The 60948-nt window shown below is 47.5% G+C and overlaps 1 protein-coding gene across 1 annotated transcript; it reads right to left on the bottom strand.

Moving 5' to 3' along the window:
- Positions 1 to 441: 441 nt before the first annotated feature.
- WBP4 (WW domain binding protein 4) lies at positions 442 to 32898 on the bottom strand. Its single transcript, XM_054163085.1, has 10 exons — positions 32779 to 32898; positions 23341 to 23413; positions 20491 to 20553; positions 20275 to 20398; positions 19244 to 19456; positions 18181 to 18236; positions 11566 to 11632; positions 6230 to 6354; positions 4571 to 4788; positions 442 to 660 (listed from the first exon to the last, which is right to left on the bottom strand). Coding segments are annotated over exons 1-10 (1149 nt in total). The 5' UTR covers positions 32781 to 32898; the 3' UTR covers positions 442 to 452.
- Positions 32899 to 60948: the final 28050 nt, after the last annotated feature.

Here is a 60948-nt window from a genome sequence, read left to right as displayed (position 1 = left end):
GTTTCCTCTGTAAATATAGGAGGTCTGCATCTTTTTTACCACACTGAGGATGGCTGCTTGCTTGCATGCTTAGAAAAGGAGTGAAAAAAGAACCCTTATGCAATGTACTTGCAACAGCATAGTAGCATAGTATCAGTCAGAGCTGGAAGGGACCACAAGGATCATCTCGTTCCAACCCCAGCAAAACCAAACTCAGATGGATGGCATGGTTAAAAATAAACCCAAACATATTTACAACACTGCCAAAGTGACACAACACAGAACTCCCATTCCCAAACCAATCACATCAAGCCACAGTAAAAATCATATTACAACTCACTCATTTTTTAATACCTATAAATCCTTCATTCCTAGCCAGTATTCTCCTTTACAAAAGCCTGGTTAAAATATGAAACTTCTGATTCCCTCTGGCTTCCACAGCATCCAAAAGGGGATTTTTGTTTGGGTAAGTGTTACTGATCACTGAGTCTTGGTCTCAAGTTTCTGGATTTCCCATTTTCAGGTTTCCTCTTCTTAAAGGTGGGCACCCCTTCTGTCAGGTCTCCAAGGGAGGTGACGGTCTTCTCCTGGAAGATCACTGTTTCTTCTTCTGGGATATCGAGCACTGGAGGTGGCAGAGTGTCGCTCTCTGTAGTAGGAAGCTCCAGGTCCACATTTTCACTGGGAGAGGAAAACATAAAAGGGTTAAACTGCTTGGAGGAAACAACACAGTGTAGTGCAAACAGGAGGGGAAGAGAAAGGAGGGGAAGAGAAAGGAGGGGAAGAGAAAGGAGGGGAAGAGAAAGGAGGGGAAGAGAAAGGAGGGGAAGAGAAAGGAGGGGAAGAGAAAGGAGGGGAAGAGAAAGGAGGGGAAGAGAAAGGAGGGGAAGAGAAAGGAGGGGAAGAGAAAGGAGGGGAAGAGAAAGGAGGGGAAGAGAAAGGAGGGGAAGAGAAAGGAGGGGAAGAGAAAGGAGGGGAAGAGAAAGGAGGGGAAGAGAAAGGAGGGGAAGAGAAAGGAGGGGAAGAGAAAGGAGGGGAAGAGAAAGGAGGGGAAGAGAAAGGAGGGGAAGAGAAAGGAGGGGAAGAGAAAGGAGGGGAAGAGAAAGGAGGGGAAGAGAAAGGAGGGGAAGAGAAAGGAGGGGAAGAGAAAGGAGGGGAAGAGAAAGGAGGGGAAGAGAAAGGAGGGGAAGAGAAAGGAGGGGAAGAGAAAGGAGGGGAAGAGAAAGGAGGGGAAGAGAAAGGAGGGGAAGAGAAAGGAGGGGAAGAGAAAGGAGGGGAAGAGAAAGGAGGGGAAGAGAAAGGAGGGGAAGAGAAAGGAGGGGAAGAGAAAGGAGGGGAAGAGAAAGGAGGGGAAGAGAAAGGAGGGAAGAGAAAGGAGGGGAAGAGAAAGGAGGGGAAGAGAAAGGAGGGGAAGAGAAAGGAGGGGAAGAGAAAGGAGGGGAAGAGAAAGGAGGGGAAGAGAAAGGAGGGGAAGAGAAAGGAGGGGAAGAGAAAGGAGGGGAAGAGAAAGGAGGGGAAGAGAAAGGAGGGGAAGAGAAAGGAGGGGAAGAGAAAGGAGGGGAAGAGAAAGGAGGGGAAGAGAAAGGAGGGGTTCAAGAGGGGACTGGACATGGCACTTGGTGCCATGGTCTAGTAGTCATGAGGTGTTGGGTGACAGGTTGGACTTGATGATCTTTGAGGTCTTTTCCAACCTTATTGATTCTATGAACAAATCACAGAATCACAGGTTTGGGTTGGAAGGGACCCTAAATATAATTCTAATCCTCTTGCCATGGGCAGGGACAACTCCTGCTGGACCAGGTTGCTTGAATCCTCATCCAACTCTGAACGCTTCTGGGGTTGGTGCCTCCACAATTTCTCTGGGTATCCCCTTTCAGTGCCTCATCACCCTCATGGAGAAGAATTTTCTCCTAAGGACATTGAGACACTTGAACATGTCCACAGAAGGGCAACAGGGCTGGGGAGAGGCCTTGAGCACAAGCCCTATGAGGAGAGGCTGAGGGAGCTGGGATTGTTTAGCCTGGAGAAGAGGAGGCTCAGGGGAGACCTTGCTGTCTACAACTACCTGAAGGGAGGTTGTAGCCAGGTGGGGGTTGGTCTCTTCTCCCAGGCAACCAGCACAAGAGGACACAGTCTCAAGCTGTGCCAGGGGAGGTTTAGGCTGGATGTTAGGAAGAAATTCTTCCCAGAACAGTGATTGGCCATTGGGATGGGCTGCCAGGGAGGTGGTGGAGTCACCATCACTGGAGGTGTTTAGGAAGAGACTGGATGGGGTACTTGGTGCCATGCTTTAGTTGATTAGATGGTGTTGGGTGATAGGTTGGACTTGGTGATCTCAAAGGTCTTTTCCAACCTGGTTACTTCTATCCTATCCTATCCTATCCTGCCACTGTTGCCACTATATGCTGAATAATTGAGAACTATAATGCTGGAGAACAGGGTGAATATGATGGCAAAGACTATTTTCATTCTCTGAACCCTAATTTCTTTAGACTCTTTGAGGGCCCTACAACAAGAAACTGGCCATAAAAGACAGCATGCTTCACTAAAGAATATAAACCATCCCAGGCACTGCAGCAGAATGACACACATCAAACCTCCTGATGAGATGCATGTTGTGAAAGCATCTGCAGTACATCAGCTGGACATGGGAGAGAGAGATAGCTTCCAGATTTAAAATTGACATAATTAGATTACACATTTTGTCTTTCATGTCCATAGCTAAATCATTACAGAAAGAGTCTCTGGGACTTACTCATAGTGACAGAGTTGGGGCTGTTCAGTCTGGAGAAGAGAAGGCTCCAAGGTGACCTCATTGTGGCCTTCCAGTATCTGAAGGGGGCCTCCAAGAAGGCTGGGGAGGGACTTCTCAGGATCTCAGGGAATGATAGGACTAGGGGGAATGGAATGAAGCTGGAGGTGGGGAGATTCAGGCTGGAGGTGAGGAGGAAGTTCTTCCCCATGAGAGTGGTGAAGCCCTGGAATGGGTTGTCCAGGGAGGTGGTTGAGGCCCCACCCCTGGAGGTGTTCAAGACCAGGCTGGATGAGGCTCTGGCCAGCCTGATCTAGTGTGAGGTGTCCCTGCCCATGGCAGGGGGGTTGGAACTAGATGATCCTTGTGGTCCCTTCCAACCCTGACTGATTCTATGACAGCAGGAAAGGTTGTGGTGATTTTTGCTTTGGTTTTGCTTAACTTGTTTTGAAATGAGGGAAGTTAAGGAACAGGCAAAAGTCTGTTACTGCAGTACTGGTTGAAAGTATGACAATAAATAGGAAGTGTCTTTTAGGCTGTGTCCTTCAAGTGACCAGTTAGTCAGTACACCACCACAAAGTGAGAAATAATTCACTGCTTGTGGCAGTAACTCAACCAAATCAGGTTGCTGGTCATTGTAGAAGGTCAAAATAGATCCTGAGCTCCAAGCAGAGTTCACTCAGCTAATAAAAAAAGAAATAGAATTTAGCCTGGAAGTTGGAGGCCCTGAGAAAGCTGTCTATGCTGGCATCCAAGGTTGAAAGTAGTTTAAAACATAGCCCCCAGAGCTTCTGAGGCAGCTGAACCAGCTTCTCGAAGGAAATTATTCTAAGGAACGGAAGCTTAGAGTAACTACATTTAAACAGTTGATATTCAACCTCTGAGAAAGATCACAGTATCACCAAGGTTGGAAGAGACCTCAAAGATCATCAAGTCCAACCTATCACCACAGACCTCATGACTAGACCATGGCACCAAGTGCCACATCCAATCCCCACTTGAGCACCTCCAGGGACGGTGACTCCACCACCTCCCTGGGCAGCACATTCCAATGGCTAACAACTCTCTCGGTGAGGAACTTTCTCCTCACCTCCAGCCTAAACCTCCCCTGGTGCAGCCTGAGACTGTGTCCTCTTGTTCTGGTGATGGTTGCCTGGGAGAAGAGACCAACCCCCACCTGGCTACAACTACCCTTCAGGTAGTTGTAGAGGGCAATAAGGTCTCCCCTGAGCCTCCTCTTCTCCAGGCTAAGCAACCTCAGCTCCCTCAGCCTCTCCTCACAGAGCTGTGCTCAAGGCCTCTCCCCAGCCTTGTTGCCCTTCTCTGGACATGTTCAGGTGTCTCAATGTCCTTAAACTGAGGGGCCCAGAACTGGACACAGGACTCAAGGTGTGACCTAACAAGATGATGAATGATAATGAGTCTTGAAATCACTTTAACTTTGTACCCATGGTGAACTTCTACACTAGATTAGAATAGAATAAACCAGGTTGGAAGAGACCTTCAAGATCATCGTGTCCAACCTATCATCCAACACCACCTAATCAACTAAACCATGGCACCAAGCACCCTATCAAGTCTCCTCCTGAACACCTCCAGTGATGGTGACTCCACCACCACTCCACTAGAACCACTCCACTCCAACCAAAACACCACCATTATCTGTCATGGAAAGCTACTACTTCACAGAATCACTGTGGGAAGAATTGTATCTGAGCTACATTTTCAGTCACTGCTGTGCTAATTCTGCCAGAATGCAGAAGGAAAAGATTCAGCCATTGACAACAAGTGCTCTGAAAACCAATATCATGGAAATACCTGTGGTAAAAGGATACTCACCATGGTTCTTCATCTTCTTTTTCACTAATGGCTTTCCATTTCCCAAGAGGCTTGGCCTCGGCTGCATCGCTGGAAGCTTCTGGGGAAGCTGATGTACTCTTCTCTTTATCAGCAGTTTCTTCTGGCTTGACTTCTTGCCATTTCCCATAAGGACTTAACTTCTTAGCTTTGGCAGATTTTTTCCCTTCCTCTGATTCTTCACCATTATCTCCTTTCCTCTAGAGAGGAAAAAACCCACCTTAAGCAAAAATGCCTAAATAAAAACACAATGTAGCTTTATTTTACATCTTTTAGTTACCAGTCACACTTTGCAACCAAGAGTAACTTCCAACAACATAAACTCCTATTGTAATAAAGTCTCTGCATTTTTTTTCTCCTTGTGCTTTCACCACATAGAGAGTTGGAAAATAAATCAATCTTAGATGGTACAGAAAGTTAAAGCTGGAAAATCCCATCCCTCAAGACTGAAGTTAGCAAGGGGTAGCTAATACAAACTTATGATGCACACACTTCACACCTGACTCCTGGTAGTAGTTTACAATTATGCACAGAGAGAGAAAAAGATGTGTTGACCCCTGCCTGTGAATCCATTTTGTATTGAAACCATTTCTGCCTGTTCTGAACTACCAGTTTGAGAAAGAACAGCTGACCAAAACAGAGCTATAATCACCCTCTGTGTCTGAAACATGAAGCAAAAAGGATTGTAACTGATAGAGATTTTGTACTATGTGCTGCCAATGTGTTTCTCAATTTATAAGGAAACTACAACCATGCCATTTTAGAACAGAACAGAGTAGCATAGAACAGAGTAGCATAGAACAGAGTAGCATAGAACAGAGTAGCATAGAACAGAGTAGCATAGAACAGAGTAGCATAGAACAGAGTAGCATAGAACAGACCAGGTTGGAAGAGACCTTCGAGATCATTGTGTCCAACCCATCACTGATCAACTAAATCATGGCACCAAGCACCCCATCAAGTCTCCTCCTAAACACCTCCAGTGATGGTGACTCCACCTCCCTGGGCAGCACATTTCTATGGGCAATCACTCTCTCTATGAAGAATTTCTTCCTAACATCCAGCCTAAACCTCCCCTGGTGCAGCTCCAGACTGTGTCTTCTTGTTCTGGTGTTGGTTGCCTGGGAGAAGAGACCAACCCCTGCCTGTTTACAACTTCCCTTCAGGGAGTTGTAGAGAGCAAGAAGGTCTCCCCTGAGCCTCCTCTTCTCCAGGCAAAGCAACCCCAGCTCCCTCAGCCTCTCCTCATAGGGCTTTTTAACTCCAAAGCATTTCCTGAAGGTCTCTCAGCAGTCACATGCACCAATGAAGGTTTGAAGTCATCCTCACACGGAAATCCAAACCGCCGAATGGATTACTTCAGAGAGATGACAGTGACCTTTCTCAGAGAGCATCACATCTCTTGCAGAATTCAACCTGCTTCTGGTGGGCTGAAGGAAGGATCATGCTTTCTGTTGTGGAACTGTGCCACTAACGGACCAAAGAATTGAATAACAATTCATTTGACTCTGCAAACAGGTGCAGCCTTCAATGTTCAGTCATACGGTTCAACCGCGGTACAGCCTATCACAAGGGGGGAAAAGATAAACCTCCTCATCCCAGAAAATTAAGGCAGTACATCAAATAGATCTGAACACTTACCTTGAAACTTCTTTCTGAACTCTGTGCTTCATTCCCACTATCTTCTGAGTCTGATTCAGATGAGTCACGTTGACTCTTCTCATTTGAAGATGAAACAAAACCATCTGGTTTCTCCCACGTGGATACTGCCCAAGACATTTGAACAAGCACATTAGTTAAAACAGCCTTCTCTTCTGCTCTGCTACTGCACTGACAACATTACCTTTCAGAAACAGAAGCTAAAACACAGCAAATGATTCAGCATAAGGCTTTTGCCTTTGTTTGGTATGTTTGTTTTGATAAACATAGTCAGAAAGATAACATTTCACTTCCCGGCAGAGATGCAGTCACGACAGCTGAGTTCACTGTTGATAAAGCTTGTTTTAATTAGTGCCTAAGAAAAATAGCAGGCACAGCAAACTGTGATTCACAAGACTGTGGTCCCTTCTCATCCATATGCAGGACAGACAGACTGTCTTCTAGAGGTGCCCATTTAATCTGAGTTGTCCATCAGTAACATACAGAATTAACCAGGCTGGAAAAGAGTTGGAGATCATGGAGTCCAACCTATCACCCAACACCATCTAATCAGCTAAACCATAGGCCACAGTACCACAGTATCACCAAGGTTGGAAGAGACCTCAAAGATCATCAGTCCAATCTGTCACCACAGACCTCATGACTAAACCATGGCACCAAGAGCCACATCCAATCCCCTCTTGAACACCTCCAGGGATGGGGACTCCACCACCTCCCTGGGCAGCACATTCCAATGGCTAACGACTCTCTCAGTCACCAGAGCGTCCTCGTGCTCAGTATTGAATACAACACAAGTTATATCCCCACTGATTTTCAGCAAGGCAAACTTCAAAGGCCATAGCACCCACTGATGGCACTAAGTTCCTCATCCAGTCTTATTTTAAACACTTCCAGTGCTGGTGACTCCACCACCTCCCCAGGCAGCCCATTCCAGTGGCCAATCGCTCCTTCTGTGAAGAAATTCCTCCTCACATCCAGCCTTAACCTCCCCTGGTGCAGCCTGAGACTGTGTCCTCTTGTTCTGGTGCTGGTTACCTGGGAGAAGAGACCAACCCCCACCTGGCTACAACCTCCCTTCAGGTAGTTGTAGACAGCAAGAAGGTCTCCTCTGAGCCTCCTCTTCTGCAGGCTGAGTGACCCCAGCTCCCTCAGCCTCTCCTCACAGGGCTGTGCTCCAAACCCCTCCCCAGCTTTGTTGCCCTTCTCTGGACACCTTCCAGCAACTCAACATCTTTCCTAAACTGAGGAGCCCAGAACTGAACACAGTACTCCAAGTGTGACCTAACCAGTGCTGAGTCCAGGGGCACAACGACTTCCCTGCTCCTGCTGGCCACACTATTCCTGATGCTGGCTAGTTTCATCAATCACAAAGACAGGATTAGGTAAAGAACAGCAACTGCAGGCCTCAGCATAGGGAAGGGTTTTATCTGCCTGGAGAGCTATGTGGCTAGGTGATGGACGGGCTCTAATTAAAGAGCTGCCAAGCTAGCAAGGAAATACAAACATCAATGTGAAAAGACAGCAAAGTATGTACATGGTATGACCTCCTTGTCAATTCCAAGGTAGGACTTCATCAAATATACAGAGATGAAATAGTTAAAAGAAAGCTGACTCAATCTTGAAATGGATTCTACTAACAGTAAGACAAAAGGACAGCCATGTTCAATCTAGCATCTTAGAGAAGCTTTCAAATGCAATAAACCTACTGTTTCCCAATTATTTTATCTATTGCCAGAGAAATCTCTGACTGAAAGCAACACTTGGTATGTGCCTAGATGAAAGAAAAACGTTTTAAGAAGCTGGCAATGAGCAGAACCATCTCTTAAGGGTACTGCTGTCCTCTAGTTTTAGACTAGTAATGGAACAAGGTGCTACAAGCAGCTAGTACTGTAAGGTGCAGCCTCCCAACACATGACTCTGAGAACTCTGAGAATAGAACAGAGGATAACAGAACAGAACAGAATGGAACAGAAAGGAACAGAACAGAAAGGAACAGAACAGAACAGAACAAAACGGAACAGAACAGAACGGAACAGAACAGAACGGAACAGAAAGGAACAGAACAGGATAGAACAGAACACCACAGAACACAACAGAAGGCTCAGAGCAGACCTTCTTGCTGTCTACAACTCCCTGAAGGGAGGTTGTAGTCAGGTGGGGGTTGGTCTCTTCTCCCAGGTAACCAGCACCAGAACAAGAGGACACAATCTCAAACTGCGCCAGGGGAGGTTAAGGCTGGATGTTAGGAAGAAGTTCTACACAGAGAGAGTGATTGCCCATTGGAATGGGCTGCCTGGGGAGGTGGTGGAGTCACCATCATTGGAGGTGTTCAGGAGGAGACTTGATAGGGTGCTTGGTTGCATGGTTTAGTTGATTAGGTGGTGTTGGATGATAGGTTGGACTTGATGATCTTGAAGGTCTCTTCCAACCTGGTCTATTCTATTCTGTTCTATCTCAAAGGTCTTTTCCAACCTGGTTAATTCTACTCCCAATCTCCTTGACTAAGCCTCTCTGGAGTCTCCCAAGTTGCATACTTGTGATAGAATAGAATAGAATAAAGCGGGTTGGAAGAGACCTTCAAGATCATCGCGTCCAACCCATCAACCAATCCAACACCACCTAAACAACTAGCCCAAGGCACCAAGCACCCCATCAAGTCTCCTCCTGAAAACCTCCAATGATGGCGACTCCACCACCTCCCCAGGCAGCCCATTCCAATGGCCAGTCACTCTCTCTGTGTAGAACTTCTTCCTGACATCCAGCCTTAACGTCCCCTGGTGCAGCCTGAGACTGTGTCCTCTTGTTCTGCTGCTGGCTGCCTGGGAGAAGAGACCAAGATCCGTCTTGTCTACAACCTCCCTTCAGGTAGTTGTAGAGAGCAATAAGGTCACCCCTGAGTCTCCTTCTCTCCAGGCTAAGCAACCCCAGCTCCCTCAGTCTCTCCTCATAGGGCTTGTGTTCCAAACCCCTCACCAAGTTCGTTGCCCTTCTCTGGACTCGCTCCAGCAAGTCAACCTCCTTCCTAAACTGAGGGGCCCAGAACTGGACACAGTACTCGAGGTGCGGCCTAACCAGTGCAGTGTACAGGGGCAGAATGACCTCCCTGCTCCTGCTGGCCACACTGTTCTTGATGCAGGCCAGGATGCCATTGGCCTTCTTGGCTGCCTGGGCACACTGCAGGCTCATGTTCAGCCTACCATCGACCAGCACCCCCAGGTCCCTCTCTACCTGGCTGCTCTCCAGCCACTCTGACCCCAGCCTGTAGCACTGCATGGGGTTGCTGCGAGGAGGTGGTGGGGTCGCCGTCGCAGGGGGTGTTCAGGGCGAGGCTTGACAGGATGCTTGGTGCCATGGTTTAGTTGATTAGGTGGTGTTGGATGATAGGTTGGACACGATGATCTCAAAGGTCTCTTCCAACCTGGTTTATTCTATTCTATTCTATTCAATGTGCAGAACCTGGCACTTGGATGTGTTCAACCTCATGCCCTTGGACTCTGCCCATCTGCCCAGCCTGTCGAGGTCCCTCTGCAGAGCCTCTCTACCCTCCAGCAGATCAACTCCTGCCCCCAGCCTGGTGTCGTCAGCAAATTTACTGATGATGGACTCGATGCCCTCATCCAGATCATCAATAAAGATGAGACACTACAACTTGGTTAAAAATTTGTCTAGTTTTCAGAGGATGAGTTCAGTGTTAACAGAACTGACAAGCACTTCTGCAGTACTTCCAAGATGCTTACAGCTATATAAGTCACACATCACTTTAAAACCTCAGAAGGCAAAGTTCTGCCAAATTCAGTGATTACAAAGACATGCTTCATGAGTGTCATGTGTCTGTGAGGAACCAACATAAAAATATGGTGTAAAGTGTATCTGAACTTAGAAGGCAATGTTAAAAAATAAACAGCATCTCCTTTCCGTTTTAAAAAGAAGAAATTGCAAATCACTTGGGCAGGGGAGGGCAGGCTTCAAAACTGAAAGGTTTTGGGCTTTTTTCCCCATTTTTGGCATCATTAGGGACACTGGAAAGAGGCCAGGCAGAAAAACACCTCTTACTGGTTGACAGTAGACTGAACACGAGCCAGCAGTATGCCCAGGTGGCCAAGAAGGCCAATGGCATCCTGGCCTTCATGAGGAAGAGTGTGGCCAGCAGGAGCAGGGAGGTCATTGTGCCCCTGGACTCAGCATTGGTCAGGCCACACCTTGAGTCCTGTGTCCAGTTCTGGGCCCCTCAGTTTAGGAAGGATGTTGAGTTGCTGGAAAGTGTCCAGATAAGGGCAACAAAGCTGGGGAGGGGTTTGGAGCACAGCCCTGTAAGGAGAGGCTGAGGGAGCTGGGGTTGCTTAGCCTGGAGAAGAGGCTCAGGGGAGACCTTCTTGCTCTCTACAGCTACCTGAAGGGAGGTTGTAGCCAGGTGGGGGTTGGTCTCTTCTCCCAGGCAGTCACCAAGAGAACAAGAGGACACAGTCTCAAGCTGTGCCAGGGGAGGTTTAGGCTGGATGTTAGTAAGAAATTCTTCCTAGAAAGAGTGATTGGCCATTGGAATGTGCTGCCCAGGGAGGTGGTGGAGTCACCAAGTCACCATCACTGGAGATGTTTAAGAGGAGACTGGATGGGGCACTCAGTGCCATGGTTTAGTTGATTAGATGGTGTTGGGTGATAGGTTGGACTCGATGATCTCAAAGGTCTTTTCCAACCTGGTTAATTCTATTCTATTCTTTTATGGCAGTGAAAGAATGTGAACAGAGGATGAAACTTCATACCCAGTATCAGAAGACACACTCACAGCCAGCAAAAAATCACTTGCTCTCCAGAAGGGCATTGCTGAAATGCTTCAAACAGATGAGGGAAGAGATGCCTGTTCTGACAGAGTTACCCAAGAGCTCCCCACGCAGGGGGAACATTGTGGAGAAGAAGTAGGAGGTTAAATTCTGTAAGCTCTCATAAATGCTAAGTCTGCAAGAGGGAAAGTTTAGGAGATCCTTATTCAGTCCTACACACTTGTCAAAACAAAGTCCTGCCCCTTTCTTGTTTCTGAACTATCATGTCAATATATACACAGAAAGGAAGATGTCTTAGTTTAGAGTTAGAAGTTGAATGTCTGAAAAGACCTGTGAAGCACAGATGTGTACACACTGATGATCCAGCTGTAAAGCCAGCATTGAGTTAAGCAACAAGTATATTCCAAATGAGGTAGCAGCTTGAAAACTCCCACAAAACTTAGCAAGGGCCCTAAAAGGCAATTGTTTGTGAAGCAAAATGCTTCCCTGAAAACCCTTGCTTCTGAAACAAAGCTTAACTAGAAAGCAAGCTCTCCTTACCTCCTGTTTGTGTGTTGTAGTAGTAGGTGTGACCATCCTCAGTGGCACCTTCTACCCACTCTGCTCCCTAAGAAAAAGACAGAGGAGCTAGTTAAAAAAGTCTGCAGGCTCAATCAAAGCATCACTTATAAGACCAGTTCGTGATTAATTCTGTTTTAAAAGCTTGAACCCCTAAAACTGTTTATAAAGTATTCCCTTTGGCTCAAATGAGATTTGATTGTTTAACTTCAATTGCTGCAAATGCACATACAGAGACTCACAGAATCAATAAGGTTGGAAAAGACCTCAAAGATCACAGAATTACCAAGGTTGGAAGAGACCTCAAAGATCGAGTCCAACCTGTCACCACAGACCTCATGACTAGACCATGGCACCAAGTGCCACGTCCAATCCCCTCTTGAACCCCTCCAGGGATGGTGACTCCACCACCTCCCTGGGCAGCACATTCCAATGGTGAACGACTCTCAGTGAAGAACTTTCTCCTCACCTCCAGCCTAAACTTCCCCTGGCACAGCTTGAGACTGTGTCCTCTTGTTCTGGTGCTGGTTGCCTGGGAGAGGAGACCAACCCCCTCCTGGCCACAACCACCTTTCAGGTAGTTGTAGAGAGCAATGAGGTCTCCCCTGAGCCTCCTCTTCTCCAGGCTAAACAATCCCAGCTCCCTCAGCCTCTCCTCACAGGGCTGTGCTCAAGGCCTCTCACCAGCCTTGTTGCCCTTCTCTGGACACGTTCAAGTGTCTCAATGTCCTTCTTAAACTGAGGGGCCCAGAACTGGACACAGGACTCAAGGTGTGGCCTAACCAATGCAGAGTCCAGGGGCACAATGACCTCCCTGCTCCTGCTGGCCACACTATTCCTAATACAGGCCAGGATGCCATTGGCCCTCTTGGCCACCTGGGCACACTGCTGGCTCATGTTCAGGCAGCTGTCAATCAGCAGCCACAGGTCCCTGTCTGTTTGGCAGCTCTCGAGCCACTCTGACCCCAGCCTGTAGCTCTGCATGGGGTTGTTGTGACCAAAGTGCAGCACCTGGCACTTGGACTTGTTGAATGCCATCATGTTGGACTCTGCCCATCTGTCCAGTTGGTCGAGGTCCCTCTGCAGAGCCCTTCTGCCCTCTAACAGATCAACAACTGCTCCCAGCTTGGTGTCATCTGCAAACTTACTGATGACTGACTCAATCCCCTCATCCAGATCATCAATAAAGATATTGAACAGGATGGGGCCCAGCACTGATCACTGGGGCACACCACTAGTGACTGGCCACCAGCTGGATGTGGCACCGTTCACTACCTCTCTCTGGGCTCAGCCTCCAGCCAGTTTCTGACCCATTGTCTTTAGTAGAGATTAATAAAAAACGTCTCTGGAAGACTCAGGCTTTTGTGAGGGCTACAGGAAACAAACAGCAACAAATATTATCACAAACCAAACATAAAGAAACATCCCAAACACTCTAAAATATGTATCTCAGAATTGATCTTCACCAAAACCAACTGAAGAACCAAACTTTGCAGAAATGAATTTACTTCTTTGCTAAGCAGTGCCCCTGTACACTGCACTGGTTAGGCCACACCTTGAGTCCCGTGTCCAGTTCTGGGCTCCTCAGTTTAGGAAAGATGTTGAGTTGCTGGAAGGTGTCCAGAGAAGGGCAACAAAGCTGGGGAGGGGTTTGGAACACAAGCCCTATGAGGAGAGGCTGAGGGAGCTGGGGTTGCTTAGCCTGGAGAAGAGGAGGCTCAGGGGTGACCTTCTTGGTCTCTACAACTACCTGAAGAGAGGTTGTAGACAGGCAGAGGTTGGTCTCTTCTCCCAGGCAACCAGCACCAGAACAAGAGGACACAGTCTCAAGCTGCACCAGGGGAGGTTAAGGCTGGAGGTTAGGAAGTTCTACAGAGAGAGAGTGATTGGCCATTGGAATAGGCTGCCCAGGGAGGTGGTGGAGTCACCATCACTGGAGGTGTTCAGAAGGAGACTTGATGGGGTGCTTGGTGCCTTGGTTTAGTTGATTAGGTGGTGTTGGGTGATGGGTTGGATGTGATGATCTTGAAGGTCTCTTCCAACCTGCTCTACTCTATTCTAGTCTAGTCTAGTCTAGTCTAAAGCACCAATTCCAACACTGCAGTGTTTCCCCCTGCTGATTAATAAGCACATGTGACATGGCAGAAGTTGCTGGAGTGCCTTTCTGGATGTGCAATTAAAATAAAGATGCTTTGCAGAATCAGCCCCAGCTGGATAATCAGTCACCATGCATGACTTAGCATCTCCTTAAGAAGCTGATTTTTGTCAACACTTACCCATACAATTATTTCACTGCTCCTTAAGTACTAATACTGCCCACTCCCCTGTACTAGACAGAACATCTATGCACCTTCACCATACATTATTTTTGCATCAATAGGTGTGTGTGTGTGTGTGTATACAGATGCACACACATATACAGGCTTTTGCCCACACATACCTATCTATTTAGAGGGTAGAAGGGCTCTCCAGAGGGACACTGACAGGCTGGACAGATGGGCAGAGTCCAACGTCATGTCATCTAACAAGTCCAAGTGCTGGGTGCTGCACTTTGGTCACAACAACCCCATGCAGTGCTACAGGCTGGGGATGGAGTGGCTGGAGAGCAGCCAGGCAGAAAGGGACCTGGGGGTACCGATTGACAGCTGCCTACACATGAGCCAGCATTGTGCCCAGGTGGCCAAGAAGGCCAATGGCATCCTGGTCTGCATCAGGAACAGTGTGGCCAGCAGGAGCAGGGAAGTCATTGTGCCCCTGAACTCAGCACTGGTTAGGCCACACCTTGAGTCCTGTGTCCAGTTCTGGGCCCCTCAGTTTAAGAAGGACATTGAGACACTTGAATGTGTCCAGAGGAAGGCAAGAGGCTGGGGAGAGGCTTTGAGCACAGCCCTGTGAGGAGAGGCTGAGGGAGCTGGGATTGTTTATCCTGGAGAAGAGGCGGCTCAGGGGAGACCTTTTTGCTGTCTACAACTATCTGCAAGGAGGTTGTAGCCAGGTGGGGGATTGTCTCTTCTCCCAGGCAACCAGCACCAGAACAAGAGGACACAGTGTCAAGCTGTGCCAGGGGAGGTTTAGGCTCAAGGTGAAAGGAAAGTTCTTCACAGAGAGAGTTGTTAGCCATTGGAATGTGCTGCCCAGGAGTCACTGTCCCTGGAGGTGTTTAAAAAGGGACTGGATGTGGGACTTGAAGCCATGGTTTAGTTAGTCATGAGGTGTTGGGTGGTAGGTTGGACTTGATGATCTTTGAGGTCTTTTTCAACCTTATTGAGTCTATGATTCTGTGATGATTCTATTTGCTTAATACTCTGCTAACACTGTGATGGTTGTTTTGGTTATTTATACAACAGACACAACAAAATCAGAAGTTAAATCTCTTGCTCCCACTCTAAGCAGGGAAAACTGTACCAGCAGGTTCAGAGCAGGCAAAGGCAAGAAAACCTTCAGTGAGCAAGTTTCCTCAAAGTTTGGTTCTCAAGAGTTTGTGTGATGGTTTCAACTACAGAAGCAATGGGCAAATTTCATGTAAGCAGAAAGGATGAAGGAACAGTCTAAAGCACAACCTATCCTTTTTGTTAGATCCCCAAGTACTTCAGAGCTGCTTCTTAGAGGCTTTTCAGCAGCTCTCTGACACGAGGCACACTGAACATCCCCACTACAAAAATGCTAACAAGATGTCAATCTGCTGAACTTATAAGCTGGTCTTCAACATGCCTTTTAATTTCTCTCTTCTCTCCATCTCTGCCAAAGCCTGGGCAGCAGGCTAATGTGCTGTTACACCAGGAGGGTCTCTGAATCTCGCTTGCACGGCATATTGCAAGCACACCCTTTAATTTCTGAACACTGAGCTCTTGTTAGAGATCTGGAATGTTCCAAGTATCTTTAGCTCAGACTAAATAAGGGAGCAATCAAATGCATGTTTTTAGCAAAAGCTCAAATAACTCAAGACATCACAAAGTCACTGAGCAGGGTGAGGGAGGAATAGCAAAATACAACCATGTGGCATCAGAGAGATAGCCAAGGCTGAAGGTGTGTGTTTATGATAGGAGATGAGCTCACTTCAAATTGTTGCCAAGAAGGGAGCTTTCCCTCCTCCCATCTGCTGGCCCTGCACTGGCATTTTTCCCATTGCCCAGGGAGATATGTAGAGGAAAGAAGCCTACAAAGTGCTAACCTAAACTCTGATCTCTTCACTCCCTGAACTACCACAGTGTCAGGGCAAATATGCATCAAGTACCACAGAAGATTAGTCACAGGACCGCTTCGTTCAGTGGAAGGCTACAGTATGACTGGCTTATAAATATTGCAGAGCCATGCCCTAACTGAAAAGATAAAGCTGAAGTGCTGGTTAGCAAGTTGTGCAGAACCAGAGGATAAAGGAATCAGAAAGCTAGAATAGAATAAACCAGGTTGGAAGAGACCTTTGAGATCGAGTCCAACCTATCACCCAACACCATCTAATCAACTAAACCATGGCACCAAGCACCACATCAAGTCTCCTCCTGAACGCCTCCAATGATGGTGACTCCACCACCTCCCTGAGAAGCACATTCCAATGGCCAATCACTCTTTCTGTATAGAACTTCTTCCTAACATCCAGCCTAAACCTCCCCTGGCACAGCTTAAGACTGTGTCCTCTTGTTCTGTTGGTGGTTGCCTGGGAGAAGAGACCAACCCCCACCTGGCTATAACCTCTCTCCAAGTACTTGTAGAATAGAATAGAATAGAATAGAATAGAATAGAATAGAATTAACCAGGTTGGAAGAGACCTTCGAGATCATCGTGTCCAACCTATCATCCGACACCAACTAATCAACTGTAGAGAGCAATAAGGTCTCCCCTGAGCCTCCTCTTCTCCAGGCTAAGCAACCCCAGCTCCCTCAGCCTCTCCTCAGAGGGCTCGTGCTCCCAACCCCTCCCCAGCTTTGTTGCCCTTCTCTGGACACGTTGCAGAGAAACAGTATCACTTCACAAGAGTGTTGTAAAAATCCTATTTTTCATGTTGTGAAGCCCAAAAATCCTGGAGTGATTAAGTATCAGGGGAAAGCCTATTAGTAATAAGATGAAATCTTTCTGTCTTTGGACTATTATGCATGTTTCTGTGCCTGATAAAAGCAAAAATCAAGTAACATGCTACAAGGTTGCTTGCAAGTATGTTCCATGACTGTAAGAAAACCAGGAAAAAAACGAGTCATGGAATCATGGAATCAATAAGGTTGGAAGAGACCTCAAAGATCATCAAGTCCAACCTGTCACCACAGACCTCATGACTAGACCATGGCACCAAGTGCCACGTCCAATCCCCTCTTGAAACCTCCAGGGATGGCGACTCCAGCACCTCCCTGGGCAGCACATTCCAGTGGCTAACAACTCTCTCTGTGAAGAGTTGTTGAAAATGACCACTTAATTGTATCCTAAAGCAAGCACACCAAAATCAGACAGTCTTTTAAAAGCAAACCAACAATACCTGATACTACAATCTCAATGTTTCCCTGAGGTAAAGGAGTCTTAACTACTTGAGATGTGTAAGATTATTTAATGAAATTTCATTCACAAAAGGTCAGACAGAACTGATTCATAATTTCCCCAAACTTTTCAGCTTTATGGCTGAAGCATCAAAGGAAAAAAGAGCAGCACACTGTGTAAAAAACACAACCATCACTGCAATTTCTGCTTCCCTGGCAAAAAAAACACCCACCATCCAAAAGAGATGAGGGGGAGAAGAGAGGGAGAAGAGAGGGAGAAGAGAGGGAGAAGAGAGGGAGAAGAGAGGGAGAAGAGAGGGAGAAGAGAGGGAGAAGAGAGGGAGAAGAGAGGGAGAAGAGAGGGAGAAGAGAGGGAGAAGAGAGGGAGAAGAGAGGGAGAAGAGAGGGAGAAGAGAGGGAGAAGAGAGGGAGAAGAGAGGGAGAAGAGAGGGAGAAGAGAGGGAGAAGAGAGGGAGAAGAGAGGGAGAAGAGAGGGAGAAGAGAGGGAGAAGAGAGGGAGAAGAGAGGGAGAAGAGAGGGAGAAGAGAGGGAGAAGAGAGGGAGAAGAGAGGGAGAAGAGAGGGAGAAGAGAGGGAGAAGAGAGGGAGAAGAGAGGGAGAAGAGAGGGAGAAGAGAGGGAGAAGAGAGGGAGAAGAGAGGGAGAAGAGAGGGAGAAGAGAGGGAGAAGAGAGGGAGAAGAGAGGGAGAAGAGAGGGAGAAGAGAGGGAGAAGAGAGGGAGAAGAGAGGGAGAAGAGAGGGAGAAGAGAGGGAACCAGCTTGGAAGAGACCTTCAAGATCATCACATCCAACCTATTACCCAACACCACCTAATCAACTAACCCATGGCACCAAGCACCCCATCAAGTCTCCTCCTGAACACCTCCAATGACGGTGACTCCACCACCTCCCTGGGCAGCCCATTCCAATGGCCAATCACTCTCTCTGTGTAGAATTTCTTCCTAACCTCCAGAGTAAACTTCCTAAACCATTCTGTATATCCAAATTGCATTTTCCTAAGTTTACCAAGAGCAAGCAATTTATCTTCTGCCATCAGAAGACTTTCAAATTGCTTAGCTTTTCTCCAGTGGGTGCTTACAAGGACAAAGAGAAGTGTGAATAACAGGATTTGATTACCGTTTGCGAGTTTTGAGAGTTGCCTTGGAAGCCTTTAGGTTTCTCCCACTGTGATTCTTAAAGAAAAGAAAAACATATTTCACCTGTCATTCAAACCTGGTTAAGCAGTCATTAGCAAAATGCAGATCAAAAGGCTATGACACTAATGTGTGCAGACATACAAGGAAGTGACACAGACACAACTTACTGGAGTATTATTAATCCTTGATCTGACTATGGTACGAACAATAAACTAAAGCATCACAAAGCATCATAGTTGGCAGCCCAACCCTCTACCAGGCTCTTCTACAGCTAGGGCTGATACACAGATACTGGAAATTGTGGTACAAAAAAAGATGGATTTTGTTTTTTAAATGGTAGCACAGGCCAGAAGAAACTAAGCACATAATATGGCTATCCTTTTGGAAATTAAATACAGCAAATATGAATGTCAAGCCTTAAATGTCTAAGAAGCCTTTTGTTATGTTCTCATTGGTCATCAAAGAGGGCTGCTTTTATGCTCTGAAGTAGATTGCAACAAAGAGCCCCTTAACCAAAGGTAGTCAGTCAGATAAACCCTTTACATGTGGAACCAAACACACACCAATCCATAACTGCTCTCATGCACTTGGGCCTCATCAATTTAGTTCACATTCACATTGCTTTTGTGCTCTGAAGCAGATTGCAACAGAGCTCCTTAACCAAAGGTAGTCAGTTAGATAAACCCTTTACATGTGGAACCAAACAGACACCAATCCATAACTGCTCTCATGCACTTGGGCCTCATCAATTTAGTTCACATTCCTGATCATAAAGCTTCTTTATGAAGAAAACACAGCTATCTTTGCATACTTAATGTGTGAAAGGCTATGCATCTCCAGAAACTGTGAAGCTAGGGCATTCTTTCATTACTAACAAACAGCAAACAGTGTATTGAATATTAAGTACTAAAAACTCCATGCAATTGTTAGTGTTTTAAGCATCAGGTTACTCCTGGGGGAGTAGAAGAGTAAAGAAATGCAGGTAGTCTTTTCCCATTTATATCCAATCACTATATCTGCATTTGCTCCTCCCCAGTTTTTACCTCCTGTTCTTGTGTTGTAGTAATATGTATAGCCTTCAGGAGAAAGTCCTTGCACCCATTCCTTGGTTTCAGTTTTTGCTGGCACTGAGGTGTCCTGAGGTGTCTTTTTTTTCTTCTCTTTCTTTTCCTTCTTTTCCTTCTTCTCTTTCTTTTCCTTAGTCTCCTCTGTGTTACTCTGTGTTTTACTCTGTGTTGAACTGGGACCTACTTCATCTTAAAGAAAAGAACAGACTCCTTTTAAAGAACAGCAACCATCTGAGTTTTCATAGCTGTCACTTCTGAGCAACAGCAAATGAGATATTTTGTTCTTATGACTGTTTGCACCCTGAAGTATTACCCTCACAGCAGGTAAACTTAAACCAGGATATTCCAAGGATGTGGCATTGCAGCAGTACTACAGAGCAGTCCAAACTACTAAGAGAGTCCAAATATCAAAAGATGAGTAACAGAAAGAGAAGAAATGCAAAGACCAGTGAGCTCTAACTCAACAACAAAAAAGAAACAGAGCTACAAGAAAAAGAGAGCTTCTACAGGAGCCTGAAACTACAAACATATCCTAAAAGATAATGTGTCTTCACATGGACAGAACAAAGGTACTTGCTGAGCTGCAAGCTGAGTAGGAGACTCTCATCTCCACTGTTTGATAGCAGTGGGAACCCAACCTCTCCTACATAATAGACACTTTTGTCTCCAACTGGCAAAGCTGAAACACAAAATTAACTAAGAGAAGCTACACTGCTGGTTCAAAGCACCAACAACTGCCTTTTCTTTCCTTGATTTCTTATCACACTGTTTAATTTTTCTACTCCAAACCAGATTGTTCCATGGAACAGATGATACTGCAGCTAAAAACATTCTGTGCAGCAACTTCTGCTCCTGGCCATTTGCAGATTTCTCTATTCCCCCCCCCAAATTAGCAAACACTCCTTTCCCATTCCCAAAACCTAATTTAAGGAAGAAAAAAACCCCAACTTTAAAATGCAATGCTCTTCCAACTCTGTCTTTAATCCTTTCTCAGCTATATGAACTACCTGGCTTGATTCCCAGCCTTTTCAAATCCTCTTGATACGCTTTCATTGCAGCCTCCTCCATCGCTGCAAATTCTTTGGACATGTTTTCTTCTTCTTTGGCCTTCTCCAAGCTTTTCTTTTTAATCTGAAGCCAAACAAATAAACCAAGAGAAATGAATTGAACAGGTGAAAGAGATGAGAAACAAGCATCTGCACAAATAAGATATTTTGAGTTACCTCACTAATTCTTTTTGCCACATTCTCTTTATGATTTTTGCCTCTCTCGTGGAAATCAATGCTCTTCAAAGTGAGAAAGGGGGGAAAAAAAGAGAGGAAAAAAACAGAGTTATGCATTATACAATCTCAATGTATTTGAATTTAGTTAGTTACAATTAAGTTAGACTGGACTTAGACACACACACTTAGACACACACACACACACTTAGACACACTTCTCTTGCTTCATGCAGATCAGATCCTGGGCTGCATATCAAGAGAAGTGTGGCCAGCAGGGCAAGGGAGGTGATTCTCCCCCTCCACTCAGCTCTGGTGAGACCCCACCTGGAGTACTGCATCCAGTTCTGGAGCCCCTATTCCAAGAGGGATCTGGAGGTGCTGGAAGGTGTCCAGAGAAGGGCCACAAGAATGAGCAGAGGGCTGGAGCACCTCTCCTGTGAGGACAGACTGAAGGAGTTGGGGCTGTTCAGTCTGGAGAAAAGAAGGCTCTGAGGTGACCTCATTGTGGCCTTCCAGTATCTGAAGGGGGCCTCCAAGAAGGCTGGGGAGGGACTTCTCAGGATCTCAGGCAGTGATAGGACTAGGGGGAATGGAATGAAGCTGGAGGTGGGGAGATTCAGGCTGGAGGTGAGGAGGAAGTTCTTCCCCATGAGAGTGGTGAAGCCCTGGAATGGGTTGTCCAGGGAGGGGGTTGAGGCCCCCTCCCTGGAGGTGTTTAAGAGCAGGCTGGATGAGGCTGTGGCCAGCCTGATGTGGTGTGGGGTGTCCCTGGCCATGGCAGGGGGGTTGGAACTGGATGATCCTTGTGGTCCCTTCCAACCCTGACTGATACTGTGATACCAGTTGAACAAGCCTAAACATAGCCCGTTCTGAAACCACAGCAAACACTGTGGCTGCAAAACTCAGGGACGCTGAGAAGCACTTAACATAGACACTACAAAACAATCAGTAACACTCCAAAATGCTACCATAAAATGCCAGAGTGTTTATAAGACTTAAAACAATTTAAATAGTACTGCCTAGCACACATTAGAGACAAGTAAGGGGAGGTCTGGGTTCCCTCTGCATGCTATCATTCCAAGTATCATACTCTGATTTCTGTTTTCACCCTCTGTTTCAATGCAAACTTTAAAGCCATATGGCTTATTTAAGTGTTCTAAATATTAGCTACAGTGCTTAATTAGATTACATTATGTTCCACAAATATCCCATTAACTAGCCTGCTGGTCCACATATCTGCAAGAGAGGCAAAGTGGGAGAGCTGGGTAGCCAAGGACAACAGACAGTCTGCAAGCAAAAAACAGCTGCCAGAAAGTCTGAAGCCAGTAGAGAACTGGAAGGAGTGCAGAAGCTTTAAAGGTACAACAGTGGAAGTCCTCATGTGGTTCTCACAAAAAACATCTGAGCTCACTTAAGTGTTCAGATGTTAGGTGCTAGGCCTGACCTAGTAACTCCAGAATTTCTCTGCACGAACCCATGTGCAGAGGATGTACATCCAGGGGATGATTCATCCAATTTAAACACAGACTTTGGAAATTACTTAAGCCCTCCCCTTGAACGTGTATTTCTCTTCACTGGCTACAGTAAGAAACACTTATCATTCTAAACTGCAGGTATCTGGGCAGGGACTGGCTGGAAAGCAGCCCTGAGGAGAGAGACTTGGGGGTGCTGCGGGAGGAGAAGCTCAACAGGAGCTCTCAGTGTGCACTTGCAGCCCGGAAAGCCAATCAGATCCTGGGCTGCATCAAGAGAAGTGTGGCCAGCAGGGCAAGGGAGGGGATTCTCCCCCTCTGCTCAGCTCTGCTGAGACCCCACCTGGAGTACTGCATCCAGTTCTGGAGCCCCAGGGATCTGGAGGTGCTGGAAGGTGTCCAGAGAAGGGCCACAAGGCTGAGCAGAGGGCTGGAGCACCTCTCCTATGAGGACAGACTGAAGGAGTTGGGGCTGTTCAGTCTGGAGAAGGCTCCGAGGTGACCTCATTGTGGACTTCCAGTACCTGAAGGGGGCCTACAAGAAGGCTGGGGAGGGACTTCTCAGGATCTCAGGTAGTGATAGGACTAGGGGGAATGGAATGAAGCTGGAGGTGGGGAGATTCAGGCTGGAGGTGAGGAGGAAGTTCTTCCCCATGAGAGTGGTGAAGCCCTGAAATGGGTTGTTCAGGGAGGGGGTTGAGGCCCCATGCCTGGAGGTGTTTAAGCCCAGGCTGGATAAGGCTCTGGCCAGCCTGATCTAGTGTGGGGTGTCCCTGGCCATGGCAGAGGGGCTGGAACTAGATGATCCTTGTGGTCCCTTCCAGCTCTGACTGATTCTATGATCTAGTTGTAAGCCACATGAAGCTCAGCTCCAGGAGCAACTCTGGCATTGAGTCAGGAATGCAAATCTTATTTTCAAGCAAGAATGGGTCTAGTAGTCTGTAAAAGGCATCCACAAGTCAGAACCACCTTTCTCTAACCCAGTAATGTTTCTGTGGGCTGTGTGAAAACAAAGAAACCTGTCTCAAACACTTAGATTGCAGGCTGTACCAGGCCTACCATTTATGTATGCCAACTTGTGCTTTCTCCTTGGACATGAAGGCTATGAACAGGCACAGGCAAAGTTGCAAGACAGATCAAATGTTAGGTTGAAGAACCAGAAAAAGCAGCATTAGATATCTCAGCTCTTATCTGTGATGCCAAGGAGAAGAGCACACATCTTGCATGCAGGTATCTGGCTCTCACACAACACACAAAGGGATTTTTGAAAGACAAATTTCATGCATCAATAGATTGGGATCAGAAGTGCTGCTCCAAGCAGGTAACTGAAATTGGCAGTGTTTGAAACCCAGTGCCACAACGTGGCAGGACTCCGTACAGGTCTGTTGTCTGCTATCCAGCACTTGCAGTAGTCGCAGAATTTTTTTGGCTGAGACTTCCAGTAATCGGCCCTGGGGAGAAGAACAAACAACAGACACAGAATGTGAAACGAGAAAGCAAGCCACAGGGTATTTTGAGATATGTATGTGCAGCTTCAGAAACTACATTTCTTCTTCTTTTGGTGACTTGAGTGCTAGGAGTTTTTCTTTCTCTATTTTAAACGAGGTACGGGGAGCAAGCGAGGGTAGCGACATGGACTGGGGTGGGAGTGGCTGGAGAGAAGCCAAACAGAATGCCACCTGGGGATACTGATTGACAGTAGCCTGAACAAGAGCCAGCAGTGTGCCCAGGTGGCCAAGAAGGCCAATGGCATCCTGGCCTGCATCAAGAATAGCATGGCCAGCAGGAGCAGGGAAAGTCATTGTGCCCCTGGACTCGGCACTGGGTAGGCCACACCTTGAGTCTCGTGTCCAGTTCTGGGCCCCTCAGTTTAAGAAGGACATTGAGACACCTGAACGTGTCCAGAGAAGGGCAATGAGGCTGGGGAGAGGCCTCAAGCATAAGCCCTATGAGGAGAGGCTGAGGGAGCTGGGACTGTTTAGCCTGGAGAGGAGGAGGCTCAGGGGAGACCTTCCTGCTGTCTATAACTACCTGAAGGGAGGTTGTAGCCAGGAGGGGATTGGCCTCTTCTCCCAGGCAACCAGCACCAGAACAAGAGGACACAGTCTCAAGCTGTGCCAGGGGAGGTTTTGGCTGGCTGTTAGGAAGAAGTTCTTCCCAGAAAGAGTGATTGGCCATTGGAATGTGCTGTCCAGGGAGGTGGTGGAGTCCCCGTCCCTGGAGGACTTTAAGAACGGATTAGATGTGGCATTTGGTGCTATGGTTTAGTAGTCATGCGGTCTGTGGTGACAGGTTGGACTTGATGATCTTTGAGGTCTCTTCCAACTTTATTGATTCTATGATTCCGTGACTACTATGCCCCTTAAAGCACAGCTCAGCATTGGGATTGTGCCTTTCTGGAAGGCAAAGTTTTTACAATGCAGGTGACACTGGAAGAACCAGAAACACAAAGAAAAACCAAGCCAGAGATAAACAAACAGCTCCAGATACTCCAGTTAAAAACAGAACTGTCAGGAAAGTGAGATTTGCACTATTTTTCATTAAAATGCATACAATAAGTGCTTCTAAGTGTCAAACTTCAGATTTGGAATAAACCAGGTTGGAAGAGACCTTCAAGATCATCAGGTCCAACCCATCACCCAACACCACCTAATCAACTAAACCATGGCACCAAGCATCCTATCAAGTGTCCTCCTGAACACCTCCAGTGATGGTGACTCCACCACCTCCCTGGGCAGCACATTCCAATGGGCAATCACTCTTTCTGTCAAGAACTTCTTCCGAACATCCAGCCTAAACCTCCCCTGGCACAGCTTGAGACTGTGTCCTCTTGTTCTGGTGCTGGTCGCCTGGGAGAAGAGACCAACCTCTGCCTGTCTACAGCCTTCCTTCAGGTAGTTGTAGAGAGCAATAAGGTCTCCCCTGAGCCTCCCCTTCTCCAGACTAAGCAACCCCAGCTCTCTCAGCCTCTCCTCACAGGGCTGTGCTCCAAACCCCTCACCAACTTTATTGCCCTTCTCTGGACTCATTCCAGCAACTCAATATCCTTCCTAAACTGAGGGGCCCAGAACTGGACACAGGACTCAAGGTGTGGCCTAACCAGTGCAGAGTACAGGGGCACACTGACTTCCCTGCTCCTGCTGGTCACACTCTTCCTGGTACAGGCCAGGATGCCATTGGCCTTCTTGGCCACCTGGGCACACTGCAGGCTCATGTTCAGCCTACTATCAACCAGCACCCCCAGGTCCCTCTCTGCCTGGCTGTTCTCCAGCCACTCTGACCCCAGCCTGTAGCACTGCCTGGGGTTGCTGTGGCCGATGTGCAGAACCCGGCACTTGGATGTGTTCAATCTCATACCACTGGACTCTGCCCATCTGCCCAGCCTGTCAAGGTCCCACTGCACAGCCTCTCTACCCTCATCTGCAAGAGGTACTGCAGGGAATGCTAGAGCAGATTGTGGCCTGTGGGGTCACAGACACAGCAGTAAACTGTTTGGATGTTTCAGTGTAAAACCATGACTATTTCTGAACCATGCAATTTAGATTAGCTGTGCATGTGTGAAGAAACTTAGGGAGAAGAGAGCTCAAAAGTTAGCACACACAAACAACCCCTCCAATTGATGTTTCTTCTTAAAAAATTGCTTTCTGATGCCAGATGAGGCTTGTGCAGAAAGAATTCCATTTCTTTCGGCTTGCAGCAACAGCTGCAGTGCTTTGCTTCAGGAGAACACATTCCAGCCACAGACTACAACATTTTAAGTTCAAATGGAAACAAACAAACAAACAAACCAACCCCCAAAAAACAAAACCCAAAGGGTAAAACCAAAACCAATGCAGGATGGACTTGATGATCTCAGAGGTCTTTTCCATCCTGGTTAATTCTAGTCTATTCTATTCTATTCCACTGAAAATGTTAGAAGAGATCAGTCAGAACAAAAAATACCAATCTGATCAATCTGCTTTCCATCTGAACAGCAGTGTACAGCTAGGAGAATATGCTGCCTGACATTTTTATTCAACAAAACCAAACCTTTCACTCCTGATAGCACCAGGTCTCAGTGCTGAACATAAAGATAAAATTTCTAAGAGGTTATAGAATAGACTAGAATTAACCAGGATGGAAAAGACCTCCGAGATCATCGAGTCCAACCTATCATCCAGCACCATCTAAGCAACTAAACCATGGCACCAAGTGCCCCATCCAGTCTCCTCTTAAACACTTCCAGTGATGGTGACTCCACCACCTCCCTGGGCAGCCCATTCCAATGGCCAATCACTCTTTCTGGGAAGAACTTCTTCCTAACATCCAGCCTAAACCTCCCCTGGTGCAGCTTAGGACTGTGTCCTCTTGTTCTGGTGCTGGTTGCCTGGGAGAAGAGACCAACCCTCACCTGGCTACAACCTCCCTTCAGGTAGTTACAGACAGCAAGGTCTCCCCTGAGCCTCCTCTTCTCCAGGTGAAGCAACCCCAGCTCCCTCAGTCTCTCCTCAGAGGGCTTGTGCTCCAAAGCCCTCCCCAGCTTTGTTGCCCTTCTCTGGACACTCAACATCTTTCCTAAACTGAGGGGCCCAGAACTGGACACAGGACTCAAGGTGTGGCCTAACCAGTGCTGAGTCCAGGGGCACAATGACTTCCCTGCTCCAGCTGGTCACACTCTACCTGATGCAGACCAGGATGCCATTGGCCTTCTTGGCCACCTGGGCACACTGCTGGCTCATGATTATTTAGAGGGGTGAATATGGAAGATACACTCTGCAACAACATACCAACCTATAAGCAATGCTGCATTAGCCACGTGCAACTTCTCCAGCACTTCTCTGGAAAGCTAGAAAGAAGCAGCTGGGCTTGCCCCAATGTAAACAGAAATCCACTCATCCCTAAATGGTGTCCTCTAGAACTGGGTGATTACTCAGTCACACATTTAATTAAAAGGCTTTTGTGATTTATATATCAGAGTGTACCAGGGCCAAAGCCTGGGAAATCACTCTGTCTGGGAAAACATCTGAGTGGGAAGGAGAAATTCAGGGTTCAGCAATACCTCAAGGCCCTTTTCCCTGTTTGAGCTGTATCTCCTGAATTGTCTCCAAATCCTTCGTTTAAGAGAAATTTCCAGCTAAAAGCTGGATTAACCTTCCTAAGGCAATGGATCAATTGTGACAGAAAAACGTGTCAACTGGGAAAAAACCTCCCTGCATGCTTTGGCTGTGTGAGAACATCTGTGTATTGCCAAGCTTAACTTAGCAGAACTGGCTTTCTCTTCACCAGAATCAGGCGTGATAGAATTCAGACTGTACAGCTGCACTCACCCAAGCCCAAGACCTAAGAGTGTGTCAAGCTGTATTTTCACAACTATGTTTCCCACTGACTGCTTTCTGAAATGCTACTGGACATCACATCTGTTGCAAACCACTGTAGCTACACGTAAAGTAATTGTGCTGAAGACCTCCAGGGCACCCTTGGGGCTTAAACATAAATCCAGGTCTTGATGACAGAAGCCATCTGTCCTCATCTCCTATTGGTTTTGATAAAGAGTGAAGCTGGTTCTCTGCTGTTACATATAAAGGTAAATGATAGTCTGTGCTGAAGCCTGGGGAACCTTAAATCCTGCATTCCATGATTAAGTTAATTATGGGATAGGATAGGATAGGATAGGATAGGATAGGATAGGATAGGATAGGATAGGATAGGATAGGATAGGATAGGATAGTCTGGAGAAGAGAAAGCTCCAAGGTCACCTAATTGTGGCCTTCCAGTATCTGAAGGGGGCCTACAAGAAGGCTGGGGAGGGACTTCTCAGGATCTCAGGTAGTGATAGGACTAGGGGGAATGGAATGAAGCTGGAGGTGGAGAGATTCAGGCTGGAGGTGAGGAGGAAGTTCTTCCCCATGAGAGTGGTGAAGCCCTGGTTGTCCAGGGAGGTGGTTGGGGCCCCATCCCTGGAGGTGTTTAAGAGCAGACTGGATGAGGCTCTGGCCAGCCTGATCTAGTGTGGGGTGTCCCTGTCCATGGCAGGGGGGTTGGAACTAGATGATCCTTGTGGTCCCTTCCAACCCTGACTGATACTATGATACCAGTTGAACAAGCCTAAATGTAGCCCGTTCTGAAACTGCAGCAAACACTGTGGCTGCAAAATTCAGGGACACTGAGAAGCACTTAACATAGACACCACAAAACAATGATGATCCTTGTGGTCCCTTCCAACCCTGACTGACTCTATGGTTCTATAAAGAACAGGGATTTTCTTTCACATTTTACTAGTCAAACTGCTCAGGGGCAGAATGTACAACAGTTCAGTGGGCTAAAGGGGAGGAAGGAAAAAAGAGTGAACATCAAGCTGCAACTTTAAAGACAGGGCAAACTCATTGCTGCAAATAGCTGTGAAGTGCAAAGGGCATCAACTTCTAAACCATTTTCAAATTTCTGAAATTAATTTACAACCTCAGGAGCAAGGAGATGGGGAGGCAGCAATTCTGCTTGAACACACCCACAATTTCAAATGAAAATGCTGAAAGTCAGAGAGAAATCTCAAGACATTTTAGTTTCCATAATTAATTTCTTTAGCTATGAGAATCACACGGATAGGATAGGATAGGATAGGATAGGATTAGACCAGACCGGATAGGATAGGATAGGATAGGATAGGATAGGATAGGATAGGATAGGATAGGATAGGATAGGATAGACCAGGTTGGAACAGACCTTCAGGATCATCGCATCCAACCCAGTATCCAACACCACCTAATCAACTAAACCATGCAACCAAGCACCCTGTCAAGTCTCCTCCTAAACACCTCCAATGATGGCAACTTCACTACCTCCCCAGGCAGCCCATTCCAATGTGCAATCACTCTCTCTGTGTAGAATTTCTTCCTAACATCCAGTCTGAACCCCCCCTGGGTTCTCCATTCCTGCACAGGAACCATGCATCCGAGAGCACACAAGGTGGGCAGGTTCTACGGACAACATTCAGAGTGTAATCTTCTGAGTATTCCAGCAGTGCTGGGGTCCAGGGCTCCAAACTGCTTCTCTTCACACCTTAGAGTATAATTTATGTTTTAACAGGTGATACAATCATCTTTCCTTATACAGGGAAGCTTAAGAAACCCTCATAAAGAAACTGAGGCAGTTTCCCCAAACTTTACTTTCAGACTGGGCTAGAGGTTTTTGTTCTTACAACACACTGGCTGAAATTAAAAGGGGACAGGAAATAAACAAGTCTTCAGGTGATTCTGAACACAAGGGGGAAAAGGCAATTTGGCTGTGCAAACAAAATCTGGAAGCATTTGCTTTGAATGTTTTAAAACATCAGACCTGGAATTTGGCAGGGACGCTGAGTGGTTTCTGTCAGGGACATACCTGTCCAAATTATAAGCCTACAGGGGATAAGAAATATCATACATATATTCAGCAGCTTTCTTTAGTTTTAATATCTACAACCTCTGAAGACTTTACACCATGTTAATATCTTGCAGCATTCTGCAGGTCTGAGCACTGGATGGCTTGTGCATGTGCCATCTTCTTGAATACAGGTGTGTGAAGTAAATAGCCTACAGATCCAAGTTCTTGACTACACAAGGAAATGAATTCATAGAATCAGCAAGGTTGGAAAAGACCTCAGAGATCATCAAGTCCAACCTGTCACTCAATACCTCATGACTATTAAACCATGGCTCCAAGTGCTGTGTCCAATCCCCTCTTAAATACCTCCAGGGATGGTGACTCCACCACCTCCCTGGGCAGCACATTCCAATGCCTCACAACTCTCTCTGTGAAGAACTTTCTCCTCACCTCCAGCCTAAACTTCCCCTGGTGCAGTTTGAGACTGTGTCCTCTTGTTCTGGTGCTGGTTGCCTGAGAGAAGAGACCAACTCCCTCCTGGCTACAACCACCCTTCAGGTAGTTGTAGGCAGCAAGAAGGTCTCCCCTGAGCCCCCTCTCCAGGCTAAACAACCCCAGCTCCCTCAGCCTCTCCTCATAGGGCTTGTGCTCAAGGCCTCTCCCCAGCCTTGTTGCCTTTCTCTGGACACGTTCAAGAGTCTCAATGTCCTTCTTAAACTGAGGAGCCCAGAATTCAGAGCAGTTATTACAGCTGCTCTGTGACAGTCACTCAAAAGCACACAGTATTCAGAAATGGTAATAAATTATACCTGGGAATACTATGTGCTTCCAAAGAAAAATAATAGTTCTGTAATGGAAAAAAAAAGTTGGAAAGAACAACAAAAAAAAACCCCAATAAATCTACAAAAGCATATATAAAAAAAATCAGTTTAACACCAGACCCTCCTCCACATGGGAAGCCATTCCAGAACAGCTAATTCTAACTCAAATAGAACAGAATAGAATTAACCAGGTTGGAAAAGACCTCAGAGATCACTAAGTCCAACCTATCACCCAACACCATCTAATCAACTAAACCATGGCACCAAGCACCCTATCCAGTCTCTTCCTAAACACCTCCAGTGATGGTGACTCCACCACCTCCCTGGGCAGCACATTCCAATGGCCAATCACTCTTTCTGGGAAGAACTTCTTCCTAACATCCAGCCTAAACCTCCCCTGTTCTGGTACTGGTAAGACCTAAGAATGCAATGCTAAAATTGTCAAGGAAGGAGGCTGATAGGAAAAGATTTTCTTGCACTGTGAAGTAGGTCCCAGCACCATGGCCCTACTGACCCATGCTCCCAAATATCTCATATCAATTCCACTCATTCATAGTGCACTAATCCTACCCCAAAACCTCTTCTTCTATACATACCCTTAATGATTATTATTTTTTTAAATGGCATTTTAAGACTCAAGAAAACAGCATCCCTGACACACCAAGTACATGGGGTTGGTCCTCTATGTAACCTCAGCTCATTGGCTTTCTGATATATTACGGAATACATATGTCTGTATGTGAGCTCTTGCAGGCCAGCACTAGGGACATGAAACATCCACATGAAACAGGGCAGCTGTCTGATGGGATTCATTCTCACGGCCTTTAAGTCTATTGTGCTTTTTGTAATCCTTCTGTTTACAGTCCAAGTGGCTGCTTCTTTTTATTACTCCCCTTTGGAACAAGAAAGCAGAGTACACAGAAGGTGCTCATTCTGACCTATATTGGTGCTGAAGATCATTTGCTTTTCCAGACCTCTTTTCTAGATTATACAAATTGAAATGTAATCACAGTATCACCAAGGTTGGAAGAGACCTCAAGGATCATCGAGTCCAACCTGTCACCACAGACCTCATGACTAGACCATGGCACCAAGTGCCATGTCCAATCCCCTCTTGAACCCCTCCAGGGATGGGGACTCCATCAGCTCCCTGGGCAGCACATTCCAATGGTGAATGACTCTCTCAGTGAAGAACTTTCTCCTCTCCTCGAGCCTAAACTTCCCTTGGCACAGCTTGAGACTGTGTCCCCTTGTTCTGGTGCTGGTTGCTAGAGAGAAGAGATCAACCCCCAGCTGGCTACAACCACCTTTCAGGTAGTTGTAGAGAGCAATGAGGTCACCCCTGAGCCTCCTCTTCTCCAGGCTAAACAATCCCAGCTCCCTCAGCCTCTCCTCATAGGGCTACAAATATTTTTAACCATACAGAACTATGCACAAGAATATCAGGGCAGGCAGCCTTCTGCATGTATGGACCTCCAATGGACTTATCTTCCCTAATTTCAGTTGTCTAAAAACTGAGATACTGAGTTGTCCAGGTTCTCCATGTCCATAGATGGAGACTGTCATCTCCAGAATGCTGCTCCTTCCATCCTACATAGACATCTGAGAAGCAAACTGAACTCCATAGGGGCACGTTTCTTCCTTAAACAGGGTACCTAAAGCAAACTACCTGACTCAGCACCTAGAAGTTAAATATCTGAAGTCAAGGATATCTACTGAAAGCAGAAGTCTGCTGCTGTAGATGTATTAGGAGGATATGGGCTATGCCAGGGAGAGTATGATAAGAATTAGAAGAGCAGAAAAAAAACAGCAACATAAATTGGGTCAGGAAACTATTCAGGTCTAATTTTAGCAGTAACTAGAATCAAGAGCACTGCTGCATGTAGCATCAGTCTGCAAGACAGGCTCACACAACCTAACCATCAAATACCTCTCCACAGAAAGACCTCAAAAAAATGTTTTGATCAGTTTGGGTTTTTTTAGTAGGGAGGTTAGAATATCTTGAAAAGTAACAGAAATGAGCAAACGTTATTGATGTGACATTTCCACTTCACAAATACCCAATCTTGGCATTTCACACCGCCATCCCCCTCCCATAAATATGGCCAGGTATTATCACAAAGTTTGTAATTAAACACTTGAAAAGCGGTAGCGATGGCCAGCAAAACCAATCACAGAGGCTTCCCCCACCGCTTCACTCCGAGCCAGAGGCGCCAAAGGAGGCCGCAGCTTGCGCGGCAGGGGCCAGTAAGACACTTTCCTCCCCCGCAGCCCTCGCAACCTCACGCTGCAGGACATTAAATCCCCCGCAGGCGGGAGGTGAAGCTGCCCGGCGTGTCCGGGAGAGATAAGAAGCCTAAAGCGCAGCAGAAACAAACAACCTAGAGAGGCAGGGGGGCGCACGGAGGGGAGCAGAACTTGAACTAGAAGGAAATAACGCGGTTAGTGAGGCGGGGGTCGCTGGCCTCAACTAGGACAGAGTCTCAGCGTGGCTACCCTAAGGCCTTCCCACGGCCTGAGGGGACGGGGGACGGGCCTGCCCCGCTGCCGACACCCCCACCCCACATTGCCCACGGTCCCCGCCAGCCCCCAGGGCAGGGGCCCGTACGCGGAACGCGGTCGGCGCTGCCCGCCCTCTCCCGGCCTCCAGCACTCACATCGCCGCTTCCCCGACAGTGCCGCTCCACCGCGCCGCGCCGGTCCCGTCCGCTCGCCACTAGCCGCGCCGCTGGGGCGGGCCGGGGCGGAGGCAGCGAGCGCCGCGACGGGAGCCGGGAGGGTTCAATTCGCGCTCTTCTCCCCCGCCCCTCTCCACCTCCTGCCCTCGCCCGCTCCTCCTCTCCCGCCCCCGGGAGAGGCGAGCGCTCTGCGGGGAGCCGCTCGGAGACGGAGCTGCCGCTCGGTGAGTGCTGTCCACCCGCTGCAGGTTGCGGCGAGCCCCGCGCTCGGGGAAACGGAGAGACTTTCCCCGTTCCCCCGCGGGGAACGAGCCTGGAGCCAAGGGTTCGAGCCCCGCCGCCAGCAGCACTCCGTGCCGGGCTGTTCCTGCCCCGCCGCGGCTGTGGGAGACGGGAGGGGTTGTGGGGGTGGGCAGTGGGGTGGAGAGGCTAAGGAGCCAGGGAGGGGGCGGCGGGCTCTGGTGCGAGCCGGCGGCGGTGCGCGCCCTCGTGCCACGGCCAGCGGCGCCCTGTACCGCCAGGCACCCCTGCCAACTTTCTGAGGAGTTCAGGCAGCGCGTGTGTGTGCGTAGGGAGGGTAGCTGCGTGCAGTCTGTGTCTCGTCCTCCTCTTTCTGCCCCAGCTGCTGCAGCCCTGTCCTCCTCTACCCGCTGGGTGCCTCTCCCCGTCCGTCGTGGGGCAGCGGCGGCTCCGCGCTGCCAGGGAGGGCGGCGCGCGCGCGTGGGACGGTTGGCGGCCGCGCGCCCTTGCGCGGAGAGGCCGCGGCGCGTGCGTGTGCGCCTGAGGCCGCGGGGGAGGGGGCCGGGGCCGAGGGCCGGCGCCGCCCCGGAGTGGCCGCGGCGGGGACGGACACGACACGTCGGCTCCGGACGGGCCGTGTTGCCACCGGGCGTGTTCGTGCCTCTGGGTGGCCGGCGCTGGTGAACCCGAAGAAGCCCATCCTCAGCTGCTTCCCCCCCGCCCAACAAAACTTCTACGGGTTTGTGTTCCACATCCCCCCCCGCCTCTTCCAGCGCTGTGTGAGTTATTTCCCGACCGTGTCGCCAGAAAAATAATGTTAATTCATCGACTACAGCTGGCAACCTTTTTGCTATAGTCACGCACAAGGGTGGAGGAGAAGCCTGTGGAGTGAGTCATGGGTTTGAGAGGCCCTCTGGTTGTTTATGGCAAAACCAGGGGGTGGTTCATTCAACATGTGGGAAATACGAGGAGTAAGAGCTGCTTAAATGCATAAAGCGATAAGACAGAGGTACTTGTGTGTATCGTGCACCCCCTGTCCCAGCTTGTTATCGAGCTGCCTTGAAAAGGGAAGTAATGTTTGTTCTTTAAGGACGACTTGTGGTCAGACTGTCATAGCTAACTGCAGCGGCTAAGGCATTTGTCAGCATTTCCATTTGAAGCGTAGTTTTCGTGTACTTTGCAACTTGGTTATAAAAATAGGCACTGGGGTTGAAATTTGGTTGACAGCCTCTTCTCCAGCAGCATCTAAGCAAATTGTGAAATGGTTCTGCTTAGATGTGAAGTGGAAATCCATTGAAAATGCTGGCTTTTTGTGTATCTCTGAACTTTAAAACTTAGCTGCTTATTATGCACGTGGACGCATTTAGAGCTGGTAGAGCAAAAACGTTTGCTCTGTCAAATTCGTTGAATTGGGGAAGAGTTGAAGGGCTTGGCCTCTGCAGGCATTGCTGTCTGTGCCCTGAGTAGCGTAGCAGGGCCTCTCTGAAGACTCTTGCAAGTTCCCTGCCACCTTGCATTAGGGCACCCACCTAGAGGAGTGACGTGGGGCACCGCATGTCTGCAGAGCTCTGGCTACAGAGTGCTGGCGGAGTTTGAGCAGCTCTTTGCTGCAGACAAGAAGCAGGTGTTAAAATGAGAGCAGAGTATGGTAACTTTGTGGGATGTTTTTATTTTCCAACTGGCTGTTCAGTTGCTGCTTCTGAGACAGAGAAAGTGCACGTAGTATTTGAGAGGTCTCATTTCTATACCTCTGTATAGACACGTATCTGGATCCCGTGAAACATGCCTGCCACCCAGTGGATGCAGGTGGTCTCTATAGAGCCTATATTCTATACATCTACTACCTGTCGGCCCTTAGCCCGACCCTGTTAGTAAGTTTGCACAGGGAAGTGCTCAGGCATTGTAAAAATGCCAGGCTCATCTGGTCGCCCTGGGCCTCTGCATTGTGATGTTGTCTGTCATGACATGATCTCCCACTGTCCTTCCTGGGTGATGAAACAGAGGTACGTCCAGAGGTGTAGCAGCTTCCCAGCTGGGCAGCAGTGACAAGAGGTAACGTGAATGAGGCAGATGATTATACTTGGAGGGAGAGGTAGTTTCATGCCTGAGATGGCTGGAGAATTGGATTTTGCAAGCCCTACCTTTGCTGTAGGATTTCCATGTAATCATAAAGGTTTTAACACGTGGGCTGATGGGTTTTCTGGGTGTCTGACCTGCTTTGCTGAATTTGTTAAATGTTTTACAGACTGAAGTTATGCTGCACATCCAGAACAAAAATCAACATCCTTTTGCTCTTAATGTACAGAGTATGCTTTCTTAGGTTCTGAGTGTGTTAAAACTGTAGTTTTTGAGTGTCAAGATTGGTCTTGGTGGCCATAGCTTTCTGCTTTAAGCTTTTTTCATCTTAGTTTCCCATCTTTAAAAACCCCATGGATACCAGTATCTTCACCCTGTGGATTACTGTGGTGATGAGAGCTGTAAAAGAATCTGAGAGAGAAGAAATCATTCCTCTGTGGTTTGAAAATATTTAGTGATGCTCTAGGAAACAAGGGCAAAAAGAGGAATTTGCATGTTAATTCTAGCAAAGCTTCTGTGGGGAAAAAAACGTGACCAGGTCATTTGCAATTAGTGATTGACCTCCATGAACATAAGGAGATGGTTAAATTGCCATAGGCCACATAGTTCTAATAATTCCTAACTTCTGCCTTCTTAATTGCAGTTTTAATACTGCTTTTTGTGTGTAATTTCCTAGGGTTTATTTCCCTTAGGAAAAGAGCCAAAAAGCAGATAGACAGCCTGGAGCTGCATGCTTGTGTCACAGTCCTGTGTCTTTGGGTTCATCGTGTAATGCCTGGGACTCTGTTGTTTGAGCTGCCTGTAGAGGATAACCAGTGGTGGTAGGTTGTGGCTGTGGTCTGTGTTGCTGCAAAGATCTGTAGGATTGGTCAGGGAAAGGGCAAGGAGAAGCAGGACCCTGGGTTGTGTCCCAAGTAGGCTGAAGGTGAGGAGAAGGTTCTTCACCGAGCGAGTCATTCGTCATTGGAATGTGCTGCCCAGGGAGGTGGTGGAGTCACCATCCCTGGAGGTGTTCAAGAGGGGATTGGATGTGGCACTTGGTGCCATGGTCTAGTCCTGAGGTGTTGGGTGACAGGTTGGACTTGATGATCTTTGAGGTCTCTTTCAACCTTGGTGATACTGTGATATTGTGAAGTACCTGGTGCTATTTTGGCCTCCACCAGCCCTGAAGTGGGAAGCCTGGAGCCTCCTGCCTTTCCCTGGCTTGGAGCATGGTTCTTTGAGTTACAGCCCTGTCTTGCATAGGCAGTGGGGGGGCAAATTGCTTATTGTGGTGAGGGTGGTCTGTGTCATCTGACCAGCACCGAGCAGAATGTGGATTTGGCCCAGCAAATACGTACTTCAAATGCACCAAGTACAATTTGTCTTTGAATGTTTGACCAAATGCAAGTGTATTTTTCATGGGGGCAGCAAAAGGGACATCTCCAATATGCAAACTCCAGGCTTCATGTCAAATTTCACCTCTGGCACCATGATCTGGAAAGGCATTATATCCTTCCAGGTTTGCCAGAGATTTCTATTAACAATGAAAAGGAGCATTTCCCCTGATCTTGTTCTGGAAACAACTGAAGTATTTTACTTTGCTTGCATTCTAATCACAGTATGCCTCTTTCTGCACCCTTTGCTCAGAGGCAACCCCTACAACACATGGAGCAAAATTTAGCCTGAGGCAGGCATTCAACTTGGAAAATTTCTACCCAAACAGTCAAAGTCTGGCTGAGTTACAAGCAGCTGGAAGCAGTGTCTTGCATTGGAAGCATTCAGCGGCCGCCTCATAGGCAGTGCTGCAAGCTTCATCGATACTGTGTGTATTTTTGTGGGAATACACTGCTGAATTATTCTATTAAGGGATAGGTTACCTGGTCAGTCAACTGGCAGCCAGTTGGGTTTGATTTATTGTGTTTGCCCCATAAAGAATTCAAACTAAAACTCTGAAGGTTAATTGGGATGAATGCTTTTCCTGACTCGCATTATTCATTGTTTTCCTGGCTGGAAAAATGAAAACTTTTTAAATGGAGCCTCTGAAGTTAGTGACAAGCCAGGGCTGACTTGTTCTGAATCTTTCAGAATGACTTAACAATTGTTAAAGACCAATTTACAGTAGAACTAGAGCAAATTGCTTCCCAGCGTTTTGAATTGTAAGAAACCACATCTCCCAAATTCCTGAGCTATTCATCAACTGCTCCATTGTGGCAGACTCACCCTATATTGTGTCCCTGATATATCTATTAACTCTGCAGTGAAGTGTGAGTTTAAAACAATTGTGCCATGCAGTCACTGTGGAATAAATACCACAAACATTGGCAAAGTTGCTTCATAAATCTCTCTCCGTTTGGAGAGGAACTGAGGCGTGCCTTTCTTCTATGGGAGTGCAGCTGTTTCTTGTGTGGTCCCCCGGGGGGCTGGATCATGGTGTAAGGCTGTTTAATATTGTATTCACAGTTTTTGTGATGATATCTCCTCGTTACCAGTAGATTACTTGCAGGTTTGTGTGTGTGTGGAACAAGTTACCAGTGCAGTATACTCCAGATGATTTTATAAACCAGTCAGCATCCAGCGTGTGTTTTTTTTATGGAGTCATATACAAAGGAAGCAGGAATGCAGTCACACCAGCAGGGTGGGAGATTGTCTTCTAACTGGTAATTTGAAAGAGGGCTTAAGAATTTGTGTGGAGAATCATCTCAACAGGAGTTTTCATTGTAGCTCTGAAGTGTGATCTTTGGCCGTGTAGCAGTGTAAATATTGCAGAGGAGTAGGAGAGTACATGGCGTGAATAAGATCACGGGAGTTCTGTGTCTGGTTTTGCTGCTCACACGTGAGGGAGGATGTGAAATACTGCTAGGAGCCCGGTGACAAAAGCGATCCAGGGTTTGGAAACTGAGCTTCACAATGTGGGGTGTACAGAGTTTATTCAGCTCAGCAAAGACAGAGGGGAAATGATGCCTGTATATATTGTATGTGTCTGTAAAGAAAGCATATTTACTGGACCCTGCAGATAGCCAGTGTCCAGGAGATGGAGTTAGGTATCTTTCACCTTGTAAGTAGCAACAAGAGCAATAAAGCATTGTATTGGATTTGCTGTTGGTAGGAGTGTTTAAAGGGAGGTGGGGTTTCCTTCTGAAAGATATGCTTTGGCCTGGTTCAGTGGAGGACATTTCCAGTGCGTGTAGAAGGGGAAAGGACTGCGCTCTGTTCACTTGCATTCTTCCCTAGATTGAGACAAGAAGATTGTTTGTGGGGCTTTGTGTGTTTTAGCACCTGTTGCTACCTTGGGCAGGATTATAATAAAAGTCATGCTGCAGAACATTGCTGGGGTTTTTTGGGGGGTTGAGAAGATCTTTTTTTTTTTGGTGCCTAATTGGACTTCTGAGGCCATGATTAATTATGCTGTACTTTCCTCCAGATCAACATCTGGTGGCAGCTGGACGCAGGATATCAGGTGCTCGCCTTCCTCACTTCCTGCTCTCTGCCAGTAGAGACCCCTCATACCTCCAGGTTGGTGTACTGTCTTTCTTTGCTCATGATACTGACAACTGCATTTAGGGATTGAGACATTTCCCCTGCCATTAGATGGGCAAGGATTTCACTCACTGATCACAAGGCACCTGCTGAGTGGGGGCTGCACCTGCACACCCACTCTCTCCCCAACTACTTCTCTATCCTTTGGGCATGCTTCTCCTGCAGTCAGATCTTGTGCTGCAAGTAGTCACCAGAGAATGGGGACGTGGGCATGCCTGCATGCGGCGTGGCGGTGTAGCACCCCCACAGCCAGTAAAACAGCAGAAGTTATGGTGGTGAAACAAGTTTGTAACCTAAAATGCATGACTGACTGTTTGAATGGAGCTGAAGCATTACCTGCAGAGCTTCTTTTCACAGTATCACCAAGGTTGGAAGAGACCTCAAAGATCATCAAGTCCAGCCTGTCAACACAGACCTCATGACTAGACCATGGCACCAAGTGCCATGTCCAATCCACTCTTGAACACCTCCAGGGATGGTGACTCCACCACCTCCCTGGGCAGCACATTCCAATGGCTAACAACTCTCTCAGTGAAGAACTTTCTCCTCACCTCCAGCCTAAACTTCCCCTGGCACAGCTTGAGACTGTGTCCTCTTGTTCTGGTGATGGTTGCCTGGGAGAAGAGACCAATTCCCTCCTGGCTAGAACCCCCCTTCAGGTAGTTGTAGACAGCAATGAGGTCACCCCTGAGCCTCCTCTTCTCCAGACTAAACAACCCCAGCTCCCTCAGCCTCTCCTCACAGGGCTGTGCTCAAGGCCTCTCCCCAGCCTCGTTGCCCTTCTCTGAACACGTTCAAGCGTCTCGATGTCCTTCTTAAACTGAGGGCAGCTTCACAATAAAGCTGAATGTTTAATTTGGCCTGGGACTTGCACTTGAGCCTAGATAGTTATGAGCTGATGTTTTACAAATTCCACAGTTTATTCTTTTTCATATAACAGACACATTAATAAAAACAGACATTTCCTCCCTTCTCCCCCCCCCCCCCAACATCTGAACTAGAATAAACGTATTTTAAGTGCTGAAGTATTTACTTCTGTAGCAATTTGGTTTCTTGCACCTGCTCTAGAGTACATATGCAAAAGGTTGCCAGGGTCTGATGTTCAGTATTTCACACGGGAGTTTTGATCTGAGATGTTTTCATTCACACTTTAAAATACCCTGTGCATGGTTAAAGGCAGCAAATGGCATTTTCTGCACAAGATGATGTTTCCTGTTGAGAAGAACTGAAACTTGAGGAGCCTCAGTTCTTGTAAATCAGTAGCTGGGCTTCTTGAAAACATGCACATAAATATTTCCGCTTCCTTGGAAATGCTTAAGCACCAAAGTACTCCTCTCAAACATGATGTCTAAAAACACTTTCCTCAGCTGCCTTTTTAAGATGTGCAATGATGACAGCACAGTCTTCCAGGGCTTGGCCCTTAGGCCTGTCACTGCCTTTGCTGGAGCTAATGATAATGCAACTATTGATTTCTAGGAGGTAGAGGAGCCACCTCACTAATGAAGTACAAAGGAGATTGGATATTTCCAGTTTTTAAGAGCCCTAGTTAGGCTAATTAATGAATTTCTGTTTCAAAAATGGTGAAATTACAGTATCAATGGCATCCTGGCCTGCATCAAGAATAGTGTGGCTAGCAGGAGCAGGGAAGCCATTGTGCCCCTGGACTCTGCACTGGTTAGGCCACACCTTGAGTCCTGTGTCCAGTTCTGGGCCCCTCAGTTTAAGAAGGACATTGAGACACTTGAACGTGTCCAGAGAAGGGCAACGAGGCTGGGGAGAGGCCTTGAGCACAGCCCTGTGAGGAGAGGCTGAAGGAGCTGGGATTGTTTAGCCTGGAGAAGAGGAGGCTCAGGGGAGACCTCATTGCTCTCTACAACTACCTGAAGGGGGGTTCTAGCCAGGAGGGAGTTGGTGTCTTCTCCCAGGCAACCAGCACCAGAACAAGAGGACACAGTCTCAAGCTGCACCAGGGGAAGTTTAGGCTTGAGGTGAGGAGAAAGTTCTTCACAGAGAGAGTTGTTAGCCATTAGAATGTGCTGCCCCAGGAGGTGGTGGAGTCACCGTCCCTGGAGGGGTTCAAGAGGGGATTGGACATGGCACTTGGTGCCATGGTCTAGTCATGAGGTCTGTGGTGACAGGTTGGCCTTGATGATCTTTGAGGTCTCTTCCAACCTTGGTGATACTGTGAAAATGTTAATCTTACTTCATTGTTCCAGCAATGTTCCAATAGCACTTGGGTTGATATGGAGATGATAATGAGTATCACCACGTGGTGTCTGTGTTCAAAGTGCAGTTATGGCTGTAGTTTGCCACCTTTTGACATCTTACTGTGTGTGTCATGTTTAGTGAGTTTTATTCCCTTGCTGGCTGTGAAGTGAAACAGTGTTTCAGGCTCAGATTAAAATTAATGCAACTTCTCATTTACCTGTGTCCATCTCAGGGGCATATCAAATTTGAACATAATGTTGCTAAATAGCAGAGGGCCTGAGATATATTATTCATTGACAGTACATCTGACAGCATAAACTTTGTGTAGGATAATTGTGCACACACAGAGCCAAATTAACAAAGGCTAGAAATAGTAGCAGGACTCTGTTCTCTGCCAGGTTTGGTTTCCCCCTTCACCAGTGCTAAATGTTATTATATCATAGTATCAGTCAGGGTTGGAAGGGACCACAAGGATCATCTAGTTCCAACCCCCCTGCCATGGGCAGGGACACCCCACACTAGACCAGGCTGGCCACAGCCTCACCCAGCCTGCTCTTAAACACCTCCAGGGATGGGGCCTCAACAGCTTCCCTGGACAACCCATTCCAGGGCTTCACCACTCTCATGGGGAAGAACTTCCTCCTCACCTCCAGCCTGAATCTCCCCACCTCCAGCTTCATTCCATTCCCCCTAGTCCTATCACTCCCTGAGATCCTGAGAAGTCCCTCCCCAGCCTTCTTGGAGGCCCCCTTCAGATACTGGAAGGCCACAACTAGGTCACCTTGGAGCCTTCTCTTCTCCAGACTGAACAGCCCCAACTCTTTCAGTCTGTCCTCACAGGAGAGGTGCTCCAGCCCTCTGCTCATCCTTGTGGCCCTTCTCTGGACACCTTCCAGCACCTCCAGATCCCTCTTGGAATAGGGGCTCCAGAACTGGAGGCAGTACTCCAGGTGGGGTCTCCCCAGAGCTGAGCAGAGGGGGAGAATCACCTCCCTTGCCCTGCTGGCCACACTTCTCTTGCTGCAGCCCAGGATCTGATTGGCTTTCTGGGCTGCAAGTGCACACTGAGAGCTCCTGTTGAGCTTCTCCTCCACCAGCACCCTCAAGTCTCTCTCCTCAGGGCTGCTTTCCAGCCACTCACTGCCCAGCCTGGATTTGTGCCTGGGGTTGCCTCGACCCAGATGCAGGACCCTGCACTTGGTCTTGTTGAACCTTCTGAGGTTGGCTTGTGCCCACCTCTCCAGCCTGTCAAGGTCCCTCTGGATGGCCTCCCTTCCCTCCAGTGTGTCTGCTGCACCTCACAGCTTGGTGTCATCAGCAAACCTGCTGAGGGTGCACTCAGTGCCACTGTCCATGGCACCTACAAAGATGTTATTATATCCAGGATAGACCAGCGTTCGGTGTTTTTATTTATTGGCATATGCTGTGCCTGCTGTATGTATGCAAACTTCCCACATGGTCCCTAATCCAGCAAATCTGTGGCCAGTGAGGATGTGATTTTTGCCTCACAGCAGAATTAATTTCCTTATTTATCTATATGCATGGAAATGTTTGTTTTTTCTTGTTAAAACCTACTGTTTCAGATTCACCCACATACTCCAGGCAGTGCAGTGTTCCAGTCTGTTTTCTTCCATTAATACAATAATGGCATTCAGCAGTTACAGTGTCTGAAGTACCTGGTCAAACAGGCATCAATGAAATTTAATGAGGTGTTTTAGCTTGCTTGACCTTGTTTTGTGACTTGTTCATGTGTCATACATTCAGGTGGGAAACCGAACACGCTCCGAGTCCTGGCTCACGTGGTGCCTGCTGCTGTAGCTTCTGTTTCAACATCTGCTGCTGCTGCTGCTGTTTAGAGAGGCACTGCCACTGTGTCATTTCCAGCAGCTCAAACATGAAGTGTGTATCACATGCTTTCAGGGTGTGCTTGTGCTTATTGATGGAGGACAGGAGCTGGTGGTTGAGAAGTGGAACTGCTGCTGGAAAAGTTGTAGGATTCTGCAACTTGCTGCAGGTCTTCAGAAACCTTTTTTAGGCAAGGAGGGATTGCAAGGCATGCTGGCATCTGTTCTCTGCTCTTTCATTTTGTGAAGAGGAAGTTAAATGAGGAATTACAAGGGTTTTTTTTGTTGATCAAGGTCTGGCTTAGATCAAGCAGGTACTTTTGAAAGGAACTTTCACTGTGCTCTGTTGCTAGTTCAAACTGTTGAAGAGTTTATGCTGCCCTGTGGCATAGGATTTGCTGCCCTGCAGCACAGGATTTTTTAATTGTTTTTTAAGTAAATGGCAATGGAAATGGTATTGTGAGTAGAAGGACAGCAAAACTACTCAGAATGGAATAGAATAAACCAGGTTGGAAGAGACCTTCAAGATCATTGTGTCAAACCTATCATCCCACAGCATCTAATCAACTAAACCATGGCGCCAAGCACCCCATCAAGTCTCCTCCTAAACACCCCCAATGATGGCAGCTCCACCACCTCCCTGGGCAGCCCATTCCAATGGGCAATCACTCTCTCTATGAAGAATTTATTCCTAATATCCAGCCTAAACCTCCCCTGGTGCAGCTTGAGACTGTGTCCTCTTGTTGTGGTGCTGGTTGCCTGGGAGAAGAGACCAACCCCCACCTGGCTACAACCTCCCTTCAGGTAGTTGTAGAGAGCAAGAAGGTCTCCCCTGAGCCTCCTCTTCTCCAGGCTAAGCAACCCCAGCTCCCTCAGCCTCTCCTCATAGGGTTTGTGCTCCAGACCCCTCCCTAACTTTGTTGTTCTTCCCTGGACACGTTGCTGCAAGTCAACATCTTTCCTTAGCTGAGGGGCCCAGGACTGGACACAAAAGGGATGACAACAGTACTTAGCATTCATATACTGCTGCAGGAATACTAATCAAATCAATTCAGAACAAGAGGACACAGTCTTAAGCTGTGCCAGGGGAGGTTTAGGCTTGAGGTAAAGAGAAAGTTCTTCCCAGAAAGAGTGATTGGCCATTGAGGTGGGAAGTGGTGGAGTCACCCTCCCTGGAGGTGTTCAAAAAGGGATTGGATGTGGCACTTGGTGCCGTGGTTTAGTTAGTCATGAGGTGTTGGTGGATAGGTTGGACTTGATGATCTCTGAGGTCTTTTGCAACCTTATTGATTCTATGATTTTGTAAATGTGTCATAACAACATGTGACCTAGAGAACAATATATCTCTGGGAAAAGAACACAGTCCTATGCAGCTTCAGAAACTTCACTCTTTTGGAGGAAAATCAGCTGATTTAAACATCAAAAATGTGCAAGCCAAGTAACTAAGTAGAGATTACTGAATCAATTCATGCATTAATATATTTCTCCTCAAGCCTAAGGAAGATCATTTCTTGTCTTCACGCAGCCATTTGTGCTGAGTGATGTGACAATGAGAGAGCTTCAACATCTTGGTGGGGGTCTTGGGCCTCCTTCTTCCCATTCTTCTTCCTGGGTTGCAGATGAATGCATCAGAAATTAAGCTGCTACCAAGCTCCAGAAGAAAGTTCAGTGCCTGACTATTTCTGTCAGTGTTTTGTCTAAACAGATGCAGCATCAGGCAGTTCTTGCACAGTGGTTTTTCTTGCTCTCCCAACACGTGCCCACTCACATGTGCCAGGCAGCACTATCTAATGAAATGGTTGACATTTAATTGATATAGATCCCAACTGCAGATAGTCCTCTTCTGTGTGAAATGTTGGGCCTGAAAGGAGGCCCTTTTGTGTGCAGGAAAAGGCATTGGCTTTTTTGTACTATCACTGAAAGTGGAGGTTTGCACAGACATCCTCAGGAGAAACAGGGCTGCAGCATAGAAAGGGACCTGGGGGCACTGATTGACAGCCAGCTGAACATGAGCCAGCAGTGTGCCCAGGTGGCTAAGGCAGCCAGTGGCATCCTGGCCTGTATCAGGAATGGTGTGGCCAGCAGGAGCAGGGAAGTCATTGTGACCCTGGCCTCAGCGCTGCTTAGGCCACACCTCAAGTACTGTGTCCAGTTCTGGGCCCCTCCATTTAAGAAGGACATTGAGACACCTGAATGTGTCCAGAGGGGGGCAACAAAGCTGGGGAGAGGCCTTGAGCACAGCCCTATGAGGAGAGGCTGAGGGAGCTGGGGTTGCTTAGCCTGGAAAAGAGGAGGCTCAGGGGTGACCTCATTGCTCTCTACAACTACCTGAAAGGTGGTTGTAGACAGGTGGGGGTTGGTCTCTTCTCCCAGGCAACCAGCACCAGAACAAGAGGACACAGTCTCTAGCTGCACCAGGGGAAGTTTAGGCTGGAGGTGAGGAGAAAGTTCTTCACAGAGAGAGTTGTTAGCTGTTGGAATGAGCTTCCCAGGGAGGTGGTGGAGTCACCGTCCCTGGAGGTGTTCAAGAGGGGATTCGACATGGCACTTGGTGCTATGGTTTAGTAGTCTTTGAGGTCTTTTCCAACCTTATTGATTCTATGATATGGTAGAGGTAAAGTCTGCTTGGTCTCCATGCCCATGGCTGCTGTGGCTCTGATAGATACCTCCTCCATCAGCTTGTCAGTTGTCTGCTGGCATTTGCTGCCCCCCCACCCCTGCCACCCCAACCAGCCAGCTGAACTTGGGAACTCTTCTGTTTCTGCTGGAACAGTTTTCATTAACTGATGTTGTTTGAACAGATTTACTTCAGTAAAAATGACTGGGGAGCCTGGGTGGCAAAGCTAAGGTAACTGTATTCAGAAGCTGCTGAGAGGTGAATTGAGGAAATTAGTGCTTTGTTAGTGGAGATGGTGGAAATGAGATGTGTCTGCAGTCTGTTGAACTGTAAACCTTCCTCCAGCCTCGTGCTGGCTGACTTGTGCATTCATGTTTCATACACAGAGAGGGGAATTTTACCCACATGTAATTATGTGCAGGGAGTAGGTCCCCCAGCACCTGTTTACATCCACTGGAGTTGTGCAGAGTTTTTTCCTCGTGTGCTTGGTTATCACTGTCCAGACACATTTTCAAGTGAAACCTTCCTCCTGAGCTATCTGAAAGGACCTTTTTTAAGGCTTTCCTAATTGAGCAAATTTTATGAGTTAACAGATTTGTTAAAAAAGTTACTAAGGCTTTTTTCAAGTTCTGTTTTCAAGTGTTAGTGTTACAGTGGAGCAAAACTCTTCAACCTTAATAAGTGTAATATTGTCATGAATAAATTAACTGGCTTCTGACCACAAACAAGACTGCAGCCAAGTTGGCAAGAGCCAGAAATACACTTTTGCATTCTTGGCAAATGGCTGTGAAAAATTTCCAGGATGCATCTATTGATGTTAAATAGCATTCATGTCCTTGTAGTCAGATTTACTTTAGCCATTGCTGTACTTTACATGCTATACTTTATACTGGCTCACTGGAGAGGTCCCAGCTGACTGGAAGCTGGCCAACGTGGTACCCATCCACAAGAAGGGCCGGTTGGATGAGCCAGGGAATTACAGGCCTGTCAGCCTGACCTCAGTGCCAGGAAAGATTATGGAGCAGGTCATCCTGAGTGCAATCACACAACACTTAGAGGATGGCCAAGGGATCAGGCCCAGCCAGCATGGGTTTAGGAAGGGCAGGTCCTGCCTGACCAACCTGATCTCCTTCTATGATCAGGTGACCCGCCTGGTGGATGTGGGCAGGCCTGTGGATGTAGTCTACCTGGACCTCAGCAAGGCCTTTGACACCGTTCCCCATAGCAAACTCCTGGCCAAGCTGTCAGCCCATGGCTTGGATGGGAGCACACTGCGATGGGTTAGGAACTGGCTGGAGGGCCGAGCCCAGAGAGTGGTGGTGAATGGTGCCACATCCAGCTGGCAGCCAGTCACCAGTGGTGTGCCCCAGGGATCAGTGCTGGGCCCCATGCTCTTTAACATCTTTATTGATGATCTGGATGAGGGCATCGAGTCCATCATCAGCAAATTTGTGGACAACATCAAGCTGGGGGCAGGAGTTGATCTGCTGGAGGGTAGAGAGGCTCTGCAGAGGGACCTCAATAGGCTGGGCAGATGGGCAGAGTCCAAGGGCATGAGATTGAACACATCCAAGTGCCGGGTTCTGCACATTGGCCACAACAACCCCATGCAGAGCTACAGGCTGGGGTCAGAGTGGCTGGAGAGCAGCCAGGCAGAGAGGGACCTGGGGGTACTGGTTGATGGTAGGCTGAACATGAGCCTGCAGTGTGCCCAGGTGGCCAAGAGGGCCAATGGCATCCTGGCCTGTATCAGGAACAGTGTGGCCAGCAGGAGCAGGGAGGTCATTCTGCCCCTGTACACTGCACTGGTTAGGCCGCACCTCGAGTCCTGTGTCCAGTTCTGGGCCCCTCAGTTTAGGAAGGAGGTTGACTTGCTGGAACGAGTCCAGAGAAGGGCAACAAAGTTGGTGAGGGGTTTGGAACACAAGCCCTGTGAGGAGAGGCTGAGGGGGCTGGGGTTGCTTAGCCTGGAGAGGAGGAGACTCAGAGGAGACCTTATTACTCTCTACAACTACCTGAAGGGAGGTTGCAGACAGGCAGAGGTTGGTCTCTTCTCCCAGGCAACCAGCACCAGAACAAGAGGACACAGTCTCAAGCTGCAGCAGGGGAGGTTTAGGCTGGATGTTAGGAAGAAGTTCTATACAGAGAGAGTGATTGCCCATTGGAATGGGCTGCCCGGGGAGGTGGTGGAGTCACCATCACTGGAGGTGTTCAGGAGGAGAGTTGATGGGGTGATTGGTGCCATGGTTTAATTGATTAGGTGGTGTTGGATTGGTTGATAGGTTGGACGCAATGATCTCGAAGGTCTCTTCCGGTCTGGTCCATTCCATTCCAATTCCAGCCATTACTGTGCTCTTTGGAGAGGGGATGATTGTGTCGTGTACCTCATCTGAGGTGAATTACTGCAACTATATTACTTGAAGTCTGCTTGTGTGACTTGCTCTGCCTCTGAATGCAGTTTTTGGGGCAGCCTAAAACAGAGGTCAGATGGCTGTAAAATCACAGCACATTTTCAGGATATTGCTTGCTTAAAATGTCTCCAAATGTTTTCTGAGAGAGAGATGTGAGTTTCATTCCTCAGAAATAAAAGCTGCATCAGAAATGGTGGTGTGTTTTATCATTGCTGTGTGACTAGCAGCTGGAAGGACAAGTCATAGTATAGTATCAGTCAGGGTTGGAAGGGACCACAAGGATCATCTAGTTCCAACCCCCTGCCATGGGCAGGGACACCCCACACTAGATCAGGCTGGCCAGATTCTCATACAGTGTGGTCTTAAAACACCTCCAGGGATGGGGCCTCAGCCACCTTCCTGGACAACCCATTCCAGGGCTTCACCACTCTCAGAACTTCCTCCTCACCTCCAGCCTGAATCTCCCCACCTCCAGCTTCATTCCATTCTCCTTAGTCCTATCACTATCTGATATCCTGAGAAGTCCCTCCCCGGCCTTCTTGCTCTTCTCTCTTCCTTGGGCTGGGAGATACTAACTGTGCTTCTGCTTGACCTTGACTGCATTGTTCTGGCTAAGTTCTAACTTCTCTGCTCCTTTTTCTTGTCTCTTTTATGCACAGGGAGGTAAAGGGGGGCAGGGAGGGAGAAGCTATTAGCTTCCCCTGGTCTTTGACCAGGGGGATCCTTGTGCTGTTTAAGTCATACCTGAGGCTAGCCAGGTGGGGGTTGGTCTCTTCTCTTGGTCTGGTGGCCAGCACCAGAACGAGAGGACACAGTCTCAAGCTGCACCAGGGGAGGTTTAGGGTGGATGTTAGGAAGAAGTTCTATACAGAGAGAGTGATTGCCCATTGGAATGGGCTGCCTGGGGAGGTGGTGGAGTCATCATCATTGGAGGTGTTCAGGAGGAGACTTGATAGGGTGCTTGGTTGCATGGTTTAGTTGATTAGGTGGTATTGGATGATAGGTTGGACACGATGATCTTGTAGGTCTCTTCTAACCTGGTTTGTCCTATCCTACCCTATCCTACCCTATCCTACCCTATCCTACCCTATCCTACCCTATCCTACCCTATCCTACCCTATCCTACCCTATCCTACCCTATCCTACCCTATCCTACCCTATCCTACCCTATCCTACCCTACCCTATCCTACCCTATCCTATCCTATCCTATCCTATCCTATCCTATCCTATCCTATCCTATCCTATCCTATCCTATCCTATTCCTAAACTTCTCCAGTGATGGTGTCTCCACCACCTCCCTGGGCAGCACATTCCAATGGCCAATGTGAAGAACTTCCTAATATCCAGCTTAAACCTCCCCTGGTGAAGCTTGAGACTGTCCTCTTGTTCTGCTGCTGGTTGCCTGGGAGAAGAGACCAACCCCCACCTGTCTACAACCTCCCTTCAGGTAGTTGTAGACAGCAAGAAGGTCTCCCCTGAGCCTCCTCCAGGCAAAGCAACCCCAGCTCCCTCTGCCTCTCCTTATAGGGCTTGTGCTCCAAACCCCTCCCCAGCTTTGTTGCCCTTCTCTGGACAGGTTCCAGCAACTCAACATCTTTCCTAAACTGAGGGGCCCAGAACTGGACACAGGCCTCAAGGTGTGGCCTGACCAGTGCAGAGTAGAGGGGCACAATGACCTCCCTGCTCCTGTCGTGGCTCTTTTGCATAGCGCAGTGTTCGTGTTTGCAGAATGGCTGCCTTTCAGCAGAGGTAGCTCTTCTAAATGGGAAGCATTAGGAAAACCACTGAATTTGGTTGCTGTGTGAAAGAAATTGGAGGACTGATGTGAGAAGACAGCTTTATGAAAACTGCCAGGGGTACTTTTCTGTTTGTGTCCTCCCCCTTTCTTATCCAGTCAGACTTCTAAGTAATGTCCTTCATTTTTCTTGCTGAACCGAAGACAAACAGAAATAGAACTTCTGAAAGCATTTTTTTTTCCCTAGCATTCTAGGGAAAATACTTGCCTTGGGATTATGTGTTTTATCTGCCAGAAAAACAAATTGCTTACCAGTTCCAGATAAGCAGCAGAGGAGATGACAACTGTACGTGGGTTCTGACTGGAACACGGTCACAGCTGGTTTAAAACCAGATGCTTCCGTGATTGTGCTCTGTGGAGCCACTGCGATCAAATTCTTCTGTCTTTATTCCAAAGTGTATCTTGAAAGTTCATTAATATGCCTGAAGAATAGGGAGTGGAGATGGGAATGAAAGCAAATAAGGTAAGACACATTAGCAAGGGAAAGAAATAGAACAAGGTAGATCTAAAGTAATTTTGAGCCAGCAGTGTGCCCAGGTGGCCAAGAAGGCCAATGGCATCCTGGCCCTGTGTCAGGAACAGTGTGGCCAGCAGGAGGTCATTCTGCCCCTGGACTCTGCATTGGTTAGGCCACACCTTGAGTCCTGTGTCCAGTTCTGGGCCCCTCAGTTCAGGAAAGATGTTGACTTGCTGGAACGTGTCCAGAGAAGGGCAACAAAGCTGGGGAGGGGTTTGGAGCACAAGCCCTGTGAGGAGAGGCTGAGGGAGCTGGGGTTGCTTAGCCTGGAGGAGAGGAGGCTCAGGGGAGACCTTGCTGTCTACAGCTACCTGAAGGGAGGTTGTAGCCAGGTGGTGGTTGGTCTTTTCTCCCAGGCAACCAGCACCAGAACAAGAGGACAGAGTCTCAAGCTACACCAGGGGAGGTTTAGACTGGATGCTAGGAAGAAATAATGCATGTGAAGTTGTTGGAATCACTTGGAACCACAACTGTTGCATAGGTATTTGGGATCTACTGGGAAAGCAGCACCCTGCTGCATGCAATTAAGGATTAGCAATAAAGTAATTAAAGGATGCTTGTTCAGGGTAGGGGAGTTTATTTTGTCATAGAACAGAGAGAAGCAGGAGTAATCTGCTCCTGGCTTGTGCAAAGCATCAAGTGCTCATAGCCTAAAATCAGCAGGCCTGAGGATGGGGGCAATTAATGAAAACAAACCAAAACAAACCCAACCACCCCAAAAACACTCCCCCCCCCCCCCCCCAATCCAAAACCAAACCAAACCTAAAAAAGCCCAAGAGTAATTTTCATTATTCTTCCTGAGTGAGGTCATTGACCACTCTCTTAGGAAAGGCTGTTTTAATTATTCTTATTCTGAGTATGAAAATAAAATCAGTTTAATGGTTCCCTTCAGTGGTGGTTGAAATACAGGAAGATTTCTGTGACCACAGTCATAAGCAGTATATTTTTGTCTTAATATGCAAAGCTGGAAAACATTTCTAATGTGTCTTGCTAAGAAGAGGGGAAGCATTGCAAGTGAAAATTCAAGTAATAGAACTGGTTGCATTGAAGCAGTGGGTGAAATGTTCTGACTTCAGGCTACCGTCCTGGAATGTGAGCACTCTGCTTTCAAATTGAGGTCTCTATTGCTTCGTGGTAGAGGGAGTAGAAATCATTTCACTCTGCCTAGTGGGGTGTTTTGCAGAGCACAGGTATCCTTAAAGCTAATGGACCCCCAGCAAAGAGAGGACAAAATGGGTTCCAAGTTTGTATAAATGTATGTGCTGAGATGCTAAATTGGCAGCATTAGACTAAACCAAGAAACATAAATATATATAAACAATATATAACAATTATATATATATAAACAATAAACATACATATATAGTACTTTGAAAGCAACATTGACAATACTGAGGCTTTATGGTAGATTACTTGAAGAGAATATTCAGCTCCCTCCATTAAATGAGTGAAGATTCACAGTGTGCCCAGGTGGCCAAGAAGGCCAATGGCATCCTGGCCTGTATCAGGAGTAGTGTGGCCAGCAGGAGCAGGGAAGTCATTGTGCCCCTGGACTCTGCATTGGTTAGGCCACACCTTGAGTCCTGTGTCCAGTTCTGGGCCCCTCAGTTTAGGAAAGGTGTTGAGTTGCTGGAAGGTGTCCAGAGGAGGGCAACAAAGTTGGGGAGGGGTTTGGAACACAAGATCTATGAGGAGAGGCTGAGGGAGCTGGGGTTGCTTAGCCTGGAGAAGAGGAGGCTCAGGGGGGACCTTCTTGCTGTCTACAACTCCCTGAAGGGAGGTAGTAGCCAGGTGGGGATTGGTCTCCTCTCTTGGTCTGATGGCCAGCACCAGAACAAGAGGACACAGTCTCAAGCTGCGCCAGGGGAGATTTTGGCTGGATATTAGGAAGAAGTTCTTCCCAGAAAGTGGTTGCCCATTGGGCTGCCTGGGGAGGTGGTGGAGTCCCCATCCCTGGAGGTGTTTAGGAAGAGACTGGATGGGGTGCTTGGTGCCATGGTTCAGTTGATTGGATGGTGTTGGATGCTAGGATGAACTCGATGATCTCAAAGATATTTTCCAACCTGGTTATGCTATTCTATTCTATCTGTGAAGCTGTGGCTGCCATAATGTCTTCTTACTCTCTTAGCCTTTAGCTCCCAATTTGTTTTCAGGACTCCCTAAATCCCAGTCAAGGAAGCTGTTTCCTGGGAGGCTTTCTGAAACCATGTCATAGTGGCTGTAGTCCTCTCAAACAGCCTCTGTGCATGTGAAATGGTATCTTCTAGCATATGTCTGAGTGCTGTACCTTGTTTTTATGGGCAGGCAACAATAGTAGAGGTGACAGTTTGGATTCTTGGCATGATCCACAGGATTGTAATCTTACAGGATTTGCCGGTAGGACAGTTCACCTGGCCAAAGATCAGTGCAGATATGCAAGACAGTTCCTTGTGCAACATGAAACGTAGCTGAGAGATCCAAATGTTGGCCTTCCTGTGGCCGGTTCACCTCCCTGCAGTGCTGAGCTCCCTGGCACTCCTGCTTTTTGTGTCCTGCAGTCTTTATTTTTACCTCTCTTCCCCATGGTTTATGAATTCACCAGTTGGTTGATGTAGCATGTATTTGGATAGGTAAAGCTGCGACTAAAAGTATTGTTTCCTGAACAAGCGCGTAATTGGGTCCTCTTTCTAGCTAGCTGTTCTTGAACAGCTCTCTACCTGAATGAGATACGAAGGAAAATGAATCATTGACATGAGCTTACATTTTTTTTTCCCCCACCACTTAGTTGTTTTTTTTCCCTACTGCCTCTTCAAGTTCTCACTTTTATTGTTTTCCATTAGTTAGGGCAGCTGGAAGAGCAGTAGTAAACGCGCTCCCCTTCCCTTCTCGTTCACATCCCGAGTAGCGCAGAAACACACTGTTGCATTCTCAAAAGCATCTAAAATATTTGTGGAACTCTAGCTCAACATGTTTTCTGAAAAAAAACAACCCTATGTTTATCTGGATTTCCTTTAATTCCTTCGATTTGGCCTGCTTCCGTAGAGGAAGTCGTCACAGGCGTACGCCGCAGCCGCTGTGGCCTGCCTAGCGTGGCGGGGCTGGAAGGACCACAGCGATCGCAAGAGAAGCAAACGGTTTCACATCGGACTTGAAGCAGTGGAAAAAACTTGCAGCAACCACCCCAGCATGCACATGTCCTTTGTTACTGTCTCAAACACAAATGGGAGTAAATAATTCCTTGGTGCTTCTTCAAGATATCAACAATGGTTTCCTGTGGCAGGGCCGACTCCTTGAGACTCTGCAGTCTCCCCGACCTAGCTCTAGCCTTAAAAACAGAAGTAAAATGCAAGCAGCTGCAGAAGCACAGCTTTGGGTCCAGAGCTGTCTAGCAAAGGGCGGTGTCTGGCTGTTCTCCCTCAGGAGAGGGTTTGATGGAGAACATTATGATCCCTCCCCCTATCCTCTCACTCTGTATAAAGGCCAAACAAGAACAGTAATAGTTACACTGCCGTGCTCTAACTTATGTGCATATCTGTGTGCTTGTCTCTGGCTGTAATAAATACTTTGTCTGTGGTTGATGGCATTCCTTGCACAGAAACTTCTGCAGATCTCAGCTTCATTCTTTATTTGATTTTTATTCTGATAAATATAGATGTAAAAAAAAATCCAGTGTGAACACTGGGTTGTTGTTTTGGGTTTGTTTTGTTTCTCCCCCTTCCCCCTCCCCCCTCCCCCCCCCTTTCTTCCCAGTATGTATTTATTATTCATGAATGTGTTGCAACATCCAAAAATGTAGTGAGTGACTCAGAGAATAAGAGGAAAAATATAGTTACAGCTTTTTAGCGAGGATTCCTCAGCCAACTACAGTGTCCCAGTTAAAAATCCACGGTTGGGACTATATAAAACCCACCCAGTGCTTACTTCTATGTCTTTTCTGTTTGTATTTGCAACCTAGTTTTACTTAGCATATGTATTTCTGTTCATTCGTTTGCCTGATTGTTTTATTTCAGTCTTGTATCAGGGATTACAGCATGGTGGCATCAAAATCAAGGCAAAAACCACAGAAGAACATGTTTACAAATAGTTCTGAATTCATTTGTGTGTGTGTGTGTAAAAAAGGAAAAGAGTAAGGCTAAGCTTACAGCTGTTGATGTAGTAACATCTTTAATAGTTTGAGATTGAGCTTGTATGCTTAAAACAGTATCCTTGCAGGGACTCCAAAGCAAATATAATCATCATGTGAAAGCAACACAGCCCTGAAGGACTATAATAGTAGGGGGGCATCTGAAGCTTACCTTGTGGGATGATGCTCAGTGCTGATCTGCTTCAAGTGTCAACACTGAATTTCCTTCTGGAAAGATCAAAAGGTTGAAACTGCTTAGGGTTTTTTTATAAAGGAGTTATCTGAAAGCATACTCATGCTATGTGCATCAGTCTTGAGATAACTTTGTCCCCTGTATGCTGCACTGGTTAGGCCACACCTTGGGTCCTGTGTCCAGTTCTGGGCCCCTCAGTTTAGGAAGGATGTTGACTTGCTGGAATGTGCCCAGAGAAGGGCAACAGAGCTGGGGAGGGGTTTGGAGCACAAGCCCTATGAGGAGAGGCTGAGGGAGCTGGGGCTTAGCTGCTTAGCCTGGAGAAAAGGAGGCTCAGGGGTGACCTTCTTGCTCTTTACAGCTACCTGAAGGGAGGTTGTAGCCAGGTGGGGGTTGGTCTCTTCTCCCAGGCAACCAGCACTAGAACAAGAGGACACAGTCTCAGGCTGCACCAGGGGAGGTTTAGGCTGGATAGCAGGAAGAAGTTCTCCACAGAGAGAGTGATTGCCCATTGGAATGGGCTGCCTGGGGAGATGGTGGAGTCACCATCATTGGAGGTGTTCAGGAGGAGACTTGATAGGGTGCTTGGTTGCATGGTTTAGTTGATTAGGTGGTGTTGGGTGATAGGTTGGACTCGATGCTCTTGAAGGTCTCTTCCAACCTGGTTTATTCTATTCTGTTCTCTTTCTAATTCTTGGGAAATCTGACCTTTTCTTTCATGCATACTTGTTTGAATGGGCAATCACTTGCTCTGTGGAGAATTTCTTCCTAACCTCCAGCCTAAACCTCCCCTGGTGCAGCCAGGATGCCATTGGTCCTCTTGGCTGCCTGGGCACAGTGCAGGCTCATGTTCAACCTACCGCTGACCCAGACCCCCAGGTCCCTTTCTGCCTGGCTGCTCTCCAGCCACTCTGACCCCAGCCTGTAGCACTGCATGGGGTTGCTGTGGCCAGTGTGTGGAACCCAATACTTAGATGTGTTAAATCTCATGCTGTTGGATTCTGCCCATCTGTCCAGCATACTACACTGTCTTCTGTCTTGTCTAAAAAACTTGTTCCTGTCTTTTCAAGCAGTAAGCTGTTCTAGATGAAAAAATACCTGTCCAGATAGTTAGCCATTTGTCGGCATAAAATCATACATTTCTCTGCCTGTGTACTTCCCATTAATTGCCTTATTTGTTTGGGGGGGGCTATGCTGGAATGGGATCTAGAGATGGTATTTCAAGTTGTTAGGGATGTTGGTCTCTTTTGATCAGTTTAGTAACTGAATGAAGGACTTGGAAGTAGCAAATTATAAATGAGCTGGGTTTCAGGATGCAGGAGACTTAACTGCCTGTCTCTGTGTGATTAGTGATAACATTAGGTGAGGCACAATGAATTCTCTTGTCTGTTACCTGAGAAAAAGCAGGTTGCTACCCATGTATTTTATAATATTTGCAGGTCATGGTTGAGTTCTTTCTGTTCTGTGATTTTTGGAGGGGTCTAAAGTGCAATGAGAGAAGTAGTGTGGGGTATAAATTTGTCCTGTCTTTATCTGCGTTTCTTTGTACGACCGCCTCAGAACTGTGGGTTTACAAGGGTAACTTTTGTCACACCTACTGGCAGGTATATTTACAGGGATTTAAATGACTTTCAGTGCTCTTTCCAGATTAAATGGGCAAGTAACATGCAGAGGGAGGGTGAAACCAAAGTAGCTCAGGTTTGAAAGCTGGGGGTTAAGCAGCACCTCTGTCCATTCTTTTCACCTGTAGCATCCCCAAAGTATCACAGTATCACCAAGGTTGGAAGAGACCTCAAAGATCATCAAGTCCAACCTGTCACCACAGACCTCATGACTAGACCATGGCACCAAGTGCCACATCCAATCTCCTCTTGAACCCCTCCAGGGACGGTGACTCCACCACCTCCCCGGGCAGCACATTCCAATGGCGAATGACTCTCTCGGTGAAGAACTTTCTCCTCACCTCCAGCCTAAACCTCCCCTGGTGCAGCTTGAGACTGTGTCCTCTTGTTCTGGTGCTGGTTGCTTGAGAGAAGAGACCAACTGCCTCCTGGCTACAACCCCCATTCGGGTAGTTGTAGAGAGCAATGAGGTCTCCCCTGAGCCTCCTCTTCTCCAGGCTAAACAACCCCAGCTCCCTCAGCCTCTCCTCACAGGGCTGTGCTCAAGGCCTCTCCCCAGCCTCATTGCCCTTCTCTGGACACATTCAAGTGTCTCGATGTCCTTCTTAAACTGAGGGGCAAAGTAATGTGCCTTGAGGTTTGTGGTTATAGTAGTAGTTGTTTGTTTATTTGTTTGTTTTCCTAGCTGTTTTGCAATCATTTGAGTCTTAACAGTGAAAAATTACCTTTCTGCTGGCCCAGTCTGGTAGTTCATTACCACCCACAGAGGAAGGTCTTGTATGCTTTGCTGGCACTGCTCATCACAGCCTTCCTGGGCTGATTGAAGAGCAGCCAGTGCTGCCCACATGCCTCAGTCAGCTTTCTGCCGCAATAATGTGTTTAATGGTATCAGTGAAAGGTCTGGCAAGTACCATATAGACCAGAACTGGTGTGAGGAGAGGATGGGGAGAGAAAAGTGGAGTTGAGATTGTTAGCAAAGTGCCAGAGAAAAAGCTGGAGTCTGCAGCTTCTGGCAGAGTGCCCCAGAGATTATCCTGTGTTGGGGTTGTATTTACTACCTGGATTTTTGCAGTTCTTTCCCTTGGAAGCTTGTTTCTCACTAGAAGGGAGGATGTAACCACCTTTTAAACCCTTCTCAGAAATACTGAGAAGTATTACTTCTCAGCAGAAGCGAACCCATAACAAAAGGAGGAAGGAAGGAACTTAGTGAGGAAAAGTGGCTATATTAGTAGATATTCCTAGAGGCTTGTCATCTCTGGGATGTGACCTAGGAATACCTTATTGGTGATCCAAGTAGAGTTTGTGCAAGGCTGTACAAGGTCAGGGATTTGTAGCTGTGTGGAATGTTGCTGTGCTGCTGGCAAAGGCTGGCTGCCACCTTGCCTCATCTGCCTTCACTAAGGAACACAGGAGGTAAACTTTGAAGCATAAAATGGATAAGGTTAAGGCTGCCTTGTCCTCAGCTGTGAATCCATTTCATTTCAAACACCTCTCTTGTTGCTTTGTCTACCAAGGCATAATTTCTGAAGGCTTGGGAGTTTCCTGACCACAGACTTGCGAAAGACTGCCTTGTGTATTTTGAAAGATGACATTTACTATCTGAAGGATTCTAATTAAACACAGGAGGGCTAGCATGCCTTCCCTCCCAGGTTGTGAAATGAATAGTAGCCTGTTCATATGCCCTTTTTTTTACTACCCCCTTTCCTTTCCTTTCCTACAAATCATCTGAAGTTGAGGGAGGTGATTCTCCCCCTCTACTCTGCTCTGGTGAGACCCCACCTGGAGTACTGCATCCAGTTCTGGAGCCCCTATTAGAGGAAGGATCTGAATGTGATGGAGCGTGTCCAGAGAAGGGCCACAAGAATGATCAGAGGGCTGGAGCACCTCTCCTGTGAGGACAGACTGAGAAAGCTGGGGCTATTCAGTCTGGAGAAGAGAAGGCTCCGAGGGGACCTTACTGTGGCCTTCTAGTATCTGAAAGGGGCCTACAACAAAGCTGGTGAGGGACTTCTTAGGGTGTGAGGTAATAGCAGGACTAGGGGGAATGGAAAAAAAATAGAAATGGGTAGATTCAGGTTGGATGTTAGGAAGAAGTTGTTCACCATGAGGGTGGTGGTGAGACACTGGAAGAGGCTGTCCAGGGAGGTGGTAGAAGCCTCATCCCTGGAGGGTTTTATGGCCAGGCTGGGTGTGTCTCTGAGCAACCCGATCTAGTGTGAGGTGTCCCTGCCCATGGAACTAGATGATCCTTGAGGTCCCTTCCAACCCTAACAATTCTGTGATTCTGAGTTCAGAAGACCAGCACAGTGAAAAAGTAGACTGTTTTGTCTCCAATGGTGCTCTGCCCTCAGCCTGTATGCACCATGCACCAAAAAAGCCATCACTGAACCAAACCCTTAAACTGCAAATTAAGAACTGTTAGCTGCATGGGCTACACTCCAAGTATCTGAAACCCTGAGTTCCCCATTTGGCCTTTGAGATGGTTTTTTAATTATGTCTCTGCCAATGCAAGAGGTTTGTAGACAGCAAACAACCCTCTTAAAAATATATCAAGCATATGGTCTGAGTTAGGGATTAAATTACTAAATAACACTATGATGAGAACTTTTCTGTACCTATGTCCTGTAGCATAGCTTGCCTTTGGAGAGAAATTACCTTCTAATATCCTGATGCAGTTTCCCCATATGTAAATATTTAGGTCATTATGCATCTGGCAGTGGTAGAAACCCACCATAATTTCAGTCTGTGTTTTATGTGGCACCTACCACAGCGTGAGGTGCTACTCCACAAATCCAAAGTACTGGGACAGCAACCCCATGGTAGATACAGGTTACATTAAAGTGTTGTGGCCATGCTACTACTGTTTGTTGTTGTTGTGTACAAGGAGAAAAGAAGGTGCAGGAGTTTGGATGCTTACTGAGGACTTGGGTGAAGGCTGGTTCAACTGTTGTCCTGGTACTGGTTGACAGTAGGCTGAACATGAGCCAGCAGTGTGCCCAGGTGGCCAAGAAGGCCAATGGCATCCTGGCCTGTATTAGCAACAGTGTGGCCAGCAGGAGCAGGGAGGTCATTTTCCCCCTGTGCACTGCACTGGTTAGGCCACACCTTGAGTCCTGCATCCAGTTCTGGGCCCCTCAGTTTAGGAAAGATGTTGAGTTGCTGGAACATGTCCAGAGAAGAGAAACAAAGCTGGGGAGGGGTTTGGAGCACAAGCCCTATGAGGAAAGGCTGAGGGAGCTGGGGTTGCTTAGCCTGGAGAAGAGGAGGCTCAGGGGAGACCTGAAGGGAGGTTGTAGACAGGTGGAGGCTGGTTTCTTCTCCCAGGCAACCAGCACCAGAACAAGAGGACAGAGTCTCAAGCTACAGCAGGGGAGGTTTAGACTGGATGCTAGGAAGAAATTCTTCCAAGAAAGAGTGATTTGCCATTGGAATGTGCTGCCTGGGGAGGTGGTGGAGTTGCCATCACTGGAGGTGTTTAGGAGGAGACTGGATGGGGTGCTTGTTGCATGGTTTAGTTGATTAGGTGGTGTTGGATGATAAGTTGGACTTGATGATCTCAAAGGTCTCTTCCAACCTGGTTTATTCTATTCCATTGTATTTTCAATTCTGTTTTGGTTGTGTCCATTGCTCAGGTGTTCTTTCCTGACAGGCTTCTTAATGGTATTTATTTCCTTCCTACAGGGATGCCTGAGATGAAATATGTTGCAAATCTTGAGATACTGGGATCTTACAAAAACAGATATGAAATGGAAGTTCCTTAGGTTAGATATTTATCCAGTCTCGAGCCAGAGTCTGATGAGGGCCCTGAATCTGTATGAGTTGACTGTATGAGCCTGATGTGAAAGCAGGCTAGTGGGATCTCCTTTTGCAAGAAGGTCTCCTCTGAGCCTCTTCTTCTCCAGACTAAGCAACTCCAGCTCCCTCAGCCTCTCCTCACAGGGCTTGTGCTCCAAAACCCTCCCCAGCTTTGTTGCCCTTCCTTTTGCAATAGTGGAGGGGAGTTAGAGCTTCTGAAGCTGCTCTAGGAATTGCACCACAGGTTCCCACATAAATGGGAGCTTGCTAGGCTCCTCATGTGTATATATGTACATATATCTTGTAGAATATAGCAGGAAAATAAAAGACAAAAAGCTTTTAAATCTTATTTTTTTTTCTCCTCCCCAACCCTTTTTAGCCCATTTTTTTAATGAGAATTAAAAAAGGATCTTTCAGCAGCATACCTCCAACCTATCTGCCCCTGTACACTGCACTGGTTAGGCCACCCCTTGAGTCCTGTGTCCAGTTCTGGGCCCCTCAGTTTAGGAAGGATGTTGACTTGCTGGAACGAGTCCAGAGAAGAGCAACAAAGTTGGTGAGGGGTTTGGAACACAAGCCCTATGAGGAGAGGCTGAGGGAGCTGGGGTTGCTTAGCATGGAGAAGGGGAGACTCAGGGGGGACCTTATTACTCTCTACGACTACCTGAAGGGAGGTTGTAGAGAGGCAGATGTTGGTCTCTTCTCCCAGGCAGCCAGTACCAGAACAAGAGAACACAGTCTCAGGCTGCACCAGGGGAGGTTCAGGCTGGAGGTTAGGAAAAAGTTCTATACAAAGAGAGTGATTGCCCATTGGAATGGGCTGCTTGGGGAGGTGGTGGAGTCACCATCATTGGAGGTTTTCAGGAGAAGACTTGATGGGGTGCTTGGTGCCATGGGTTAGTTGTTTAGGTGATGTTGGATTGGTTGATGGGTTGGACGCGATGACCTTGAAGGTCTCTTCCAACCTGGTTTATTCTATGTATTCTATTCTATTCTATGTATTCTATCTCTCTGGTCTGTCCTTGCATGGCTTCAGAGCCTCATGCTGTCCCTTGGACTGGCAGGCTGCAGTCGTTCCTTGTGCCTCCTGAGGAAGCATCCCATCCCACTGCATTCTCTGAATTGGTAGATGTGTAGCTTTCAAAGCCAGTTGAGAAGGAGGGACAGAGAAATGAGAAGTGGCTTCTTTGGCATCACGTGTGAGGCCAG

This window comes from Dryobates pubescens, chromosome 7 (assembly GCF_014839835.1).
Source record: "Dryobates pubescens isolate bDryPub1 chromosome 7, bDryPub1.pri, whole genome shotgun sequence".
Classification (NCBI taxonomy): Eukaryota; Metazoa; Chordata; class Aves; order Piciformes; family Picidae; genus Dryobates; species Dryobates pubescens.
Note: the sequence above shows the minus strand (reverse complement) of the source record. Positions and strands in the feature narration are given on the sequence as shown.

Excerpts from the sequence above, each read along its gene's own strand:
- WBP4 (XM_054163085.1), bottom strand. Across the intron at positions 20,554-23,340 it reads GGATAGCAGACAACAGACCT|AGCATTGATTTCCACGAGAG; the intron begins GTACGGAGTCCT and ends CTCACTTTGAAG. Across the intron at positions 11,633-18,180 it reads ACTCTCAAAACTCGCAAACG|GGAGCAGAGTGGGTAGAAGG; the intron begins GTAATCAAATCC and ends TCTTTTTCTTAG.